The sequence below is a fragment of the Panthera leo genome, chromosome B2 (assembly GCF_018350215.1).
Source record: "Panthera leo isolate Ple1 chromosome B2, P.leo_Ple1_pat1.1, whole genome shotgun sequence".
NCBI classification, from domain to species: Eukaryota; Metazoa; Chordata; class Mammalia; order Carnivora; family Felidae; genus Panthera; species Panthera leo.
Genome location: NC_056683.1, coordinates 29,827,296 through 29,899,384, shown reverse-complemented (window position 1 = coordinate 29,899,384; position 72,089 = coordinate 29,827,296). Strand labels below are relative to the sequence as shown.

Sequence of the window (72,089 nt, the reverse complement as noted above, 5' to 3'; positions counted from 1 at the left end):
AATGGGTAAGAGGCATTAGGGAATCTACTCATGGAATCATTGTTGCACTATATACTTACTAATTTGGATGTAATATTAAAAAATAAAATTTAAAAAAATGCTGTAACTGAAATGCAAACCCAAATAGAGTTCATAAAAACGAGGATGGATGAATTAGAGGAAAGAAACAATGATATAGAAGATAAAATGATGGAAAATAATGAACTGAAAAGAAGGAAAGAAAGGTACTTTATCATGAAGGTAGACTTAGGAAACTCAGGACTTCCTAAAATGGAATAAAATTTGCATCATAGGAGTCCCAGAAGATGACGAGAAAGAAAAAGGGGCAGAAGGTTTATTCAAACAAATTATAGCTGAAAGTTTCCCTAATCTGTGTGAGGACACAGACATCAAAATCCAAAAGCACAGAAAACTCCCATTAAATTCAACAAAAGCTGATCATCACCAAGGCATATCATAGTGAAATTTATAAAACACACAGACTAGGAAAGAATCCTGAAAGCAGCAAGGGGAAAAAAATGTCCCTAACATACAAGGGAAGACAGAAGAGGTTCTCAGCAGCCCTGTCCACAGAAACTTGGCAGGCCACAAAGGAGTGGTAGGACATATTCAATGTGATGAATGGAAAAATACGCAGCCAAGAATTCTTTATCTGGCAAGGTTGTCATTCAGAACAGAAGGAGAGATAGTTTCCAAGACAAACAAAAACTAAAGGAGTTTAAGACCAGTCCTGAAGGAAAAAATATTTTTTTGAGAGAGAGAAGGTGCAAGTGAGCAAGGGAGAGAGACAGAGAATCCCATGAGGCACAGAGAGAGAGAGAGAGAGAGAGAGAGAGAGAGAGAGAGAGAAGCCAGGCTCAGCTGAACTGAGGCCCCAGCTCACCCTATGCAGGACTCAAACTCACAAACTGAGATCATGACCTGAGCTGAAATCACATGCTTAACCGACTTAGCCACCATGGCTCCCCTTGAAAGAAATTGTAAGGAGGACTCTGAGTGGAGAAAAAAGACCAAAAGCACAAAAACAAAAACAAAAACAAAAACCTAAAAAGGACCAGAGAACATCACCAGAACACCAAATCTACAGGTAACACGGGGCACTAAAGCCATATATTTCTTTTTTTTAAATTTTTTTTAACGTTTATTCATTTTCTGAGAGACAGAGACAGAGCATGAGCAGGAAAGGGGTAGAGAGAGAGACACACAGAATCCGAAGCAGACTCCAGTCTCTGAGCTGTCAGCACAGAGCCCAATGTGGGGCTCAAACTCACGAACTGCGAGATCATGACCTGAGCCGAAGTCAGACGCTCAATCGACTGAGCCACCCAGGTGCCCTTAAAGCCATATCTTTCAATAATTATTCTGACTGTAAATGTATTAAATGTTCTAATCAAAAGATTATGGTATCAGAATGGACAAAACAACAAGATCCATCTATATGCTTCCTACAAAGGGTTCATTTTAGACCTAATGACACCTGCAGATTGAAAGTGACGGGTTGGAGGACCAACTACCATGCTAATGGACGTCAAAAGAAAGCCAGAATAGCCATACTTATATCAGATGTACTGTATTTTAAACCAAAGACTGTACCAAGAGATGAAGAAGGACATTATATCATCATTAAGGGGTCAATCCAGAAAGAATATAAAACAATTGTAAACATTTATGCCCCCAAATTGGCAGAACACAAATATATAAATCAACTAATCACAAACATAAAGGAAGTCATTGATAATAATAAAATCACAGTAGAGGACTTTAACACCCCATTTACATCATTGGACTGACCATCTAAGCAGAAAACTAACAAGGAAACAATAGCTTTACATGACACACTGAACTGGATGGACCTAAAATATATATTCAGAACATTTCTTCCTAAAGCAGCAGAATACACATTCTTTTTGAGTGTACATGGGACATTCTCCAGAATAGATCACACACAAGGTCACAAATCAGCCCTCAACAAGAACAAAAAGATTGAGGTCATACCATGCACATTTTTAGACCACAACACTATGAAATTTGAAGTTAACCACAAGAAAAAATTTGGAAAGCCATCAAATACACGGAGGTTAAAGAACATCCTACAAAATAATGACAGGTTAACCAGGAAATTAAAAAGTACCTGGATGCAAATGAAAATGAAAACACAACGGTTCAAAACCTGTGGGATGAAGCAAAGGCAGTCCTAATAAGAAAGTATATTGCAATAGAGGCCTATCTCAAGAAGCAAGAAAGGTCTCACATACACAACATAATCTTACACCTAAAGGAGCTAGAAAAGGAACAGCAAGTACAGCCTAAAGCCAGCAGAGAAGGGAAATAATAAAGATTAGAGCAGAAAGAAACCATATAGAAACAAACAAACAAACAAAACCCTAGCAGAACAGATCAACAAAACTAAGTCTGGTTTTTTGAAAGAATAAAACTGATAACCCTCTGGCCTCACATATCAAAAAGAAAAGAGAAAGGACCCCCGAAAGATAAAATTATAAATGAAAGAGGAGAGATCACAACCAACACCACAGAAATACAAACAATTATAAAAGAATACTATGAAAATTATATTCCAGAAAACTGGGCAATCTGGAAGAAATGGAAAATTCCTAGAAACTTACAAACAAAAAAACTGAAACAGGAAGAAATAGAAAATTTGAACAGATATATAACAAGCAAAGAAATTGAATTGTATTCAAAAATCTCCCAACAAACAAATGTCCTGGGCCAGATGGCTTCCCAGGGGAATTCTGCCAGACATTTAAAGGATTCTTCTCAAAGTGTTCCTATTCTTCTCAAACTGTTCCAATAAATAAGAATGGAAGGAAAACGTCCAAACTGATTCTACAAAGCCAGCATTGCCTTGATTCCAAAACCAGAGAAAGACCCCATCAAAAAGGAGAATTACAGGTGAAAACCCTTGATGAACAAGGATGCAAAAATGCTCAACAAAATAATAGCAAATCGAATTCAACAGTACATTAATTAAAAGTATTACCATGATCAAGTGGGATTTATTCCTGGGCTGTGGGTTTGGTTCAATGTTTGCAAATCAATCAACATGATACTCCACATTAATAAAAGAAAGACAAGGACCATATGATCCTGTCAATACATGCAGAAAAAGCATTTGGCAAAATACAGCATCCATGCTTGATAAATACCTTCTACAAATAGGGATAGATGGAATATGCCTCAACATCATAAAGGCTATTTATGAAAAACCCATAGCTAAAATCATCCTCAATGGAGAAAAACTGAGAAACTTTCCCCTATGGTCAGGAACAAGACAAGAATGTCCAGTCTCACCATTACTATTTAACATACTACTGGAAGTCTTAGCTTCAGCAATCAGATAACAAAATGAAAGAAAATGGATCCAGATTGGCAAGGAAGTATTCAAGCTTTCACTCTTCACAGAAATCATAATACTCTGTGTAGAAAACCTGAAAGATTCCACCCCAAAATTGCTAGAACTAACACATGAATTCAGAAAAGTTGCAGATTGTTAAATCAACGTAGAAAAATCTGTTGCATTTGTATACACGAATAATGAGGCAGGGGAAAAAAAAAAAGAAACAAGGAATCAACCCTGTTTGCAATTGCACCAAAACCAATAAGATACCTAGGAATAAACTAACTAAAGAGGAAAAAGTTCTGCACTCTCATTGATAACTATAGAACACTTATAAAGAAATTGAGGATACAAAGAAATGGGAAAGCATTCCATGCTCATGGATTGGAAGAACAAATATTGTTCAAATGTCTATCCTCCCCAAAGCAATCTATAATTTAATACAATCCCTATCAAAATACGACCAGCATTTTTCACAGAGGTAAAACAAACAATCCTAAAATTTGTATGGAACCACAGAAGACACCAAATAGCCAAAGAAACTCTGAAAAACAAAAAACGGGAGGCATCACAATTCCAGATTTCAAGCTGTATTACAAAGCTGTAGTCATCAACACAGTATGGTACTGGCACAAAAGCAGACACATAGATCAATGGAACAGAATAGAAAATTCAGAAATGGACCCACAACTATATGGTCAACTAATTTTTGACAAATCAGGAATGAATATCCAATGGAAAAAAAGATAGTCTCTGTAACAAATGGTGTTGGGAACACTGAACAGCAACAGGAAGAAGAAAGTAATGGGACAACTTTCTTACACCATACACAAAAAGAAATTCAAAATGGATGAAAGACCTAAATTTGAGATAGGAACCTATCAAAATCCATAACAACCTCTTACTGTACACACTGCTGGAGGCAAGGGAAACAAAAGCAAACATGAACTACTGGGAGTTCATCAAGATAAAAACCTTCTGCACAGGGAAGGAAACAACCAACCAAAGTAGAAGACAGTCTACAGAATGGGAGAAGATATTTGCAAATGACATATCTAATAAAGGATTAGTTTCCCAAATCTATAAAGAACTTAGCAAACTCCACACCCAGAAAGCAAATAACCCAGTTAATAAATGGGCAGAAGACATGACTTTAGAAAACACTTTTCTAAAGAAGACATCCAGATGGCTAACACACATGTGAAAATATGCTAACATCATGAGAAAGAATGAAATCCTGCCATCTGCAGCAACGTGGATGGAACTGGAAGGTATTATATGCTAAGTGAAATAAGTCAGTCAGAGAGAGACAGATATATGTTTTCACTGATATGTGGAACTTCAGAAACTTAACAGAAGACCATGGGGGAAGGGAAGGGGAAAATATAGTCACAGAGATGGAGGGAGGCAAACCATAAGTGACTCTTAAATACAGAGAACAAACTGCGGATTTATAGGGGGCAGGGGAGAGGGGAAAATGGTGATGGGCTTTGAGGAGGGCACTTGTTGGGATGAGCAGTGGGTGATGTATGTAAGTGATGAACCGTGGGAATCTACCCCCAAAACCAAGAGCACACGGTATACACTGTATGTTAGCCAACCTGACAATAAATTATATTAAAAATAAATAAATAAATAAACACAAATGTTAAAAAAAATGGAAGAAAATATGCTCACATTTTGCTGCCAGTATGTCTAAAATGAACAGCACAGGAAATAACAGATGTTGTCAAGTATGTGGAGAAACGGGAACCCTCTTGCAGTGTTGGTGGGAATGTAAACTGGTGTAGCCACTCTGGAGAACAGTATGGAATTTCCTCAGAAAACTAGTAATAGAAATATCCTATGGTCCAGCAATTACACTATCATGTATTTACCCAAAGGGTACAGAAAGACATATTCATAGGTATACATTCACCACAATGTTTATAGCAGCATTATCAATAACAGCTAAACTATGGAGAGAGCCCAAATGTCCATCGACCGATGAATGGATAAAGAAGAGGTGATATATATATATATATATATATATATGTGTGTGTGTGTATATATATACATACACACACACACACACACATATATATATATATATATATATATAGGAATATTACTCAGCTATCAAAAAGAATGAGATCTTCCCATTTACAACAACATGGATGGAACTAGAATTTTTATGCTAAGCAAAATAAATCAATCAGAGAAAGACAAATATCATATGATTTCAATCATATGTGGAATTTTTTAATGTTTATTTACTTTTGAGTGTGAGACAGACAGAGTGCCATTGGGGGAGTGGGAGAGAGAGAGGGAGAAACAGAATCTGAAACAGGCTCCAGGCTCTGAGCTGTCAGCACAAAGCTGGATGCGGGACTCAAACTCACAAACAGTGAGATCATGACCTGAGCACAAGTCAGACGCCCAACTGACTGAATCATCCAGGCGACGCTCATATGTGGAATTTAAGAAACAAAACAGATGAACATATGGGAAGCAGAAAAAACAACGAGGAGAGAGGGAAGCAAACCACAGGAGACTCTTAATGATAGAGAATAGACTGAGGGTTGATGGAGGGAGGTGGGTGGAGATTGGCTAAATGGGTGATGGGCATTAAGGACGGCACTTGTTATGATGAGCACTGGGTGTTTTATGTAAGTGATGAATCACTGAATTCTACTCCTGATACCAATATCGTACTGTATGTTAACTAACTAAAATTTAAGTAAAAAGTTAAAAAAAAAAGAGTGGGTTCTTCATTAGCTACAGTTCTGTGGTTTTCCTGAATATACTCACATTGGCTTTCAAAGTCAGGCCTTTTAGGGGCTCATCTCTCCTGTGCAGACCCCGGGGTTTAGTGCTTGGTGTGGGGCACAGACACTTGCTTTTCAGCAAAATTTTGTATTTTTGAAGTCCCAGTATATTTTGAATTCTCATATCTGGGAGGAGGCAGGTTTGCTTTTGGTTTTGTCTTTGTTTTTGTTTTTGGCAAGAGTGTCTCTGCCTCTCTTACCTGTTTTCATGCTGTCTTTTTATTGTTTGTTGTGCAGGCTGAAGTCTTTTTCAGAGAACATTATCCTGTATATAGTTGTAAATTTGTTGTGTCCATGAAAGGAGACAAGTTCAGGATGTTGGTAAGCTGGTACCTTGAACCAGACTCCCAAAACCATCTTGATTACCTTTGCTTTGCAGGATGTTTTTGAAATTGGGAATTGGGGGTCCTACTACTTTGGCCTCCTTTTTTAAGATTGGTTAATCTAAGTCCCTTGACTTTTCCTATGAGTTTAGAATCAGTTTGTCAGTTCTTACAAAGGAGCTATTTAAGTATCTGATAGGGATTGTGTTGAACCTATAGATGAATTTGAGGAACGTTGCCACCTTGACAATATTAAGTCTTCTGACTGTGAACATGTTTCCATTTACTTAGATGTTTTTAAATTTTATTCAATAATGCCTTGTAGCTTTCAGAGTATAAGTTTTGCACTTCTTTTGTTCAATGTATTCCTAGTATTTAACTCATTTTGGTGCTATTATAAATGGAGTTGTTTTCTTAATTTCATTGTTGGATTGTTTATTGAAAGTATATGGACATATAACTGATTTTTCAGGTATTGACCTCATATCCTACAATGTTGCTGAACTTGTCTGTTTGTTCTAATAGTTGATGCCCTAGGATTTTCTATGTACAAGATCATGTCATCTGTGTACGAACAGAAATAATTTTACTTCTTTTTTCCCCAATCAGGATGCACTTTATCTTATTTTCTTGCTATAGAATCTCCAGCACAATGTTTAATGGAAGTGGTGAGAGTGGACATCCTTTTCGTGTTGCTGATCGAAAGAGAAAAACAACCAGTATTTCACCATTAAGTACGTAACATGTTAGCTTAAGGGTTTTCATAAATGCTTTTAATCAGATTGAGAAAATTCCCTTCTGTTACCAGTTTGGTGGGTTTTTATCATGAAAGGGTGTCAGATTTTGTCAAATGCTTCTTGCCCATCTGTTGAGATAGCAGGTGGCTTTTGTATTTTATTATAGAAATATGGTATATTGCATTGTTGATATGGATGTTAAACCAATATTGCATTCCTGGAATAAATTTCACTTGGTCATGGAGTATAGCTTTTTTTATATGTTGCTGGATTTGATTTGCTACGTTTTGTTGAATTTTTCCATGTCTATATTCATAAGAGATATTAGCCTGAATTTTCTTTTCTTGTGATATCTTTGTCTGGTTTTGGTCTCTGAATAATACTAGCCTCATAGAGGGAGTTGGGTTCCCTCCTCTCCTTTTTGGAAGGTTTTGTAAAGAGCTGTTATTATTTCTTTAAACATTTGGTATAATTCACAGGTGAAGCATTTGGAACTGGGGTAGCATTTTTTGTGGGGTAGCTTTTGACAATAGACTCAATCTTATACCTCATTATAGGTATATTCAGATAGTCCATTTCTTCTGAGTCAGCGTTTGTACTTTGTGTCTATTAATTTGCCTATTTTATCTAAGTAAGCTAATTTTTGGCATAATTGTTCATCATAATCTCATATAATTCTCTTTATTTCAGTATGGTCAGTCATAAAATTCCCTCTTTCATTGCTGACTCTAATAATTTGAGTTCTCTCTTTCTCTCTGTCTCTCTCTCTCCCTTGTTAGTGAGTCTAGTTGAAAATTTGTCTGTTTTGTTGATCTTTCAAAGGATCACATTTAATTTAGTTAGTTTTATATATTGTTATTTTATTCTCTTTTCTGTTTTTCATTCATCTCCACTCTAATCTTTCCTTTTTCCTTCCTTTTGCTTGCTTTTGGTTTAGTTTGCTCCTCTTTTCTCTTTGACTTAATGTGGAAATTTAGGTAATTGATTTGATATGTTTCTTTTTAAAAATGTTTATTTATTTATTTTGAGAGGGGAGTAGAAAGAGAGGGAGAGAGAGAATCCCAAGCAGGCATCATGCTCAGTATGGAGCCCAACCCAGGGCTCGATCCCATGACCGTGAGATCATGACCTGAATCACAATCAAGAGTGGGACACTCAACCAACTGAGCCACCCAGACACCCCACTCTGTCTTCAATTTTATTAATCTTAAACTATTCTGTGATTCCCACTGTGATATCTCATTTACCCTTTGATTATGTAGAAGTGTGTTGTTTAATTCTGCATATTGTGAGTTTCCCAAATTTCTTCCAGTTATTGACTGATTTCTAGTATCATGCCACTGTGATAAGAGAACATATTATGCACTATTTACATCCTTTTAAATTCGTTGAGTTTTGTTTTATGGCCTAGCATATGGTTTATCCTCAAGAAACCTCCACATGCATTTGAAAAGAATGTATATTCTGTTGATGGTTGGAATGTTCAATAAATGTCAAATTTCTGCTATTGGTTTATAGTGTGATTCAAGCCTTCTTTATGTTTATTTGTCTCTGCATAGATGTTCTTTCCATTATGGAAAGTGATATATTTCAGTTTTTGACTATTACTGTTGTATTGCCTATTTCTCAGTTTCTGTCTGTTTTGTTTTCATGTATTTGGTGCTGAGGTATTAGGTGAATATATATTCAGAATTGTTTCCTCCTTCTGATAATTTGACCCTTTTATCATTATAAAATGTTGCTGTTTATCTTTACTATAATTTTTTAAATGTTTGTGTGTGTGTGTGTGTGTGTGTGTGTGTCTGTGTCTGTGTGACAGAGAGAGAGAGAGAGAGAGAGAGAGAGAGAGAGAGAGAGCGAGCCTGGGGGAAGGCAGAGAGAGAGGGGGACAGAGGATCCAAAATGGGCTCCCTTGCTGATGGCAGAGAGCCCAGTGCAGGGCTCAAACCCAAGAACCATGAGATCATGACCTGAGCTGAAGCCGGATGCTTAATCAAATGAGCCACCCAGGCACCCCTTTACTAGCATTATTTATTTATTTATTTGTTTATTTATTTATTTTATTTATTTATTTAAAAGTTTATTTATTTATTTTGAGAGAGACAGAGACACTGTGAGTGGGGGTGGGGTAGACAGACAGGGAGAAAGAGAAAATCCCAAGCAGGCTCCACACTGCCAGTTGCAGAACCATTTCTTTACTTTTATACTATTTGTAATTGAATCTCAAGTGTGTCTACTCTAGACAACATAGTTGGATCTTGTTTATTTTCAGTCCAACCATCTACACTTTGATTGACTTATTTAAGACATTTACATGAAATGCTAATATTGACATAGATGGATTTATGATGTCATTTTACTTTTTGTTTTCCGTGTTTCCACTCATTCCTCTTTTACTGATAATCATTTATTAAGTGAATATTTCATGTTGTAATATGTTAATTGTATAATAATATAATCTATTTTGTAGTTATTTTCTTAAGGGTGCTTTTCTTTTCCCATTTTTTCTACATTTTCAGTTTTGTGATTTTTTTCTTTATGTCATATATATAATATTTAGTCACATAACATATATTTATATATTTATATCATATGCTGGTCATGTTATATTTTATGTCCTATGAGTGCAATATTGAAGTTTTATGACCTCCTTTTTACCACCTATATTCTCTAAAGTTACTCAATCATAGTCTTTTTCCCATTTATACTTTACATTTCATGCTACGAGTTGCTCTTTTTCTTTGTGCAATTCTTTGTGTACATTTTTTGACACATTGGATAAATGTAGATTTCTCTAGAGAAATTTGTTTCTCTCTTATAAATTTGAGTCAATATCAATCCAGGACAATTATAAACTAAAGTAATGACTTGAAGGTATTTTGGTCCAAAATAGCAAACGAAATTTGGACTACAAATCACAGAAGTGTTAGTCTGTCATTGCAAATTCTTTGAAATAGCTGTTTGCTTACTTTGTGCTAGTTCAAAAAAAATCTCCTTACAATAATATCTTCTTGTATTTCAAGATAGAGCCAATCTGATCTGTGTCCCCCTTTTTTGAGGATATGAATCTATGTATCTTAGGTTCCCATATTTTCAGGGAGGGGATGTTTCTCATGCTCCTCACATGAATAAACTCTGAGCATTATTTCCTGTCTATTCAGTTCATGAGCCTGAGAAGCAAGCTAAGATTTTCTAGATTTGAAATACACCTTAAGTATCAGAGCAACCATCATCCCTGGCTTTTTGCCCATTATTATATTTTGGCCTAAATGATTATTCTCTTGATTTTTGGCCTAAATGATGATTCTCTTGATGTGATATATACACACATCACCCAAATATATGTATAAAATATATACATATATATATAATACACACACGTATATACATATATATGTGTGTACATATATATATATATAATAATTATTGTTTTTATAGGAAGAGGCAGTCTTAAAACTTAGTCTACTGTGTTATTGGAAGAGGATCCCCATTCACAATTGTTTCATTTCTGCAATTTATCCAGCACCAGAGGAGGTGGTAGAATACAAGTCTACCTAAACCAATGGTGATCTGTGTCTTCCGTGAGCCAGCACTGGTCTGTGAATGTGCATCAGCCCACAAACAGATAGAGACAGAAATGAAAGTGAAACCTTATCCTGTCTCAGACTGGCAATCAACACAAAAATAAGCCTGTATATCAAGTCATTGGATCTGCTAAAAACAGTTTGATTACTAGCTGTTCGTGGACCAGACGTGGAGGAGCACAGTGTTTAACCTGGAAAGATTTTTTAGACTTTTGTGAGGGTCACATAAAATCTGGTAAGTTCTGGATACTGTCCCCAGACATACGGGCATGTACAAAGAAATATGAAGTGTCAGTGTATGTATAAGGATCATCTGAAGTGTTACAGATCTGGGTTACTTAATCCTAGGAAGAGACAAAGGCTGGAGAAGACATTTTGAACAATCACTTCATCACCCAACAGTGCTACTCCACTTACTTGTGAGTACAACGGGAGTAGACAAAAGCTGGATCCCATAACAACTATCAAGGGGAAAAGTTGAAAGATGCCATTTTTTAGTCGCTCCTTCCTCCAATCTGACCTGAGTGCCTACAATGTATCATATCAAGTTGTAGTCTCAAATCACTGCTCCAAATATTGCAATTTGTCATTCTTTTCCGATTCCAGGCCCCCAGTTTCCATGCCCAGAACTAGTACCCTCTTCCCACATAAAAGATTTCCACGTTTAAAAATCGTGATGGAAGGCAGAGACCATGGAGAGGAGAACCCATTTTGCCAGTCTTGCATTGGACATGTCATGAAACTTCACAGTCACGTGACCACCTGCCAGACTCTGCCTCAGGACATGGGACAGATAGGCTGGGACCACACTACATGGCATTTGGCACAGGTGTTTGAGTGACAGTGGTGTCATGCAGTTGCAAGGGGCAGCAGCAACAGCAGTCTCAGCCTCCGGATCCAGTGTCCTATGTCAGGGGACTCTGTTGTGAGGGTGGCATCTTTACCCAGGAGCAGGGCCCTGGCTATATGTGAGCCTCCCACTCGGGTCCATTGTGGATTCTGTTCCCGTCTGTGTAGCCTCAAGCCTGGCTTGTGACTTTCCTTGAAATAGAACAAGGCCCCACATTCTCTCTCATCCCAGTCTCTGTAACTGTGCACATGTATCACAAAGAGGCAGAAGTCGATGTAGGCAATAGCTTCAGAGAGCATGATTTCAGACTTTTTTTCCAGTTTTACTGAGATATAACTGACATACACCATTGTGTCAGTTTAAGGCTACAGTCTCTTGATTTGATACATTTCTATGCTGCAAAATGCTTACAACCAGAGCATTAGCCTAGACCTGCACCTTGTCACATAGTTACCATTTCCTTTTGTGTGGTGCAAACATTTAAAATCTACACTCTTGTTATCTCAGAGATTTTATGTTGAGCTGATAACCACTTCCTCAATCTGCCACCTGGCTCTGCCCCATGGGAGAGAAAATATGTATCTCCCAGCAGGTCTTATTTTTCTTCCTAGAAAAAACAACAATTTTTAAATGTGGATGTAAGACCCCTTCCCACAATGAGGGCTCTCATCAATGACCTCACTGCATCTCTACCTGGTGGAACCCCAGGATTGCTTGTGGGTTTGTTACAAAATGCTCAGGCCTCTCCCCATCTACGATGTTAGAGCGTTGGGCGTGGACCCAGGAATCTTAATAAGCCCCACAGGAGAGGCAGAGGCACAGCCATGTGGGAATCCTGCTTTATGTGCTTGGTGCTCAGTGTGTGATCTGAAGACCAGAAGCAGCACCAACCTTGTTATAAACCCAGAATCTCACACTCTACTCCAGACTGTCTAGCTCTTCCTCAGTCCAGGAAATTCCTGTGCACACTGAAGGCTGGGTCTCCCTGGAGTGTGTGCCTTCTAGGTGCAGAACCAGAACTGTGCAGTGTGCTCTAGGTTTGCTCTGATCTGCTTGCTTAGTGCTGACAAGTCCAGGGTATGGTCCTGTTCCTCTCTCTTCTGTGGCCATCATCCCCTTGGTGACCTCATCTATGCTAAAGGCTCTAAACATCATTTATATGGTGTCACCTCCATATCTATTCCTCCAACCTAGATATTTCTCCCACCCTGCACTCTATATCCAGCTGCCAACTTCGCTTGTATTTCTAATAATCTCAGATTCCACACTCCTAAATTGTGTGCCTGTGACGCAGCTTCCCTAAATGTCCTGCTTCCAGAGTCCTCCCTGTTTCCATGGAAGGCACTCCTCATTTCTACCTGCAGTCTGAAGCATTGGATGTCGTCCCTGATTCCTCCTTCTCACAACCCAGAATTAATACATTAGGAAATGCTGTAAAGTCCATCTTTAAATGTATCCAGGACACACACACACACACACACACACACACACACACACACTAACTGGAGCACAGTCACTTCCTATTATTTTCTCTCTTCAACCCCCACATAAATCCGACATCCCCCTCCTGGAACACTGTACTAGATTCCCACAGCTTCCCTTCTGGTCACTTGCCCTTCACCTCTCGATTCTGCACAGCAACAAATGCTTCCAAAGAGTAGTCCCAGGTGGACCATCTGATCTAAACCATCTGGTGGCTCCGCATCTCAGAGAAAACTGAAAACCCTTCTAATCCTAAGGTCTAGACATCTGACCACATTTCACATGCTCTCTGCTCCAGCCACAGTGGTCTCCTCACCCTTCCTTGAACACAGGACATACTCCTGCCCTAGTGAATGTGCCTAGAGGTTCTCCTGCCTGGAAAGAACTCCCTGAGACATGCTCTTCAACAACTCCTTGTGTCCCACACATCTCTCAGAGGTGAGCTTCCCAGTGAGGCTCACACTTACCACCCTAGTAAAGTAGCCACCTTCCCTGTCCCCACACAGGTAACTCTCTGGGTCAACTTCCTCAAAGCACCTACCAATTTCCAATTTAAACACTTCCCTTATTTACCACATTTATACAATATACAGTTGACTCTGAATTACACTAGTTGGAACTGTGCACATCCACTGATATGTGGACTTTTTTTTTACAATAAGTACTGCCAGTGAAGTTTCTCTTATGTTTTCTATTTTCTCCAGCTTAATTTATTGTAAGAATACATGTACATATACATGTAATGTACAAAATATGTGTTAAATGACTGTTCATGTTTTCAGTAAGACTTCTTAGCAACAGTAGGTTATTAGTAGTAGTAGTTAAGTTTCAGGAGAGTCGAAAGTTACACTTGGAATTCTGACTGCACAATGGGGTCATTGCCTTCAGTCCCCACATTGTTCCAGGGTCAAGTGGAGTCTGTCCCTCACCCCTAGGACATATTCTCCACAAGACCAGCATGTTTGCCTCTTCTTAGTCACTGAGGTGTCCTAGATGAAAAAAATAGCAGGTCCTGTACGTGGCACACGACATTATCAGTGGAACGATTGGTCAGCAGAGAGGACCTCTGTCTTCTGGATGAGTCTCAGGCACAGCCCGTCCGTGGCAGCTCCCGCACAAAGTGCCCCCACCTCACCATCAGTGCCACCTCTACTTTTCCCCCAGGGCTGCTCCTCCTTCCCTTTTTCTGCTGAGCTCCCCCCTCCCACAGCGTTTCCCCTGCACAGCACAGCACAGCACAGCACAGCACAGAATTACAGTTCTGTCTTCAGAAACACTGTACTTAGGCTCTAGTGGGCCCTTTCTCCACAACCAAATAGAAGTTTACATTAGACCCTGCTTTATAAATCCATGAACTTGGATGGGAGCCACACCAGCATCACTAAACTAAGGGCAGGGAAAGGGCATAGAGAGGGAGGGAAGGTAGAAACTAACTGAAGTTGAAAAAGGATGAGAAACTCTCAGATTCCTCTCTACCTCCAGAATCTAAAGAATAATCCAGAAGACAGCTCTAGAGGGAGGAGAAGGGAAGGATGACTGAAAATTCATCTCTCCAAACCCCAGAGACTCCTGTGTGCAGAGCACACCTAGGTCTGTGGGAATGTCAGTCGAAAAGACTCTTGGTGATGTAACTGCCAGGGTCACCTGGGAAGAATGAGACAGGAACTCGGACACAAGAGCAAGAACAGGCCTGATGCTCCACAGAAACAGGGTAAAAAAAACCACCCAAAAGATGGGGCTGAGGGCTCAACCCAGGATGGAGCCTGGGCTGACCCAGTCACAGGAATCATTTGCTGCCCAAGGTCCTGGTGACAGGTGACATCCAAGCCTCTATGATCACAGGTCCTGGTGAGACAAGTATCCACAGAAGGGACAAGGACAAGGAGCAGAGACATGACCCAGCTGAGGAGTGAGCACGTCACACCAATGGTGCTTGAGCACCAACTGGACACAGGCCCTGTCCCCGCTCGGCTCCTCACAGTTCTCTCCTGTCCCCACCTGCACCAGACTCAGTACAGCAAAAACACAGGTTCTGAAGGTTCTCAGTGCTTTCATTTCTTTTCTACTTCAACTTTACAAATCCTCTCTTTTATTATCTCATCATCCCCACATGCCAAGAATTACAAAACACAATTCATATCTGGATTCTCATTTTCAGTGGGGAAGTAAGGCAACAATACTCTGACCAACATGAAATGAAGACGGGGATGGAGACGGTCCAGCCCTACCTCTGCTGGAATAAGAAAGCAGATCAGAAAGGGAACAGGAATCAGTATGGGGAGGGGTCATGGTGGGCGGGGGGGGGGGGGGCAGTCTCCTGTGTCCTCACAATATGCTAATGGGAACGCAGACACATTCTGACACCATCTGCAGGAAGTCAGGGGATCTCGATGTCACTAAGTGGGGGTGTGAACAGATCCTGCATCGCTCAGTGCACCACAGGCAGTGGGTCTCACACTGTGGAAAAAATTAATCATTAACAGATTTAAGTCAGTCACATAAGAGCCAATTTCTCAACAGCCCCCCGCATGTCAAAGTATCCTTAGTGCCCCCACCCCTCCTCGCTTCAGGCCGTCCAGAGTCTTACCTTTAGGAGCCATTAGAAACGAATCAGAGCCCTAGGCGCTGTTATCACCTGGGGTAGAACAAACAGGACGTGATCAGAACCACAGGAGATGAGACTAAAGGAGGAGTTTATAGTGGCGGGGGGGGGGGGGGGGGCAGGGACCTCCCTATGAGGTCCTGTCTACACTATCCCAGGGTTTCAGGGATCATCCTCTCCATACTTACGTGCAGCGTGAGAGTAGCTCGGTCCTTTTCCTCCTGTGGGAAGAAAATATCATGTTAGAGACCTGGGACAAGTGGACCATGGGATCCTAAAGCAACCTCCTAGTCCTGGTCCAAAATGAAGTTTCCAGAGTTCTGACTAAACACCTAGGACAGGATTGGGACACATCAAGAAAGAGTTGTGGGGTCACAGGACCACCTGACTTGCTGGAGGTCTGTCCTGAACAGGGACCTTCCTCTCTGTCCTGTCACTGCTAGGAATCAGGTCCCCATCAGCAGAACTACCAAGTGAAAATCTGTCCTTCATTTTCCAAGTGCTTTGCTACAGAGTGAATGTTAGTAATGGCTCCAGAGTGGGCAGCTACATGTGTGCGGATGGTATTTCCCAGGAACCAGGCAGGACAATGTGCTACCTACGAAACTCCCCAAGGGGACTAGAGACTCAGATCCCCCCACTCTGTTCCTACCTGAGAACTTCTTCCTCCAGATCACAGCTCCAACCACCACAATGACCACAAGGACAACCACAGCAGCAATGATGCCCGGGATGGGGATGGAAGGCTGAGAGGATGGTTCTGGAAGGGGAAGGAAGGTGAGAGGCCCAGATATCTGGCTTCAGTCTTGACTTTGTGAAATTCTCCATAAGGGCCCTGCGTTCCCGTCAGGGAACCCTCCTTACCCCATCTCAAGGTGATGGGCTCGGGCAGCCCCTCGTGCTGCACATGGCACGTGTATCTCTGCTCCTCTCCAGAAGACACCACCACAGCCGCCCACTTCTGGAAGGTCCCATCTCCTGAAGGTCTGGTGTCCACAAGCTCTGCGTCCTGGGTGTGGTCCTGCCCATCACGCTGCCAGGTCAGGGTGATCTCCGCAGGGTAGAAGCCCAGGGCCCAGCACCTCAGGGTCACCTCACGGTCAGAGATCTGGTGGCGGGTCACGTGTGTTTTGGGAGATTCTGAGGAAGAAGAAACAGAGAATCCACACTGTGGTTTAGCTTTATGGGCCACTGAAACTGCATCCACATGACCATCCTGAGGTAGACAGGACCACTGTTTGGATGGAAGAAACACAAAACCCAGAGAGAAGTCTAGCCTTTGGGATCTCCTGATCCTTGTTAAGTTCTGGAATCAGGGAGAGAGCCCGGGTGGGAGGCTGCAGATCTAAAGTGGGGAACACACTGTGGTCCTGACTGTGGTGGAGGGTGAATGACTCAGAATACCCAGACTCAGATCTCCAAACATGTTCTCAGGGAGAACAAGGCCTTGAGAGGGAAGGTCAGGGTTCACAAGGTGGCTGCCAGGGTCAGAGGGAACTGCTGATGGGTTATTTCAGGGATGGTCTCAACCTGAGTCCCTGCTGGGAACAGTGGATTCCGTCTGTCCTTGAGAGAAAAGCGCCCTCTAGGTGAGTCACTCTAGCAGGAATATGAACACCGAGGCGGATGTCCCTCTTCCCACCCGTGGGAGGGGCGCTGTTCTGACACTGAGTCCATTTTTCCTTCCTCGTGGGAAGCCAGCCCCAGTGGAGGGGCCATCGGGGAGGCCCAGCGGTCCCGGTACCTGCGCGCAGCAACGTCTCCTTCCCCATCTCCAGGTATTTGGGGAGCCCCTCCACGCATGTGCCCTCCAGGTAGTTCCTCCAGCGCTCCGCCTCATCGGCCACCTCCCACTTGCGGCGTGTGATCGGCGCCGCGGTGTCCGCCGCGGTCCAGGAGCGCAAGTCCTCGTTCAGGGCGATGTAATCCTCGCCGTCGTAGGCGTCCTGACTGTACCTGCGGAGGAGGCGGTCGTCAGGCCCGATGTCACAGCCATGCATTCTCTGGATGCTGTGTGACCCTGTCCCCGCCCCGCCCCCAGAACAGCAGTGATTAAGGTGAAACCGAAAGTAAACCCGCCTAAAAGCTCGTGCGGGCTCTTCTCGGTGTCGGGGGACAGGGGTCCTGTGACCTCGCCGCTGTGCTCAGACCCAGAGACTCGGGGCGACCCCAGCCCGTCCGTAGGGATGGGGTTAGTGCCCTGGACTCGGGTCCGCTCACCCGACACGGTCTGATTGTAGTAGCCGCGCAGGTTGTTCAGGGTCAGTCGGAAAGTCTGGGCGTGGTCCTTGACCATCCGCGTCTGCTCGTCCCAATACTCCGGCCCCTCCTGCTCCATCCACGGCGCCCGCGGCTCTTCCCTGGGATTTGGGGCGTCGCTGTCGAACCGCACGAACTGCGTGTCGGCCACGTAGCCCACGGAGATGAAGCGGGGCTCCCCGCGGCCGGGCCGGGACACCGCGGTGTAGAAATACCTCAGGGAGTGGGAGCCTGCGGGCGCGGAGGCGCTGAGACCCCGCCGGACCCTCCTCCCCGCGCGGGGCCCGGGTGCCAGGGGGAGGCGGCCAGGAGGGCAGGGGGAGGGGGACCCGAGTTGGGGAGAGCAGGGCGGAGTCCGGGAGGGGTCGGGGAGGGCAGGCTAGGGCGGGCTTGGAGGCGGGTGGGGGTCTGGGGTGGGGGCGGAGGACAGGCACCTTCCCTGTGGGTCCCGCGTCCCCGCTGGGCGGTCTCCTCGCTCCTGCCCCGCAGAGGCCCTTTACTCCTGACCCCGCACTCACCCGCCCAGGTCTGGGTCACGGCCAGGGCCTCCGACAGCAGCAGGAGGAGGGTTCGGGGCATGACGAACCCCATCCTCGGCATCCGGAGAGAATGTGAGTCGCAGCTGGTACCAGGGGCGGGTGCTGAGACTTTATGACCCGGAACCGCGGTGCCGCTGATTGGCTTCTCCGGAAACTGGACACTAATAGTGTGAACCGGGGCTGCGTCATTAGTATCCAGGCAGAAGGAGCTGACACAGGTCGTGACCTGGAGAAGTGAAACCAGGGCAGTTGGGGGCTCCCCACCACTGGGCTTCCCCGTCCCCGACACTAACCGGGGTCAGAGACCCTGAGAGGCAGGCCGGGACCTGGGACTTGGCCTGGACGCCTCACCTACTGCACAGAACTCTCTTTGTCACACTGTCTCCCCGAGTCTTGGTCCAGGAGCTGTTATTCTCCAACATTTTGTTCTCAGGATATCTATAGAGTCTTACAAATTAGTGAGAATCCCAGGGATAATTGTGTGTCTGTGGGTTATATCTATCCATATTTACCATAGTAGGAACAAAACAGAATTAAATATTTATTAATTCATTTACCATCATATGAAAACAGCAATATGTTTTTTTATGAAAAATAATTTTTCCAAATAAACGAGGCAGTGAAAAGAGTGGATTTTGCTTTATTTTACATTCTTGCAAGTCACTTTCTTGTCTGTCTCATTAGAAGACCACTAGATGTTCAGATTTGCTTCTGCATCTATTGTGTTGTTTTGGCTGAAGTATATGAAGAAAATTTACGTCCTTGACCAAATATAGGAGAATAGTATGTTTCATATCGTTTTCAGATAATTATGGGTATTCGTCTTTGATCTATATTAAAACTACACAAGTTGTACTTTCTCTGAGGTTATTTGAAACTGGAACCTGAACCGGTATCATTGACTGTCTCCTTCTGTGTTACATTCAATCCATAGGCCCATCTACACATGGAATGGATCTTGTGCTAATGCACAATTGTTTTTAAGTAATGTGTTGTGTGTTGTTTCACTTAGTAATATAGGTGTTCTGGCGTTGATTAGAGTGGAATCGAATTATCACAAAGTCATTTGTTTTGGGGTGCCTGCCTGGCTCAGTTCGTTAAGCATCCAGCTTCGGCTCATGTCATGATCCTGTGGTTCATGAGTTCTAGCCCCTCATCAGCTGTGCTAACAGCTCGGAGCCTGGAGCCTGCTGAGGATTCTGTCTCCCTTTCTCTCTGCCACACCCCCGCTTGCACTCTGTCTTTCTCTTCCTCTCGAAAATGAATAAACATTAAAAAAAAATTTAAAGAAAGTCGTTTGTTTTAATATTACCACAAATCCCAACTGAAAAGGTGGTCAGTACCGAGAAGCTGTCAAGATTTTGGGTGGATCACAGGTTAAATGGGATGGGCTACATTGGGTGATGGGTACTAAGCAGGGACTTGTTGTGATGAGCGCTGAGTGTTGTATGTAAGTGATGAATCACTCTTGAAACTAATAATACACAGTATGCTAACTAACTGGAATTTAAATAAAAACTTGAGGGGAAAAAAAGGGTAAAAAAGCAGCGATAGCTCACATTAACCAGCATAGGGAGATGTTTAATATTTTGTGGGTTGTACAGTGCCTTGTTTTTGTCTGTAATTAGACAAAGTAATGTCATGGTTTCACAGTGTCCTTGTATGTTGATGTTCTGTGAGATGACTGGCTCATGTTCCACAGGATTATAATATGGCCCAGTGGTGTCATTGTCAGACCAGTTCCCGATGTGGGGGCTGCTGTTTCTTCTGTCTTCAATTCTGTGTTTTAAAATAGATACAACCAATTAATAATAATTAAAGAATTTGTGTTTTGGGAGCCTGGGTGGCTCAGTCGGTTAACGGTTGGACTCCTGATCTCATGGTTTGTGAGATGAAGCCCTGTGTCAGGCTCTGTGCTGACAGTGTAGAGCCTGCTTGGGATTCTCTCTCTTGATCTCTCTGTCTCTGTCTCTACCCCTCCCCTGCTCATACTCATTGTCTCTGTGTCTCACTATAAGTAAAAATAACTTTTTAAAAATCTGGAAGGACTTTTAAATTCTTAAATATCCTTACACATTGGCCCCATTAGTGTTCTTATGTGTTTATTTCTTCTTGTATCACTCCCTGAGGAGAAGCATTCTCTCAGCTTACCGACTGTGTAACTTATTCACACTAAAACTACTCCCAGATTTAGGGTAGGTTTTAGCTTTAATGTTTCATAGCAGGAATATTGTTTGTTCCAGACCCTAGTTCAAGTATTTAGCCCTTTTTCATGGAGTACCTCATTCCTGTCTCCTAACATGTCTGCCAAATTTGGTTACTGTTCTCTATCTTCAGAGGCCAATCTTCTCAGGAAAATCAGCACCAGAGGAGAAAAAGGAAGAGTAAGTTATACTGAGAGCAAAAAAAGAATCATGTAGTGAGGAATAAGAAGGACTTAGTGGGATTCATGCAGAGGGTGTACTTCCTGAAATCTCCCACTCTGGCACATTGTCTCTCTCCCCTCCACACACACACCTTTGGGCCCACATCCCCCTACTCTCCACACACAGGTGAGATCTTTGTGAAATCTGTGCAGTGTCGCATGGCCCTGGCCCAGCTCCTGGTGGAGCAGAACTTGCCAGCCATTGCCATCCTCCGAGAGATGTCCCAGGAGGAGAGGTGAGTCAGAGATGCAAAGATGTTTTGTGTCCTTGGGAGAAAATGAGACCACAGGGAGAATGGAATATGAACATTTTTCTAATTGCCTTTCTGACAAAGGCTTTCTTGCTGTCAGTAGTTTAAAGATCTTTGATAACAAAATCTTGTGGCTGCCAACCTATGTGGCCGAGGCATGGACAGTAGCAGATGAACACTGCCATCAACAACCACCTGCCTGAGGATTCCCACCCCTACCTGCATCGGGTAAACTGCACACTCAACACAGGCATCCCAGTGTCCCCTCCCACCCCTTCATACCGTACATCTTTGTCCCTCCTTTGGGTCTTCCTATTTTGGGGTCTTCCCAGTGCTACCCTCTGTCCCCTTCCAGGAGGCCTGTGCAGACCAGTTGCCCGAGGGGATTGTCCATCACGTTTGTGTAAAGTGAAAACAATGCCAAGATCCTCAGTGATGTACAGGGTCACACTGAGGTCAGTAGTAGTGAGCTGCCTGATGAGATGGATATTTCCTCCTCCAGTGAGTATTGATCTCATGAAATTGGTTCCTCCAACTCTTCAGAGTCTCCTTGTTCCTTAGAGACTTTGTCTTGAACCATATAGTGCAGGCAATGGTGCCTGATGCCTAATGGGTGCCTGACAAGTTTATGCCCCCAGATCTTGATACCTTGTTGGGATGTTGTGTTTATTTCCATGTGGGATCTCTTTCCACTCTCATCCAATTAATTGTCTTTCTTGCACCCCAGCCTCTTCTCTGACCCCACACTCCACACAAAAACCTGCACGTATAGGGGTCTGTGTTTCCGCCAGTCTCACTTAGCCTTTCCATGCCTTATTGTAACTGTATGTTTTATCTGCAGTTGCACACATGAGAGAGGATGCACCCATTCTCAGAGTCTGATGCACATCTCCCATCCATGAACCAGGAAATCATAGATGACCTAAGCTGAAATCAAAAGTTGGATGCCCAACTGACTGACTCACCCAGGTACCCTTACAGTGTATTCTTCCTAATTAATTTCTTTTAAAAAATATTTTAAATTTGAGTATAGCTGACACACAAGATTACTTGTTTTTTAAGTTTATTTATTTTTGAAATAGATAGAGCATGAGCAGGGCAGGGCAGAAAGAGAGAGGGAGACACAGAATCTGAAGCAGGCTCCAGGCTCTAAGCTGTCTGCACAGAGCCCAACACAAGGCTTGAACTCACAAACCATGAGATCAGGACCTGACCCAAAGTCTGATACTTAACCGACTGAGCCACCCAGGTACCACAAGATTACTTTTATTTCGTGTGTACAACATAGTGACTCAACTTCTGTATACGTATTTTTCTTTGAGAAAGAGACAGCAAGAGCTGAGAAGAGAGGCAAAGACAGAAAGAGAGAGAGAGAGAGAGAGAGAATCTGGAGCAGGCTCAATCCCTCAGTCCCTGCAGGGATGGATCCCATGACCATGGGATCATGACCTGAGAACCTACTAATCCACCCAGGGGGCTTCACCTTGTATCTACACCATCCTGTGCTCACCACAGTATAGCTTCCATGTGTCACCACACAATGATGTTACAGTCTCACTGACAATATTCCCTGTCCTGTGCCTTTTATTCCTATGACCTGTTCCTTCCATAACTGGACCTTGTGTCTCCCACTCCCCTTACCCTGGTGCCCATCCTCCCAACCCCCTTCCCTCTGGCAATCATAAGTTTGTTCTCTGTATTTATGTGTCTTATTCTGCTGTTTGTTTCTTTATTCATTTGTTGTTGTTGTTGTTGTTTTAGACTCCACATATGGGTGAACTCATATGGTACTTGTCTTTCTCAGTCTGATTTATTTCCCTTAGCAGACATTCTACCCTATTTGTCCATCCATGTTGTCACAAGTGGCAGCACATATTTATATGTATGTGTATATACCACACATCTTCCTTAGCCATTTGTCTCTGGGAGCATACAAGTTGGTTAGTGTGGCTTTTGGAAAAATGTCACTCACTGAACATCATCTGGGATGAGGGCGCCGCCTGGTGTCCAGGTCCCTGTCCAGGTGCTGGAGCTGAAGGAGACCCTAGGGATGGCCTGGCTGAGCAGGAGAAAGACAGCTGGGTCTTCTCTCCTTAGTCCTGTGGCCGCACATGGGGTGGAAGGTAAGTGGACACCCCCACTGCTCTGCTCTCAGGTGCATTCTGACTGAGAAGCCTGAGTGGGGTCTGGGCTGTAAGCCAAGTGGAGGTGTCTGAGCAGAAGCCTGGGCATCAGTGGGGACAGGATGAGGTTTCTGAGCAGCCCTGGACTCCACAGCGGTCAGGCTCAGGGGTGAGGCAGGATTGCAGGAGAGGAGAGCTCAGGAGCTCGTGCATTGCTGAGGTGTCTGTGTCCCTGTGCGCCTCGTCCTCCAGCCCCATGATGGTGATACAGGGAAAACTGAAAAGTAGAAAAACTTCCTTGGGCTCCTATTTCTATATGTTTCAAAATTCAGTAAAACAAAAATCATTTCTGATTTGGAAATAGCTTCTCAATGTCTACATACGCTCCGTAGCATGCACATGCACACTCATATTTTGTGAGTTGAAGCCCCACATCAGGCTCTGGGCTGACAACAGTGAGTCTGCTTGGGATTCTGTCTCTCTCCCTCCCTTTCCCTGTCTCTCCCCCACCCCCCCGCCCCTGCTTGTGTACTCTCTCTGTCTCTCAATATAAATAAATAAACTAAAAAAAAAAAAAAGAATTGGTGTTTTCATTTTTTTGGGTAAATACCCAAGAGTGCAATTATTGGATTATATGACGAATCACTATGTTATAAACCTGAAAGGAATGGAATAGTGTGTGTAAACTGCAATCAAATAATAAGAAAATAAAAAAGAAAAAGACAATTGGAAATATTAGAGAACAGTATGCAAAGGAAGACAAAAATGTCACACACATATATTGGCAATAAATACACATAAACAAAATGAGACGTGGAATAAAAAATGTGAATAAACATTCTGAAAAATATCTCCACAATTTAAATGTACCTGTACTGTGACATAGACATTCTCTTTTAGGAATTTATCCTTTTCTAAAAAATATATTTATTTATTTATTTTGATAAAAAGTGAGAAAGAGTGCATGCAGGAGTGGGGAGAGGAGCAGAGAGAGAGGAGTGAGAGAATCCCAAGCAGTCTGATGCCAAGCTGGATCTCAGGAACCCGGAGATCATGACCTGAACTGAAATCAATGGTCTGATGCTTAACCGACTGATCCACCCAGGTGCATTTCTTTTAGGAGTTTATCCTAAGGAGATAATCACGTATGTTCTCAAAAATATATTTGCAAGGGTGCGCCTGGGTGGCTCAGTTGGTTAAGTATCCAACTTCGGCTTAGGTCATGATCTCAAGGTTCTTGATTTCATGCCCTGCGTCAGGCTCTGTGCTGTTAGCTTGGAGACTGGGGCCTGCTTAGGATTCTGTGTCTCTTTCTCTCTCTGCTCCTCCCCCACTCACTATCTCTCAAAAATAAATAAACATTAAAAACTTCAAAACTATATTTTCAGGGGATGCTTCTTGAATTGTGGCTTATAAAAACAAAGAATGGAACTATATCTAAGTGCTATAATCAATATGATAACGATAAGTATAAGTAGTGGAATACGTCTCAGGCATTATCCTCATGTGATGTACACAGAGGGTCAAAGTTAATCATCAAAGCAAACCCATGAGGCACCCCCTACGGGATCCCTTTGTACACACAGGGAGAGGGAGACTCAGGGAGGATAAGAAGGTAGTGGAACCAGGGTTCAATCCAGAACGTTTGCACTCAGAGGCTTTGTCGACTTGTCTTTCTTTAGTTCTCTGTCCATCGGGAGGTGGGTATGAGCGTGCACTCCATGCAAGTGAACTGTTGCAATGTTCCAGAGTGTTCTGCAATGGGATGCTGCTAGGTTCAGAGACTAAGAGGACATTAAGAGGCAGTGTGACTTACCTGCACAAATCAAACTAAAGCCCATCATCCCATGTACATCTCAAGGCCTCCAGTGACTCAGGGTCAGCTGACTCCAGATGTAAAATGAAGAACAAGCGTGAGCCCCTGGTGACACGACGCTGGCACTGTCCTGTGGGAGGTGGGCATTAGCAGAAATGACAAGAAAATGTAAGTCACTCCTGAGGTGAGTGTGTGTGGAGAAAGATCAGGATGTCCCGAGGACAGATGACAGGAGACCTAACAGGTCCCCAGTCATTAGAATCAATCGTTCTACAGAGTGTAAGAGGCATATGGCATATGGAACAGAATCTGAACCACACACACCGGTGAACAATCCTAGAACAGGAAAGAGCTCTTGGGAGTTAAAATGATGACTCTAGAAATGAATAATTTAGTCGATAAAGTGGATGATTAAAGTTGTACTTCCTCGAAGTAGTGCAGTCGGGAGGTGGAGGCAGCAGGAGAGAAGACCTGTTTAGTTCTTAAAATTTGTTTCTAAAAATTTCAAGAATATTTCTCAGAGTTGACAGGGAGCAACGCATATGTTGAAAGTCCTACCCAAGTTCTTAACTAGAGTGGATGACAAGAGACCCACACGAAGACACGTCACAATGAAATGTCAGGAGGAGGGTAGAGGAGCAGACACCTCGGAAACTCCAGACACAACAACACAGAACTGGCAGCTGGGAGACATGACCCACGGTCCCCAAATCCCGAGGACAACTGTGTCCAGGACAGAGTCTCTATCCCATCACCGTGGGAATCAGGGTGAGGGTAGCCCAAAGGCACGTCAGGTGTTTAGAGTGTCAGTGTCTACTTTCCACGTTCCCTCCATGGGATACCACTAGGCAAAGGGGAAAATGATGGAGAAAACCAAAAGGGAGCACATGGGATCCAGGCAACAGGGGGCCAGAAGGAGAGAGGCAGAGGGCACCCAGGCTGAGCTGAGGGGATCCGGCTGTCGGCCCTGCCCCAGGTGTGCAGGCATCCCGTCCACATGGGGCAGGACTGAGGGCTGCAGGATGGGCATCTGCACAGACATGAGGTGGAATAGTGGATGGGCTCGAATAGATTCATGAAGATTTACCCGGGGGAGCTTGGGAAGGATTTAAATGAGAACAACAGACACTAAGCAAATGAAGGATAAGATATGTATTTACTCCGGGAAAATAATAAGATGAGTCAGGAAAGGTAAAGTAATCATAGTCTACTAAATGCTCAGTTGTGAGTAGCATTTCACGGTCATACAAATGCAAACAGTGCACACTGAGCTAATCAAAGTTATAAAATAATTATACGGGGCATATGGGAGAGTATGAAAGAGCAAATTCAGTAAAGATGATGCATAAACCTGAAAACCAGAGAATAGGTGCAAGAAGCAGGTTATTTAGAGGCACAGAAGCAATAATCAGAGAATCAGCTGATACAACTAATGCAGGTGATCTCGGAGATTCAGGATAGGGGGGGCATGGAAGATTGGGGACACCTGACTTGACCTCAAGTACTGCAGAAGTATTAGACTTTTTAAAACTCTGTGTCTATCCATTTGCTAAAGACAACATGGTGGGTGACAAACAGAGTCAGGGAAGTTCTGCACGGAGGCCATAGAGGTGGGGCCGGAGTTAGTGGAGTCATGGAAGCAAGGGTTGGATTTTTATAGGATGATTTTGTTTTGATTTATTTAATGTTGCTTCATACAAATAAGACAGCATGTTCGTATGAGGAATGACTGAGCCTGTAGAGAGGGGGAAATGGATGATGCAGGTGCCCAAATGGAGGGGCAGCCTGAGACAGGAGGGGCACTTCCACCATCACTTAGAAGGTGAGGACACAGGTGCACATGTGGGGGAGGGGAGGGAGGACTGTGCTGTTCTCACCTGAGTCCTTCTTTCTGAGTAAGAAACAAAGGAATTCATCATCTCAGGAAGGGGGGCAGGGAGGGGTGCAGGAGACTGAAGAGGGGGGAGGAAGTGCAAAGCAGCCCTCTCAGGAGGGGGACAGTGAGCTGACTGGGGAAATGGCATCTGGAGACAGCAGGGCTGGGGCCCCTGAGCTCTGTGCTCATTGCCTTAGAGAGAGAGAATTCCAGCACTAGGAGCATCTATAATAGACTAGAAGAAAACGCAACAAAGTAGCTCAGGTGTGAGAATTACCATCCTTTTTAATTCTCATCATTTGCTTTTCTCATTTTATAATTTTTCTACAGGGAATATACATCACATCATATATATTGTACATCATACATACACATCCTAATCAGTTTATACATGTTTCTTTACATTTTAAAAAAGAAGGAGATGGTAGGAAAGTCAGCAGCTCAGGCCACAGAGCTGGGAGGGCTGGGCCTGCTTGTGTGTGCCCTGGGCAGGGGACTCACAGAGACTTTGCTCCATTTCTCAGGACCCCCTTCTCTGGGGGTGGGGGGATGGGGGCAAGCAGTATCTTTGTCTTCCTTTTGGGGTGTGCCTCTTTATTCATTTATTACTATCTTGTCAGGTTTTTTAAAAATGTTTATTCGTTTTTGAGATACAGAGACAGAGCGTGAGTCGGGGAGGAGCAGAGAGACCGAACTTGAAGCAGGCTCCAGGCTCCAAAATGTCAGCAGAGGGCCCAATGCGGGGCTCGAACTCAGAAACCGTGACATCAAAACCTGGGCTGAAGTCAGACGCTCAACCAACTGAGCCACCTAGGACCCTCATCTTGTCAGTGTTAATGCTTTCTAGATGATGGTTTTTGTATGTTAAATGGCATTTTAAGCTATTCTCATGGGAGCATTTGTCCACACAATCTAGCCCACCTGCTTCAGAAATGGAATTTCAAAGGCGAAATAGTTCAGTGAAAAGATGATTGGTCCTAAAGTAGAAGATCAGAACGCAAGTCTTATTTAATGATCTGAGGATGATCTGTCAAGTGTTAGGGATTTTAAACTAGTTTAGTTTTTGAAAACATCACTCCAGCACATACGAGAGAATCCAGTAGATAATCACAAACATCCAAAAATAAAGAAGTCACATGGTAACCCCTCTTCCCCCATCACCCAAGTTCTGTACCCAAAATCCATCACAGTGAGCCATTTCTCCTTTCTCCTACCCAAAATATACATCCGTGCATATGTGTCTACTGTTACATCAGTAAGAAGCTCAGGCCAGAGACTGGGAGATGATATCTGCAAATCACATATCTGATAAAGGCGTTGCTTTAGAATAAAACTCATAAACCCATAAAACTCTTTTCTTTAATGTTTTACTTATTTTTGAGAAAGCGAGAGACAGAGTACTAGCAGGAGACAGCAGAGAGAGAGAGGGAGACACAGAACCCGAAGCAGGCTCCAGGCTCTGAGCTGTCAGCTCAGAGACTGATGGGGGGCTCGAACTCATGAACTGCAAGATCATGACCTGAGTCATAGTTGGATGCTTAACCAACTTAGCCTCCCAGATAACCCAGAATACCCATATAGCTCTCAAAAAGCAATAATAAGTAAACAAGTCATTAAAAAAATGAGCAAAAGCTAGGGCGCCTGGGTGGCTCAGTCGGTTGAGTCTCCAACTTTGATGCAGGTCACGATCTCATAGCTTTTGGGTTCAAGCCCCATGTGGGGCTCTGTGCTGACAGCTCAGAGCCTGGAGCCAGCTTCAGATTCTGTGTCTCCCTCTCTCTCTGCTCCTCCCCCACTCATGCTCTGTCTCTCTCTCTTTCTCAAAAATAAATAAATAAATAAAATTTTTAATGAGCAAACATCTGAGCAGACAGATCACCAAGAACATATATTCCTGGCGAATAAGCACATGAGAAGGTGCTCAACAGCAGGTGTCATTGGGGAAATGCAAAGGGAACAACAGTGATCTGCCATCGCACTCCTATCACAATGGCGGGAATCCAAACACTGATAATATCGAGTGCTGACTAGGAGCAACAGAAAGCCTCAGTCACTAATGGCAGGAATACAAAGTAGCACAGTCACTGTGGGTGTCAGTCAGCAGCTTCTTATAAAGCCAAACACAGACTAAGCATGGGAGCTGCTGATCCCTCTCTGAGGTGTTTACCCAACTCATTAGGGAACTCATGTCTGCACAACAACCTGCACGCACATTCTCATAGTGGCACAGCCTGTATCTCTGGGCTGCACATCCTGACTTCCTTCCAACACTACTTCATGCAAAGGGACAAAGCATAAAGAGGAACTTCACGGGGAGAATCTGGGCAAGACGACCTTAGCCAGGGGGTGAAGGTTAACTTCATCAGTGATGACCAAGTGATCACTGTATGCTCTTGATATGTTGTATTGAGAATGGCCCATCCAGTTGTGGTCTCCCCAGGCCCATAGCCTCAGGCAGCCTAATTCACAATGAAGGATAGTCTACAATGTACCTGAAAGTTCTCTTCAAACATATCAGGGTCATCAAAATATGAGAGTCTGAGAAATGGTCACAGCCAGAGGAGCCCAAAGGAGACGTGATTGGGACTTAACTCAATGTAGTATCTTGGATGGGATCCTGTAAGAGAAAACAAAACCAATAAAACAAATCCCGTGTGGAGTTCAGTAGTAGGAATCATGAGTATTGCGTCATCATCTATGGTAAATGCATCAGGTTGAGGGTGGTGTTCACAGGGCAACCGAGTGTGGGGCGAACAGGGACTCTGCGCTAACTTTGTAATTCTCTGTAAATCTCAAACTATTCTAAAATGAAGCAGTTTCTTTTTTACAGTAGCCCTCAGACAAGTACTAGGTCCAGGAGGAAAAACTGTCTACTTTTCAGGTTTCCTGGGGTTGTTCAAGGGATTGGAGAGAGGGGTTGTGGGGAGGACAGAGGGAAACTACAGACACAGGACAGGGCTCCAGAATCTCCTCTCCTCTACTCTCTGCCCCACCCCTGCACCTGCCCCCAGGGCTGCTAAGAAGGCACCTTCATCCCTCCCACCCCCTTCCCTCCCTGCTCAGCCTGACTCAGCTCAACCCAGTCCTCTTCCCTGGCGGTGCAGAACCGGAGAGCGTCAGCACCCCCGTGTGGCCACAGGGATGATGACAGAAAACCCAAGTGCCCTTTGGGCTTCTCCCCAGGGGTCTAATGGGACCTTGACCCTGGAGTCCCTGTCAGGTGTTCCTGCTCCTGCTTCCAGAGCTATAGGATCCTCCTCCAGGGAACCAAGTCTGGATTGTCCATTCCTAAGATGTGGTCCAAGAAGGGGAGGAGGAGGAGGCAGAGCTCCCCTGGGTAATGACCTGGAACCTGGGGAAGCTCCAGGAGAGGTGAGCAGAGGTAGGAAACTGTGACATTAGGGGATGAAGGCCAACAAGAGTGCAGGAGGAGGAACCAGGGACCAGAGGTCAGGGGAAGGGTCATTTTAGGACCCTTGTGAGGGAGGAGGGGTTCTGTCTGGAAGAGGCACAGGGGCATCTGGGTGGGGCCATGGTGGACATCTCTGTTTTGCACCTGATGGTCATTACACAGGATTTAGCCCTGTAATTGGTCAAGAAACTGTACTTAGGTTTAGGCCTTTTTCCATACTTACAATAGGAATAGTTCAAACATTCCAGAATGAAGGGGAAAGAAGAGAGGGGAGGTGGTTAAGGGGCTCCCTTTCTTTTTTTTTTTTTTTTTTTTTTAATTTTTTTTTTCAACGTTTTTTATTTATTTTTGGGACAGAGAGAGACAGACAGAGCATGAACGGGGGAGGGGCAGAGAGAGGGAGACACAGAATCGGAAACAGGCTCCAGGCTCCGAGCCATCAGCCCAGAGCCCGACGCGGGGCTCGAACTCACGGACCGCGAGATCGTGACCTGGCTGAAGTCGGACGCTTAACCGACTGCGCCACCCAGGCGCCCCAAGGGGCTCCCTTTCTTCCAGAGCACGACCCTCTTTTGCTGGGGAGGCAGGGAGAGGCAAGGAACTGAGAGGAGGGGCAGCAAGGTGTGTGCACCCGAAGGGACCTGGTTCTAATTCTGGAGTTTCCGGATCCCACTCCCTGGGCTAAGATTTCACAGCCACCTGCCATCCACCCCTGTGTCACCTGGAGACATTCTCTCCTTGTGAACACGGGAAACACTCCTCCAAGAGGAACAGCCCCAGGGCCTCCAACAGGGAGGTGCCCAGCAGCTGGGGCCACGGAGGCTGCATTCCTGGAGCTCAGAGACAGGACGTGGGGTGGAGGCTGGACGCCGCAGGGGCTACAAGGACATGAGCCATGAGTCAGGCCCAGGCTTCTGCCTACCATTTCCCCCAGGACCCAAATGTGTCCCCTTCCCACTCCCCAGGCCTGCAGGACCCATGCATCTCAACACCATGCCCAAGATAGACATGGGGAGGAAGCTCCTGCGTGTGTGTGGGCAGGGGGAGTCAGACCCCCCACAGTTGGAACCTGGAGGGTGGCCCCTACCCCACCTGGAGAGAGCAGGACCCTGGCGCCCTGCCTCTTCTACCCCTTGGTGCACCCTCGAAACAGGGACCTGCTGTCTGGGTCTCTCAGGCCTGGCTTCCTGTCCCTGCAAACTGTGAAATCACAACCTCTGTTTCTGTTGCATCTACAGACCTCATATTGTCATTTCTGTACACTGTCACTCGGGTATAGACAATTCTGACCTCCCTGTGATTGCTTCTCTAAGCCACGACAATTCAGGGGTTTGACGTGTGTTCTAATTTCCAATTATTTGTGGACTTTCCAGAGATCCTCATGTTACAGATTTCTAATTTAATGTCACTGCGGTTACAGAGTGTACTATATAATTTCCCTGCCTTCACATTTATTTAGGGCCAGACTGTGGTCTATTTTGGCTCATGGAATGGCCAAGTCCTTACCTGTTCTATTAACGAGAGAAGAGTATCAATCTCTAAATACAATAGTTAATTTGTCTATTTATTTACCCTTCTTCCACTTTATGTGTCACCTGTTTTAGAGCTCTGTACTGAGGGTCTTCTCCATTCATTACTTTGTCTTGCTGTGATGCTGACCTATTATTCTTATAGAACGTCCTTCTCTGTCTCTAGCGATGCTCCCTATGTGACAACATATTTTGCTTCAGATTAATGCAACAGTTCAGACTTCTTATGCTTTTTATTCCCATAAGATATTCATTCCTTCACCATTTAAGTTTTAACTTATTTTTGGTTTTGTAGTTCAAGTTTTTCTATTCTACATAGTGTATAGTCCATCTTGATATTTATGCAGTCCAATAATGTCAACTTTTTGAGTAGAATTTTAGTTGGTTTATATTTAATATGATTCCTGACATGGTAGGATTTGGGTCTATCATTTTGCTCTTTGTGTCTGAAGTGTCTCATGTCTTTTCCATTCTTGTACCTCCTTTCTACCTTCCTTTGTTTCAAGCAAATAGTTTTTGTTTATGATTTGATTATTCTAATGGCTCTCTAGTTGTATTTATTTGTTAATTTTTATTGAAGTTGTAGGAATTGAAACCTGCATTTTTAACTTTTCACAATCTACTTAAGGTAACATTGAACTCCATCCAGTAAATACAGGAATGGAGTTTCATTTAGGCCCCTCTGTGCTAGTATTGTTACATGTGTCACCAACATACATTGTAAGCCAGATAATATCATGTACCACTTAGTGTTTGGCACAGTCATACATCTTTTAAAGAAGTTAAGAAGATGGGAATGCAAGCTGCTGCAGCCACGCTGGAAAACAGTATGGAGGTTCCTCAAAAAACTAAAAATAGAACTATCCTATGACCCAGGAATTGCACTACTAGGCATTTATCCACAGGATACAGGTGTGCTGTTTTGAAGGGAGACATGCACCCCCATGTTTATAGCAGCACTATCAACAATAGCCAAAGTATGGAAAGAGCCCAAATGTCTAGCCATGGATAAATGGATAAAGAAGATGTGATATATACATACAATGGAGTATTACTCAGCAATCAAAAACAATGAAATCTTGCCATTTGCAACTACATGGATGGAACTGGAGGGTATTATGCTAAGTGAAATTAGTCAGTCAGAGAAAGACAAAAATCATGACTTCACTCATATGAGGACTTTGAGAGACAACACAGATGAACATAGGGAAGGGAAACAAAAATAATATAAAAACAGGGAGGGGGACAAAACAGAAGAGACTCATAAATATGGAGAACAAACTGAGGGTTACTGGAGGGGTTGTGGGTGGGGGTGGGCTAAATGAGTAAGGGGCACTAAGGAATCTACTCTTGAAATCATTGTTGCACTATATGCTAACTAATTTGGATGTAAGTTTTAAAAACTTAAAATTAAAATTAAAAAAAATAACAGTAAACCAAATACGGTAAGCGTTAGGTTTCACTAAACACTTTTTTTTTAAGTTAGAATTATTTTCTGAAGACATTCAGTGTCATGAAAGACAGGTGAGGAAAAATACTGTGCTAAATTTCTCTCTGAGTAAATTTCTGTCTGCCGCTGTTACGTTATCCATTATCTTAAAAATCAGGTTCTCTGTGATTTAATTATTACAAACTCTTTTCTGTTGTTATGAAGTAATATTCATACATTATTAAAGAAAAACTTCCGAGCTCAAAAAAAAGAAAAAAAGAAGTTAAGAAGAAAACGTATGTGTATAGACTATCACCATTTTTGTTGTTAATCACTCCATTCTGTTTATGAGTTAACATCTAGTGTCATCTCTTTCTGGCCTGCAGGACTTAAAAGTAGTTCATGGCAGAGAGCTCGCAACGAATTCTCCTAGCTTATATTTATATATAATACATTTATCTAAAATTTTTCCCATCATTTATATTTACCTAGTTTATATTTATCTCTTCTGTGCCACTTCCTCCCTACTTTTGTTTTATTTCTTAAGGTTTTTCAGATGAGATAAAATTCCCCAGGTGTGAATGCACAGTTAGAGGAATGTCACCAATGGTTTAGACCCATGGAACTAGTAAGACGATAGAGAACAGGTCCCTTATCCTGAGTTTCCTGATGCCCCTTTGCATCTGGTCCTCACCCCAGCCCCCAGCCCTGGGCGGCCACTGGTCTCCTTTCTGTCTGCACTTGTGACATTTCTCATTCTATTACATTTCTCACGAGGAGGCTCTCCTTATCTCCAGCAATGTGTTCTCTTTTCAAATCTCTTTTGCTCCTGATGTTAACATATCAGCCTCTTCATGTCACAGTTTGCCTGGCACAGCTGTTTCATCAACTTACATTCCGCCTGTGTCTTCATAGTGAAAGTGGACGTCTCAGTTCTTGTTTAGTGTTTATTTATTTATTTATTTATTTTTGTAGGGCAGAGAGAGAGGGAGTCAGAGAATCCAAAACAGGCTCCTTGCTGTCAGCACAGAGACTGACGCAAGGCTCGAACTCACAAACCATGAGATCATGACCTGAGCTGAAGCGGATGCTTAAACAATTGAGCCACCCAGGTTCCCCAAAAGTGCATGTCTTGTGCACAGCATGCAGTTGGCTTATGTCTTAGCGTCTCTGCACACTGTGACCCATCTTTCTGGGGTGTGAGACTGTGTCTGCAGTGGGGTCACCTCTTCAGCCTGCTTCTCCCCAATAGAATTGTAGGGCTCCCGAGGCTTCTTTTCCTTTTCTATGTCTCTGCCCCTTTCCTTGAAAATTTCCAGCATTCCTGCTAATCTTTTCCTCCTAAACTCTCACCTCACAGTCCTTCCGACTCCACCCTTGTCCCGCTCCTCAGCACCTGCCTCGTGTAAAGTATCTGTGAGGCCAACACCCATGTCCAGGTACCAACATCTGTATCGTTATCCATTGCAGTGTCACAAATTATAACACAATTCTGCAGCTTCACATGACATTATTACGGCAATAAATTCTTGAGGATCATAAGTGTAAGGACAGGGGAGCGGGGCAGCTTCAGCTAAGTTTTCTCATTAGGTTGCAGCCAAGATGAAACTAGAATCACAATGATGCGAAGGCTTGACATGGGCTGGAGGATCAAGTTCACGCACCCACCTGTGGCTACTGGCAGGGAGCTTCAGTGTCCGCAGACTCATAGGGGGAAGCCTCAGTTCCTCACATGTGGGCCTGTCTGCAAGTGAGGATCTTTCTGACAGGACACCTGGCTTCTTCCAGAACCCATGATCTGAGAGAGGGAAAGAAAGGGAAGAGAGAGAAAAAAAAAACACATTCCTTTGGGACCTAAACTCTGAAGTCACACCCCATTACATCTCCCTTATTTTCTCCGTTGGAAGTGAGTCACTGAGTCCAGTCCATGCACAAGAGGAAAAGAATTAGTTCCACCTCTTCATGAGGAGAGTATCAGTGAATCTGTGAAAATTTTGAAAACACGACATCCTGTGTGGAAGGTGTCACATGGACATGAATGAGCTTTGGTGTGGTTTTCTTTTGCTTCTGTTCTCATGAGTGATGACCTTCTCAGATCTATAGGCTCACGGTTTTTGCACTAAAGTAGAAGAATTTCCAAACATAATTTCTTCAAATCTTTTTTGTTTTTGTTTTTGTCTCCTTCTAATTTTTGAACTGTGATTGTCTATTTGTCTTTTTAATTCTCCTTTGGATTTCTGAGGTTATATTAGTTTCTCTTCAATCTTTTTTCTCAGTGTTTTTTGAGTTGGGTAATTTGTATAGATTTATATTCAACCTCATTGATTCTTTATTCTCCCTTCCCAGGGTTTCAGTGGAGTTTGCTTGTTGAATTTTATTATTTTTTTTTCTTTTTTAGTTCTAGAATTTCTATTTGGTCTTCTTTGTACATTCCACTTCTTCATTCAGATTTCATTTCTGTTCAGTCTTTAAGAACTTGATTTTCTTAAATTATTTCAACACATATTTATTCATTCTTTAAAACTATTTCCTGAAGTTCATGGCAGCATTTGGTGTTGATTCCAACATCTGGGTACACGGGGGATATGTCTGTGTTGACTTTCGCACAGTCACACATCTCTGTTTCTTTGCATGTTTGGTAATATGTCCTTTAAATGTAAATGAATTATGCATTTTAAGTTTTAGCAAATCTGGAATCTATTTTATTTATTTAAGTTGAAGACTGTTTTTATCCTGGAAGTGTTTCACTTGCATGGACCCCACTATGACCTTAACCCCCACATTGTTGACAGCTATTGTCTATGCCCTGTTTTTCCCATATCCAGAGGCTGCATTTTATCCTGGGTCTTGAGTGAGCCCCCCTCCATCTGTGTGACCTGGTGGTCAGTCAAGGGTTCGTGCAGGTTCTTCTCAGATTTTGGCCCTCACCTTCTCTGTGGTTGTCTTGTTCCTGATATTTTCCCCTAACTTCCAAATGCCCTCCCAGCCACAAAGTCTGACCATCCTTCATCCATTATGATTTTATTTTTTAAGTAAACTCTATGCCCTATGTGGGGCTTAAACTCATGATCCCAAGATCAAGACTAAGCCACACTGGCACCCACAGTATGATTTTTCTTGCTGTTGCCTGAGCCTTGTGCTGATTGGAGAATTCATAAGTCAACAGCGCAGACTCACAGATTAGATCAGGACAGTTGTGTCTTTAAAGCTAGACCTCTTCTGGTTCTTTCTGTGTTATCAAGTGTCTCCTGGCATCCCTCAGCCATGCAGAGTGTGGTGCTCATCCAGGGAATTTGAGTGACATTCTATTCAGATCTCAACCCTCTGCTGCTCCCTCACTTTCAAATTTCCCCCTTTAAATATCCAGCTCCTTGGCACTGTGACTGCTGTCATCTGCTCTGGGAGCCACTGGGCTGCAGTTATGCTGGGGGAGGGGAGCACCCAGAGGGGAGAAGGCTCTGTACTTGCGGTTCTTGCCCATCGTAGTGGTGGTTATTCAAGATTAAAGTTCTCATGTTTCTGCCTGCATTTACTTTTCAGTGACTTCAAATGTTTATTTTTAATGTTTTTCTCCAGTTTTCATAATTGCCTTCTGGGGAAGAACTTACTCCACCCCTTCCTCCTGCCATTACCGGCAGTCTCACCTGAGAGAGGATTTGGGGTGAAAGGTCCCAGCCCATGATCTGATTTTGTGTGAACGATGTGGATTCAGGCACCTGCGGTTTCATGTTCAGGCTTCTCCCACTGAAATAAAGGGAGTCCTGGGATCTGGGCACCAGCTGACTGGATATAACCCACAGTGATGTAGAATGCTCCTAAGCCGCCTCCCATCCAACTGCTTCTGTAGTATTAGAAACAACATCTTCTTTTTTTTTTTAAGATTTTACTTTTTAAAAAGTAATTTCTACAACCAACATGTGGCCCAAACCCACCACCCCTGCAAGAGTTGCATGCTCTACTGACTGAGCCAGCCAGGCCCCCAGTCTTTTTTTGTAATTTTCCGTACAATATGCCCCCCAGAGTGGGCCTTGAACTCCCGACCTTAAAATCTAGAGTCACATGCTCTACTCCCTGAGCTAGACAGGCACACCTATAAACACATTCTTTCGTGAAAATTTTCTTTTTCTTTCTTTTCTTTCTTTTCTCTTTTTTCTTTCTTTCTTTTTCTTTCTTTCTTTTTCTTTTAGTATTCAGGTATTTATTCTTTTTCATTCTTTCAGTCCCTTTAATTTACAAACTATTTTTAAAATTTATTTATGTTTTTAATTTTAATCTGAGTTAGTTAGCATATAGTGCAACAATGATATCAGGAGTAGATTCCTTAATGCTCCTTACCCATTTAGCCAATTACCCCTCCCACAGCCGTTCCAGCAACCCTCTGTTCCCTATAATTAGGGGTCTCTTATGTTTTTGTACCCTTCCATGTTTTTATATATTTTTTTGCTTCCCTTCCCTTATGTTCACCTGTTTTGTATCTTAAATTCCTCACATCAGTGAAGTCATATGATATTTGTCTTTCTCTGACTGACTAATTTCCCTTAGCTAATATCCTCCAGTTCCATCCATGTAGTTGCAAATGGCAAGATTTCATTCTTTTCAATTGCTGAGTAATACTCCATTGAATTTATATACCACATCTTCTTTATCCATTCATCCATTGATGGACACTTGGGCTCTTTCCATACTTTGGCTATTGTCAATAGGGTGCATGTGCCCCTTCGAAACAGCACACCTGCATCCCTTGGATAAATACCTAGTAGTGCAATTGCTGAGTCATAGGGTAGTTTTATTTTTAATCTTTAGAGGGACCTCCACACTGTTTTCCAGAGTGGCAGCACTCGTTTGCATTCCCAAAAACAGTGCAGAAGACATCCTCTTTCTCTGCATCCTCACCAACCTCTGTCGTTGCCTAGTTGTTAATGTTAGCCATTCTGACTGGTGTGAGGTGATATCTCACTGTGGTTTTGATTTGTATTTCCTTGATGATGAGTGATGCTGAAGATTTTTTCATGTGTCTACTAGCCATATGGATGTCTTCTTTGAAGAAGTGTTTATTCGTGTCTTTTGTCCATTTCTTCACTGGATTATTTTTTTGGAGGGGATGTTGAGTTTGATAAGTTCTTTATAGATTTTGGATACTAACCTTTATCTGATATGTCGTTTGCAAATGTCTTCTCCCATTCCATCGGATGCCTTTTAGTTTTGCTGATTCTTTTCTTTGCTGTGCAGAAGTTTTTATTTTGACGAGGTCTCAATAGTTCATTTTTGCTTTTGTTTCCCTTGCCTCTGAAGATGTGTTGAGTAAGAAGTTGCTGTGGCCGAAGTCAAAGAAGTTTTTGCCCGGTTTCTCCTCTAAGATTTTGAAGGCTTCCTTTCTTACGTTTAGGTCTTTAGTCCATTTTGAGTTTGTTTTTGTGTATGGTCCAGGTTCATTTTTCTGCATGTTGCCCTCCAGTTTTCCCAGCACCATTTGCTGAAGAGACTGTCTTTATTCCATTGAATATTCTTTCCTGCTTTGTCAAAGATTAGTTGGCCATACATTTGTGGGTCCATTTCTGGGTTTTCTGTTCTGTTCCATTGATCTCTGTGTCTATTTTTGTGCCAGTACCGTACTGCCTTGATGATTACAGCTTTGTAATACATCTTGAAGTCCTGAATAGTGATGCCTCCAGCTTTGGTTTTCTTGTTCAGGATTGCTTTGACTATTGGGGCTCTTTTCTGGTTCCATACAAATTTTAGGATTGTTTATTCTAGCTCTGTGAAGAATGCTGGTGTTATTTTGATAGGGATTGCATTGAATACGTAGATTGCTTTGGGTAGTATCAACATTTTAACTATATTTGTTCTTCCAATCCATGAGCATGGAATGTTTTTCCATTTGTGTGAGTGTGTGTGTGTCTTCAATTTCAGTCATAAACTTTCTATAGTTTTCAGCCTATAGATATTTCACCTCTTTGGTTAGGTTTATTCCTAGGTATTTTACGTTTTTGTGCAATTGTAAATGGGATTTATTCCTTGGTTTCTCTTTCTGCTGCTTCATTATTGGTGTATACAAATGCAACCAATTTCTGTACATTGATTTTATATCCTGCAACTTTGCCGAATTCGTGGACCAGTTCAGACAGTTTTTTGGTGGAGTCTTTTGGGTTTTCCACATAAAGTATCATGTCATCTGTGCAGAGTGAAAGTTTGACTTCCTCCTTGTCGATTTGGATGCCTTTTATTTCTTTATTTTGTCTGATTGCTGAGGCTAGGACTTTCAACACCGTGTTGAATAATAGTGGTAAGAGTGGACATCCTTGTGGTGTTCCTGACTTTAGGGGGAAAGCTCTCAGTTTTTCCCCATTGTGGATGATATTAGAGGTGGGTCTTTCATATGTGGCTTTTATGATCCCAAGATATGATCTTTCTATCCCTACTTTCTTGAGGGTTTTTATCAAGAAAGGATGCTGTATTTTGTCAAATACTTTCTCTGCATCTATTGAGAGAATCGTGTGGCTCTTGGCCTTTCTTTTATTGATGTGATGTATTACATTGATTGATTGGCAGATGATGAACCAGCCCTGCATCCCAGGAATGAATCCCACTTGACTGTGGTGACTAATTCATTTAATGTGTTGTTGGATCTTGTTGGCTAGTATCTTGTTGATAATTTTTGCATCCATGTTCATCAGGGAATTTGGTCTGTAGTTCTCCTTTTCAGTGAGGTCTTTGATTTTGGAATTGAGGTAATGCTGGCCTCATAGAATGAGTTTTGAAGTTTTCTTCCCATTTATATTTTTTGGAACAACTTCAAAAGACTAGGTGTTAACTCTTCTTTAAATGTTTGGTAGAATTCCCCTGGAAAGCCATCCAGCCTTGGACTCTGTTTTTTGGGGGAGATTTTTTATTACTAATTCAATTTCTTTACTGGTTGTGGGTCTGTTCAAATTTTCTATTTCTTCTTGTTTCAGTTTTGGTAGTTTTTCTTTCTGGGAATTTGTCCATTTCTTCCAGATTGCCCAATTTATTGGCATATAATTGTTCATAATATTCTCTTACTATTGTTTGTATTTCTGCAAAGTTGGCTGTGATCTCTTCTCTTTAATTCTTGATTTTATTTATTTGGGTCCTTTCCTTTTTCTTTTTGATCAGTCTGGCTAAGGGTTTATCAATCTTGTTAATTCTTTCAAGGAACCAGCTCCTGGTTTCATTGATCTTTTTATATATATATATATATATATATATATATATATATATATATATATATCATTGATTTCTGCTCTAATCTTTATTAATTCCTGTCTTCTGCTGGTTTAGGGCTTTGTTTGCTGTTCTTTTTCCCACTCTTTAAGGTGTAAAGTTAGGTTGTGTATATGAGACCTTTCTTCCTTCTTTAGGAAGGCCTGGATTGCTATATACTTCCCTCTGATGATTGCCTTTACTGCTTCCCAGAGGTTTTGGGCTGTCGTGTTTTAATTTTCATTGGCTCCCATGTACTTTTCAATTTCCTCTTTAATTATTGGTTAACCCATTCATCCTTTAGTAAGATGTTCTTTAATTTCCATGTATCCACGTGTTGCCTGTAGAGTTGGAGTTTCTGGTAATGTTCTCTGGTATTTCTAGTCGTTTGGTCTTTTTGTCTTGTTTTGTCTTTTCTCCACTTAGAGAGTCCCCCATAAAATTTCTTTCAGCGTTAGTTTAGTGGTCATGAACTCCTTTAGTTTTTGTTTATCTGGGAAACTCTTTATGGTCCTTCCATTTTGAACGACAGCCTTGCTGAAAAAGAATTCTTGGCTGCATATTTTCCTATTCAGAACTTTGAATATATCTTGCCACTCCTTTCTGATCTGCCAAGTTTCTGTGGATAGGTCTGCTGTGAACATGTTCTCTCTTCCCTTATAGGTTAAGGGGGAAACCTTTTATAATTCTTTCCTTGTCTGTGTATTTTGTGAATTTGACTATGATATGCCTTGGTGATGGTTGGTTTTTGTTGAATATATTGGGAGTTCTCTGTTTTTCTTGGATTTTGATGTCTGTCTCCTTCTCTAGATTAGGTAAGTTTTCCACTATGATTTGCTCACATAAATCTTCTGCCCCTTTTTCTCTCTTTTCATCTTCTGGGACTCCTATGATTCAGACATTATTCTTTTTAATGTATCTCTGAGTTCTCTAAGTCTTGTATTTCCCTCCTTTTTTCTGCTTCATTATTCTCCACAATTTTGTCTTATATATCACTAATTTGCTACTCTGTTTTGTCTATCCTTGCTGTCATGGCAACTATTCAAGACTGCATCTCGGTTATAGGATTTTTAATTTCATCGTGACTAGGTTATACTTCTTTTACCTCCCCAGAAAAGGATTGTATGGTTTTTTTAGTCCCAACTAGTATTCTTATTATGGTGATTCTAAGTTCTAGTTCAGACATCTTGTTTATATCTGTGTTGATTAAGCTCCTGGCTTTCATATCTTCCTGATCTTTCTTTTGGGGTGAAATTCCTTAGTTTTGTAATTTTAAGGAAGAAAAACATAATAAAATTTAAAAATTAAAAACAGAACAAAAATCATAAAAGCTAGATCCTGCGTGTGTTTTGGTCTCCTTGTTGAGAGAATCTTGATAGAAGACAGAAAAAGGGGAAAGAAAAGAAATGAAAAGAAAGAAAAGGTTAAGAAAAAATTTAAAAATTAGAAAATGTATACATCAAAATAGAATAAAATGAAATAAAGGAAGTGAAATTGAATTAAGAATTTACAAAAAAAATTTAAAAACATAGTAAAAAATAATTTAAAAATTTTTTTAAATAAATTAACCAGCAAACAGAATGAAACCCAAATGAAGTTACATCCTGTTTCCCTTAGAACTCAAACTATGAAGCACTCTATAGTCCATACACTAAGCAGGTAGAGGGACTTGTGGTGGTCCTCTAGGGGATATGCTTGGAGGGTACAGTTGGGTGGGGCTCCAGTGCAATGGCTCCGATGTCCACTAGGTGGTGCTGATAAACTTACTGGGATAGTAGGTGTGGCGTGCATGGATGTGCACCTGCATTTGTGTGTGGGGTGGGGGAGAGGTGAAAATGGATTCACCCACTTTCCTACTCTCTGGCACAGGAACTTTGCACTCTCATTGACCCACAATCAAGCACCCTTCCTTTGTCTCAGGCCTCTGTCCACTGCCCGCCTCAATCCTGTCCGTGTCCAGACATTCACCTACCAGGTGGCACCTTCCCCCAGAGTTTTATCTCAGATGGGGCTGTTTCCAAAACCCTCACCTCAGAGACCCTTTTGGCTTGGACTCCTGAGGATTCTCTGGGGGAGTGTCTCACTGAGCAGTGGCCCGGTGCTGGCTTGCCCAAGAAAATGTTCGCGCATTTGCACAGCAGCAGAAGTTCAGAGATTATGGCAATTCACAATACACAGCCACCACCAGGTTTCACCATATTCTGGAGTCTTTGTCCCAATATCAGCAAACGTGGCTGCTCTCTGGGGTCTGCTGGAACCTTTGTCTATGGGGAGGCCATATGGCCTCTACCAAATGCTCTCCAGGCAGAGAACTGCCTGTCCCCATGTGGGCACAAGAACCCCTCAAACCTCTCTGCCTGCTCCTGGAGGTTCACCCTACTTCCTCACCAGAGCACCACCAGGCACTGAGCTCAGGGATTTCAGACTCTGTGCTCTACTGTTTATAGAATCCTAATGGTACTGAAACCCTCTCTTCTCTCCCCATCAGTGATTTCGAGGAACAGATTTCTTGTTCAGTCCCCTGAGAGTGTTTTCACTCTTTCTCTTTCTCTCCAGCTGCTTTCAGGGGAGTACTTTTCCTGCAGATGCACTGCACTCTCTTCCCCACCCCCCTTTCTCTGTTCTTTTTCCACAAAAACAGCTTATCATTATCCTCAGTTTATCTATCATCCATGGCTTTTCTCTCCCCCAGTTCACCTCTCTCCACCAAGTACCTGCTGAGTTCTGTGGCTCAAGTCATGCAGATTGTTGTGTTAATCATCAGATCCATTTCCTAGGTGTACAAAATGGTGTGGTGTTGATCTAGCTGCATTTCAGGGATGAGACAAGCTGAGAGATTCCATGCTGTTCTGCCATCTTAAACCTTCCCCATAGTGCAAAATTCTGATGGAAATTTTTCAATGTTTGCTGCTGTTATCAACCCTGTATTTTTTTTTAATTAAAAAAAATTTTTTTAATGTTTATTTATTTTTGAGACAGAGAGAGACAGAGCATGAATGGGGGAGGGTCAGAGACAGAGGGAGACACAGAATCCGAAGCAGGATCCAGGCTCTGAGCTGTCAGCACAGAGCCCGACACAGGGCTTGAACTCACAGACTGTGAGATCATGACCTGAGCCAAAGTCGGACGCTTAACTGACTGAGCTACCCAGGCGCCCCAACCCTGTAAGTATTATTAATAGAAAGTTTTAGTATTTCAAAGACTTTACTGTGTGAAGTTCATTTACAAAAAGTTCTTCTTGATTATTGCTAATTGTTCATTGCATTCTGAGCACTGACAGCATGCTTTCAGCACGTTCACATTCACACAGCCTTGGAGCATGATTTGCACATAATATTTACATGGCTAGCAAGAGTAAGACACCAGTGAGTTTTGGCAGAGTAGCAGGGTTTTTTTCTTTAATTTTAGAAATGTCAAATAGTATTGAACTAAATCATACACAGTCTGGAAGCCACTCCCACTCATTATAACATCTGTACAATAGTAGATGCTCTGTTACACATCAGGCTGTGATTCATCACTAGTGTTGTGGCTCCCTGTTTCCTCTCAGACCCAGAAGATTCATGATTAGTATATTTCAAAGCAATATTAAAAGGTATTTAAGCTTTGTCACTTCATTCTTACTGCTTATTTCTTTGTATTCTATTTCAGTTCTTGAATTTACATCTATTATTTCCACAAGAATTGTTGCATACTGACCATAAAAACAAAGGAAAAGTCAAACATACATGGTTTCAGAAGTTATGAGGATAGTTACATGAGGATAATGATAAATTGAAGACTCTCCTAATCTCAGAGAGAAGAAATACAACGCAGATCGTTGTCCAAACTGCCTTTGGATCACGAATGCAGCATTAGCTCTGCTCGCACACCCAGCCTGCCCGCCTGCCCTGCACATTTTGGACTTCCAACTCCCGCCCCCGTCCCATAAGCCAGTTCCTTGAAATTCTCCCACCTCTCACTCTATGCACGTATCTTCTTGTATCTGTTTCCCTGAGCACCCTGACTAACACAGTACTGTGACAGGCACAAAGGATAGGGATCTACAAAAAAGAAAACTCACCATTTACATGGAATGCACAGAGGCAGGTGGTGAACGTGCAATCATGTGATGCTCATTGGCCATGGCTGCACATGAGCAGAAGCTACCCATCTTACCCAGGTTGCAGCAGGGGGTTGGAGGAGGGAGGCAAACTGTCCCCAAGGAAGTAACATTTCAGCGGAGACCAGAAGGATGTAAGACCAAAGGTTGTGGCAGAGAGATGGGGAGAGTGTGCCACATGAGGGAAGAAGGATGAATCAAAGGTCCTGGGATAGAATGGAGTTTGAGGGACAGAACAGGAGGAGCAGGGAGGCTAGGACAAGAACAGCTGCAGGCTGTGCCTTCTCTTGGAGCATCCCTCCTTACTCCTGCACCTCCTCCTTCACACTCATCACCTGGATCCCTTGGTGACTTCTGGGGCTCTACAACTGTCACATAGCAGGACTGGAAGGCCCTGGGCCTTGTAGCTTCATGGCTTTGTTCTAGAGATAAAGAAGCCTAGGCCACAGAAGGGAGTGACTTTCACAGGAAACAGAGGGTGTGGTGGGGCTGGAACCCCTGACTCTGAGGCCAGTGCCTTTTCCACAGTGACAAGGAGGGTGATGTGAAAGAAGGGGACCTTGGTCAGAAGAGAGGTGGGACTAGCAGGGGTTGGGATGCTACGACATCACAGCAGTGGACTTGGAGAGGGTCCCATTCCAGGGTACTAACACCTCAGCCAGAGCCATGAGAATATTTCTAAATATTTCTAAATATTTAAATATTCTAAATATTTCTAAATCCCACTCCTCCTGATGCCTCCACTTCTTCAAACCCTGTTCAAGATCAGCTTTTTCACGAAACTTTTATTTTTTGAGAAAGATAGAGAGCATGAAAGCATGTGAGAGCAGGGGAGGGGCAAAGGGAGAGGGGAAAGAGAGAATCTTAAGCACATTCCATACCCAGCACGGAGCCCCATCTCACAACTGTGAGACTAATCAAGAGTTGGATGCTTAAGCAACTGAGCCACCCAGGTGCCCTGATGGCACTTTTATTTTCGGGGATTAGAGTAACATTTCTTTTTTGTTTTGCTGAATCCCATCAGTGTACAATGGGTGTGGGATTTGAATATCACTTTGGTGGTGGGGGGTGGGGTGGAGGTTGTTGTGTCATTGTCTTTCCACTATTTTATTCTGTATGCCCTGTCTCTCCTATCATACAACACGAGCATGCACACACATACACACACAGACATTCACACTTATTCCCCACACATGGATAATTAGTACCTCACTCATAAATACTGGAGCTTCCTCTGAAGGCACTGGTTCCTACCTCAGGAATGTGCTGTCTACAGCATTTTTCCTTGGCTGTGTCTGAACCAGCTCCAGAAGTCCTCGCATTTACTGTCTTGGGATTCATTAACTACCAACCTTTCATCTGCCATGAAAATGAGGAGATGAAGAGAAAGTCTTGAGTCCAGTGGCTGATGGAAGAGCCAAGATTTTTGACAACAAGACCAAGATTTTCACAAGCCAAATGAAGAGTAACCACTTAATTCTGAGAAACATGAAGCAATACTACAACCACACCACGGAGCACTGTCTCACAAAGAACACCATGAAAGAAAGCCTAAGTCTGGTAGACAGCCAAACCTTCAAGAGTTGTGGCATCTTAGTCTTTGGAGTAGATGCTTTTCAAGAAGTCCTTGCCTTAGCCCTCCCCATTTTGAAACTTTCCACAGAGCCTCTCAGAACACACGACCCACCAGCCTCTGACTGTAAGGTCAACCTGAGGTGCTGTGTGGCTTGGGATTTTGACCTGCAGATATCACTTTGACCTGGTAGTGTGTTCTCCAAGGCTAGAGGGGAGGCAGTCTAGCTTTAACCAAAGAAGTGAAATACCTGTGCTCTGAAACTATAAAACACTGAGCAAAGAAATTGAAAATGACATCATGAAATGGAAAGACAATCAATGCTCATGAATTGGAAGCACAGATATCAAAATGTCTATACTACCAAAAGCAATTTACACATTTAGTGTGATCCCTACCAAAATACCAACAGCATTTTTCACAGAACTAGCAACACTCAATCCTATATTTGTATGGAACCACAAAAGACCCTGAAGAGCCCAAGAAATCTTGAAAAAGAAAAGCAAAGCTGGAGGCATCAGAATTCCAGACCCCAATTTTACAAAGCTGTAGTAATCAATACAGTATGGTACTGGCATAAAAATAGACACACATTTCAATAGAACAGAGTAAAAAATCCAGAAATAAACCCACAATTATATGGTAAGTTAATCTTTGACAAATCAGGAAAGAGCATTCAATAGGAAAAAGACTTCTTCAACAAATGGTATTGGGAAAACTGGACAACGACATGCAGACAAATGAAACTGCACCATTTTCATATACCACACACAAAAATGAATTCAAAATGGATTAATTACCTAAGTGTGAGACCTGAAACCATAAAAATCCTAGAAGTGAGTACAGACAGTAAATTCGCTGACATTGGACACAGCAACATTTTTCTAGGTATTCTCTTAAGGCAAGGGAAAGAAAAGCAAAAATAAACTATTGGGACTACATCACAATATAAGCTTCTGTACCGCAAAGGAAACAACCAACAAAACTAAAAAACAACGTATAGAATGAGAAAATATATTTGCAAATGACATATTTGAAAAAGGGTTATTATCCACAATACAGAAAGAACTTACATGATTCAAAACATAAGACAAAAATGCCATTTAAAAAATGGGCAGAAGACATGAACAGATAGGTTTCCAAAGAAGACATCCAGGTGGCCAAAAGACACATGAAAAGATGCTCAATGTCACTCAAAATCAGGGAAATGCTCGTGAAAACCTAGTGCTCATCCCAACAGGTGCCCTCCTCAATACCCCTCACCCACCTTCCCCTACCTCCAACCCCCCCATCAACCCTCAGTTTGTTCTGTTTTTAAGAGGCTCTTATGGTTTGCCTCCCTCCTTCTCTTTTTTTTTTTTCCTTCCCCTCCCCCATGGTCTTCTGTTAAGTTTCTCAGGATCCAAACAGGAGTGAAAACATATGGTATCTGTCTTTCTCTGTATGGCTTATTTCACTTAGCATAACACTCTCCAGTTCCATCCATGTTGCTACAAAAGGCCATATTTCATTCTTTCTCATTGCCACGTAGTATTCCATTGTGTATATAAACCACAATTTCTTTATCCATTCATCAGTTGATGGACATTTAGGCTCTTTCCATAATTTGGCTATTGTTGAAAGCGCTGCTATAAACATTAGGGTACAAGTGCCCCTATGCATCAGCACTCCTGTATCCCTTGGGTAAATTCCTAGCAGTACTATTCCTGGGTCATAGAGTAGATTTTTTGAGGAACCTCCACACTGTTTTCCAGAGCGGCTGCACCAGTTTGCATTCCCACCAATAGTGCAAGAGGGTTCCCATTTCTCTACATCCGCTCCAGCATCTATAGTCTCCTGACTTGTTCATTTTAGGCACTCTGACAGGTGTGCGGTGGTATCTGAGTGTGGTTTTGATTTGTATTTCCATGATGAGAAGCGACGTTGAGCATCTTTTCATGTGCCTGTTGGCCATCTGGATGTCTTCTTTAGAGCAGTGTCTATTCATGTTTTCTACCCATTTCTTCACTGGATTATTTGTTTTTTGGGTGTGGAGTTTGGTGAATTATTTATAGATTTTGGATACTAGCCCTTTGTCTGATATGTCATTTGCAAATATCTTTTCCTATTCCGTTGGTTGCCTTTTAGTTTTGTTGGTTGTTTCCTTTGCAGTGCAGAAGCTTTTTATCTTCATGAGGTCCCAATAGTTCATTTTTGCTTTTAATTCCCTTGCCTTTAGGGAATGTGTCAAGTAAGAAATTGCTGCGGCTGAGGTCAGAGAGGTCTTTTCCTGCTTTCTCCTCTAGGAGTTTGATGGTTTCCTGTCTCACATTCAGGTCCTTTATCCATTTTGAATTTATTTTTGTGAATGGTGTGAGAAAGTGGTCTAGTTTCAATCTTCTGCATGTTGCTGTCCAGTTCTCCAGGAACCTTTTGTTAAAGAGACTGTCTCTTTTCCATTGGATATTCTTTCCTGCTTTGTCAAAGATTAGTTGGCCATATTTTTGTGGGTCCAATTCTGGAGTGTCTGTTCTATTCCATTGGTCTATGTGTCTGCTTTTGTGCCAATACCATGCTGTCTTGATGATTACAGCTTTGTAGTAGAGGCTAAAGTCTGGGATTGTGATGCCTCCTGCTTTGGTCTTCTTCTTCAAGATTACTTTGGCTATTCGGGTTCTTTTGTGGTTCTATACAAATTTTAGGATTGCTTGTTCTAGCTTCGAGAAGAATGCTGGTGCAATTTTGATTGGGATTGCATTGAATGTGTAGATAGCTTTGGGTAGTATTGACATTTTGACAATATTTATTCTTCCAATCCATGAACACGGAATGTTTTTCCATTTCTTTATACCTTCTTCAATTTCCTTCATAAGCTTTCTATAGTTTTCAGCATACAGATCTTTTACATCTTTGGTTAGATTTATTCCTAGGTATTTTATGCTTCTTGGTGCAGTTGTGACTGGGATCAGTTTCTTTATTTGTCTTTCTGTTGCTTCATTATTAGTGTATAAGAATGCAACTGATTTCTGTACATTGATTTTGTATCTTGAGACTTTGCTGAATTTATGTATCAGTTCTAGGAGACTTTGGGTGGAGTCTATTGTATAGTATCATGTCATCTGCAGAAAGTGAAAGGTTGACTTCATCTTTGGCAATTTTGATGCCTTTGATTTCCTTTTGTTGCCTGATGGCTGATGCTAGGACTTCCAGCACTATGTTAAACAACAGCGGTGAGAGTGGACATCCCTGTCGTGTTCCTGATCTCAGGGGGAAAGCTCTCAGTGTTTCCCCATTGAGGATGATATTAGCTGTGGGCTTTTCACAAATGACTTTTATAATGTTTACATATTTTCTTTCTATCCCGACTTTCTCGAGGGTTTTTATTAAGAAATGATGATGAATTTTGTCAAATGCTTTTTCTGCATCGATTGACAGGATCATATGGTTCTTATCTTTTCTTTTATTAATGTGATGTATCACGTTGATTGATTTGCAAATGTTGAACCATCCCTGCAGCCCAGGAATGAATCCCACTTGATCATGGTGAATAATTCTTTTTATATGCTGTTGAATTAGATTTGCTAGTATCTTATTGAGAATTTTTGCATCCATATTCATCAGGGATATTGGCCTATAGTTCTCTTTTTTTTGCTGGGTCTCTGTCTGGTTTGGGAATCAAAGTAATGCTGGCTTCATAGAATGAGTCTGGAAGTTTTCCTTCCCTTTCTATTTTTTCGAACAGTTTGAGAAGGATAGGTATCATCTCTGCTTTAAATGTTGGTAGAATTCTCCAGGGAAGCCATCTGGTCCTGAACTCTTATTTGTTGGGAGATTTTTGATAACTGATTCAGTTTCTTCTCTGGTTATGGGTCTGTCCAAGTTTTCTATTTCTTCCTGTTTGAGTTTTGGAAGTGCTTAGGAATTTGTCCATTTCTTCCAGGTTGTCCAGTTTGTTGGCATATAATTTTTCATAGTATTCCCTGGTAATTGCATGTATTTCTGAGGGATTGGTTGTAATCATTCCATTTTCATTCATGACTTTATCTATTTGGGTCATCTCCCTTTTCTTTTTGAGAAGCCTGGCTAGAGGTTTATCAATTTTGTTTATTTTTTTCAAAAAAACAACTTTTGGATTCATTGATCTGCTCTACAGTTTTTTTAGATTCTATATTTATTTCTGCTCTGAGCTTTATTATTTCTCTTCTTCTGCTGGGTTTGGGGTGTCTTTATTGTTCTGCTTCTAGTTCCTTTAGGTGTGCTGTTAGATTTTGTATTTGGGATTTTTCTTGTTTCTTGAGATACGCCTGGATTGCAAGGTATTTTTCTCTCAGGACTGCCTTTGCTGCATCCCAAAGCGTTTGGATTGTTGTATTTTCATTTTCGTTTGTTTCCATATATTTTTAAATTTCTTCTCTAATTGCCTGGTTGACCCATGCATTCTTTAGTAGGGTGTTCTTTAACCTCCATGCTTTTGGAGATTTTCCAGACTTTTTCCTGTGGTTGATTTCAAGCTTCATAAGATTGTGGTCTGAAAGTGTACATGGTATGATCTCAATTCTTGTATACTTATGAAGAGCTGTTTTGTGACCCTGTATGTGATTTATCTTGGAGAATGTTCCATGTGCACTCAAGAAGAAAGTATATTCTGTTGCTTTGGGATGCAGAGTTCTAAACACATCTGTCAAGTCCATCTGATCCAATGTATCATTCAGGGCCCTTGTTTCTTTATTGACCATGTGTCTAGATGATCTATCCAACCTAGATATTTCTCCTACCCTGCACTCTATATCCAGCTGCAAGCTCACTTGCATTTCTAATATGCATCTCAAACTTGACATTCCTAAAGTGGATGCCTATGATGTTGCTTCCCCCAAAGTCCTACTTCCATAACATTCTCATTTCCATGGAAGGCATTCCACATTTCTACTTGCAATCTGAAATATTGGATGCCCTCTGTATTCCTCCTTCTTACAACTCAGAATTAATCCAATAGGAAATGCCACAAAGTTCATTAAATACACCCAGAACCAAATCATGTCTTATTACTTTCCTTCCATACCCTAGACATACAGCTGACATCCCCCTCCTGGAACACTGCACTAGTTTCCTACACTTTTTCCTACTGGTCCCTTGCCCTTCACTTCTCGATTCTGCACAGCAGCAAACAGATTCTTCTAAAGAAAACTACATTCTTGTAACTCCACACTCAAAAGAAGAAAAGTCAAAACCCTTATAATATCCTGCGGGCTAGACATCTGACCTCATTTCACATGCTCTCTGCTCCAGTCACAGCGGCCTCTCACCCTTCCCTAAACACAGGACACGCTCCTGCTCTAGTACATGTGCACTGAAGGTTCCCCTGCTTGGAATGAACTCCCTGAGACATGCTCTTCAACAATTCCTTCATGGGGCCCCTGTGTGCCTCAGTCGGTTAAGTGTCTGACTCTGGGTTTTGGCTCAGGTCATGATCTCGTGGTTTGTGAGATGGAGACCCACACTGCACACAAAGCCTGCTTGGGATTCTTTCTCTCTCCCTCTTTCTCTGACCCTCCGCGGTTCTGTCTCTCTTTCTCTCTCTCAAAATAAACAAACTAAAAAACAAAACACAAAAACAAAAACAAAAAAAAGCTCCACCAATTCCTTCATGTCCTTCACATCTCCCAGAGCTCACCTTCTCACTGATCCCTTTAGTAAAGTAGCCACCTTCCCCGTCACAGCACAGGAGGCTCTCTGGGTCGCCTTCCTCAAAGCACCTACCAACCTCCAATTTAAACACTTCTCTTATTTACTATGTTTATATAATATACAGCTAACCTCTGAATTACACTGGTTTGAACTATGCATATCCACCTATATGCAAAATTTTTTACCATAAGATTGTCAATGCGATTTCTCTTACATATGATTTAATATTTTCTCCAGCTTTATTTATTGCAACAATACACTATATATGTAACATACAATATATGTGCTAAGCGACTGCTCAAGTTTTCAGCAAGGCTTCTATCCAACAGTAGATTATTATTAGTAGTACTTAAGTTCTAAGGGAGTCAAAACTTATACTTGCATTTCTGACTGCACAATGGGGTCATTGCCTTCAATCCCCACATTGTTTCAGGGTCAAGTGCAATCTACCCCATCACTACTAGGACATATTCTCTACAACACCAGCATGTTTGCCTCTTCTTAGAGTCACTGAGGTGTCCTAGATGAAAAAAATAGTGGGTCCTGCACGTGGCACACGACACTATCAGTAGAACGATTGCTCAGCGGAGAGGACCTCTGTCTTCTGGATGAGCCTCAGGCACAGCCCATCCGTGGCAGCTCCCGCACAAAGTGCCCCCACCTCACCATCAGTGCCGCCTTTACTTTCCCCCAGGGCTGCTCCTCCCTCCCTCTGTCTGCTCAGCTCCCCCCCCCCCCGCCCCCACAGCATTTCCCCTGCACAGCACAGCACACAGTTACAGTCCTGTCTTCAGAATCAGGCTCCATGGGCCTTAGGCTCCATGGGGCCCTTTCTCCAACCACACAGAAATCTACATTAGACCCTGCTTTATAAATCCATGAATGTGGATGGGAACCAGCACCAACATCACTAGAACTAAGGGCAGGAAGAGGGGGCAGAGAGGCAAAGAAGGTAGAAACTAACTGAAGTTGAAAAAGGATGAGAAACTCCCAGATTCCTCTCTGTCTACCTCAGGATGTAAAGAATAATCCAGAAGACAACTAAGAGGGAGGAGATGGATGAATCTGAAAATTCATGTCTCCAAACCACAGAGACTCCTGTGTGCAGGGCCCACCTAGGCCTGTGGAAACAACAGCCCAAAGGACTTCTGCTGCTGTAACTGCCAGTTCATCCAGGAAGAATGAGACAGGAACTCAGACACAGGAGCAAAAACAGGCCTGATGCTCCACAGAAAAAAATAAAAAACACCCAAAGGATGGGGCTGAGGGCTCAACCCAGGATGGAGCCTGGGATGACCCAGTCACAGGAAGCACTTGTTGCACAAGGTCCTTGTGACAGGTAATGTCTGAGTCCGTGTGATCACAGGTCCTAGTGACACAAGGTTCCACAGAAGGGACAAGGACAAGGAGCAGAGACATGACCCAGCTGAGGAGTGAGCACGTGATGCCAATGGTGCACTGAGCACGGACTGGACACAGGCCCCATCCACACTCGGCTCCTCCAGCCCTCTCCTGTCCCCACTTGCAACAGACACAGAACAGCAAACACACAGATTCTGGAGGGTTCTCTGTGCTTTCATTTCTTTTCTGCCTCAACTTTACAGATCTTTTCTTTATTACCTCATCATCCCCACATGCCAAGAATTACAGAACACAATTCATATCTGGATTCTCATTTTCAATAGGGAAGTAAGGCAACAATACTCTGACCAACATGAAATAAAGACAGGGATGGAAACAGTCCAGCCCTACCTCTGCTGGAACAAGAAAGCAGATCAGAAAAGAAACAGGAATCAGTATGGGGAGGGGTCATGGTGGGCAGGGTGGGCCAGTCTCCCAACATTTTCACAATATGCTAATGGGAACATTAGCATAATGGGCACATTCTGACACCACTTGCAGAAAGAGAAGTCAGGGGCTCTTGATGTTACCAAGTGGGAGTGTGGGCAAATCTTGCATTGGTCAGACCCCCACAAGGGAGCAGGTTTCACACTGAGAAAAAATTAATCATGAACACATTTAGATCAGTCACATAAGTGCCACATTCTCAACAGCCCCTCACATGTTCAAAGTGTCCCTAGTGCCCCCACTCCTCCCCTCTTCAGGCCCTCCAGAGTCTTACCTTTAGGAGCCATTAGAGACGAATCAGAGCCCTGGGTACTGCCATTGCCTGGGGATAGAACACACAGGATGTGATCAGAACCACAGGAGTTGATACTAAAGGAGCAGCTATAGGGGGTGGGGGCAGTGAGCTCCCCATGGGGTCCTGTCTACACTATCTCCGGGTGCCAGGGATCACCCCCTCTATACTTACATGCAGCGGGAGAGTAGCTTGGTCCTTTTCCTCCTGTGGGAAGAAAATATCATGTTACAAACCTGGGACAGATGGGCCATGAGATCCTAGAGCAACTTCCTAGTCCTGGTCCAAAATGAAGTTTCCAGAATTTTGACTGAAGACCCAGGACAGGATCAGGAAACATGAAGAAAGGCAGGATCTGACCCACCTGACTTTCTGGAGGTCTGTCCTTAGCAGGGACCTTCCTCTGTGTCCTGTCACTGCTGGGAATCAGGTCCCCATCACCAGAATTACCAAGTGAAAATCTGTCCTTGATTTTCACAAGTGCTTTGTTACAGAGTGAATGTTACTAATGGCTCCAGAGTGGGCAGGTACATGTGTGTGGATGGTACTTCCCAGGAAGTGCTACCTAGGAAACCCCCCAGCAGGACAAGTGAACTCAGATCCCCCCACTCTATTCCTACCTGAGAACTTCTTCCTCCAGATCACAGCTCCAACCACCACAGTGACCACAAGGACAGCCACACCAGCAATGATGCCCAGGATGGGGATGGAGGGCTGAGAGGATGGCTCTGGAAAGGGAAGGAAGGTGAGGGGCCCAGACCTCTGGCTTCAGTCTTGACTTTGTGAAATTCTCCAGAAGGGCCCTGCTTTCTCTGACACGGGGCTCTACCACAAACCCTTCTTACCCCATCTCAGGGTGATGGGCTCAGGCAGCCCCTCGTGCTGCACATGGCACGTGTATCTCTGCTCCTCTCCAGAAGACACCACCACAGCTGCCCACTTCTGGAAGGTCCCATCTCCCGCAGGCCTGGTCTCCACAAGCTCTGTGTCCTGGGTGTGGTCCTGCCCATCACGCTGCCAGGTCAGGGTGATCTCCGCAGGGTAGAAGCCCAGGGCCCAGCACCTCAGGGTCACCTCACGGTCAGAGATGGGGTGGCGGGTCACACGTGTGTTGGGAGATTCTGAGGAAGAAGAAACAGAGAATCCACACTGTGGTTTAGCTTTATGGGCCACTGAAACTGCATCCACGTGACCATCCTGAGGTGGACAGGACAACTGGTCTGGATGGAAGAAGCACAAAACCCAGACAGCAGTCTAGCCTTTGGGATCTCCTGATTCTTGTTAAGTTCTGGAATCAGGGAGAGAAGCCCGGGTAGGAAGCTGCTGGTCCAAAGGGGGAACACACGGTGGTCCTGACTGTGGTGGAGGGTGAATGACTCAGAAAACCCAGACTCTGATCTCCAAACATGTTCTCAGATGGAGAACAAGGCCTTGAAAGGGAAGGTCAGGGTTCACAAGGTGGCTGCCAGGGCCAAAGGGAACTGCTGATGGGTTATTTCAGGGATGATCTCAACAGCCATCCCAGGGAGAGACTGGATTCCTGTCTGTCCTTTATAGAGAAAAGCACCCTCAAGGTGAGTCTGTCTCTAGTAGGAATATAAACTTCGAGGCGGATCTCCCTCTTCCCACCCGGGGAGGGGCGCTGTTCTGACACTGAGTCCATTTTCCCTTTCTCGTGGGAAGCTATGCCCAGTGGAGGGGAGATCGGGGAGGCCCCGCCGCCCAAGTACCTGTGCGCTGCAGTGTCTCCTTCCCGTTTTCCAGGTGCCTGCGGAGCCACTCCAAGCACGTGACCTCCAGGTAGTTCCTGAAGTCCTCAGTCACACCAGCCGCCTCCCACTTGCGGCGTGTGATCTGCGCTGTGGTGTCCGCCGCGGTCCAGGAGCGCAGGTCCTCGTTCAGGGAGATGTAATCCGCGCCGTCGTAGGACTCCTGACTGTACCCGCGGAAGAGACGGCCGTCTGGCCCCTGGCCCCATGTCACAGCCGTACATTCTCTGGATGTTGTGTGATCCTGGACCCACCCCCGCGGTCAGCACCGCCTCCGCGGTCAGCTTCGCCCCACTGTCAGCCCCGCCCCCACTGTCAGCCCCGCCCCCACTGCCAGCCCCGCCCCCGCGGTCAGCTGCGGAGACAGAGACCACGTGGATAGACACGCCATTAAGTACAAACTGTAACAGAAACTGCTCAAAAGTGCCTGCGGGTTTTTCCTGGGTCGGGAAACGCAGTGGAATGGCGGTGGGGGGAGGGAGCGGGGGAGGGGAAATTCTGCGGCCTCGAGGTTGCCCTCACACCCGGAGACTCGGGGCGACCCTGGCGCGTCCTTTCGGATGGGGGTCCTGACCTGGACTCAGGCCCGCGTCGCTCACCGGAATCGCTCTGGTTGTAGTAGCGGAGCATCGTGTTCAGGTTCACTCGGGAAACTTGTGCGGTGTCCAAGTAAATCCGGGTGTTCGGTCCCAATACTCCGGCCCCTCCTGCTCCACCCATGGCGCCCGCGGCTCAGCCCTTGGATTCGGGGCGTCGCTGTCGAACCGCTCGAACTGCGTGTCGTCCACGTAGCCCACGGCGATGAAGCGGGGCTCCCCGAGGCCGGGCCGGGACACAATGGTGTCGAAATACCTCAGGGAGTGGGAGCCTGCGGGCGCGGAGGGGCTGAGACCCCGCCCGACCCTCCTCCCCGCGCGGGGCCCGGGTCCCAGGGGGAGGGGGACGGGAGGGCAGGGCGAGGGGGACCCGAGTTGGGGAGAGCAGGGCGGAGTCTGGGAGGGACGCGGGAGGAAAGGCCGGGGCAGGGGGCGGGTGGGGGTCTGGGGCGGGGCAGCGGACAGGCAGTTTTCCCGACGGTCCCGCGTCCCCGCCAGGCGGTCCCCTGGCTCCTACCCCGCAGTGTCCCTTTCCTCCCGACCCTGCACTGACCCGCCCAGGTCTCAGTCACGGCCAAGGCCCCCGACAGCAGCAGGAGGAGCGTTTGGGGTTCTATGAACCCCATCCTCAGCGACTGGAAGAATGAGTCCCAGTTTGGTAGAGGAGCGGGTGAGGAGACTTTATAACTCAGAATCGCTTTGTGGCTGATTGGCTTATCTAGAAATGGCATCCAATGGGAGTGAGAACTGGATCTATGTCATGAGGATCCAGACCGGAGGACATGACACAGACTGTGACTGGGAGAAGTAAAACTGTGGAAGATGGGGACTCCCCGTACACACGACCTCTTTTCCCCAGCACTGCCTTAGTGTCTGGAAACCTGAGAGGCAGGCCCAGCGACGGGGGACTTTGCCTAGACCCCTCTCCTACTGCGGTGCTCTTTGTGACACTGTCTCCCTTAGTCCTGCCCCAGGAGCTGTGTTAGTGTTTCTCATTGTGTTCGCAGAATATCTATCCAGTCTTACAAAGGATCCGAAGGATAATTTTGTCTGTGGGTTATACCTATCAATGTTTCCCATAGTTGGTAGAAAACAGGTTTAAATATTTATTAATTCATTTAGAAAAATATTAATTACTCATAGCATGAAAACAGAAATAGATTTTTTAAATTTTATTTACTTATTTCTTAATTTAAATTTTAGTTAGATAACTAACTAAATTAGTGCATAATTGGTTTCAGGACTAGAATTCAGCGATTCTTTACATACATATAACATCCAGTACTCATCACAAGTGCCTCTCAATACTAATCACCAATTAGAACACTTTCCACCCACCTCCCTCCATCAACCCTGTTTGTTCTCTATGTTGTGGTTTGTTTCCCTCTCTACTCTCCCCACTCCTTCCCCTTTGTTCATCTGTTTTGTTTTTTAAATTCCACATATGAGTAAAATCATGTAGTGTTTGTCTTTCTCTGATTTATTTCACTTAGCATAATGCATTCTACTTTCATCCACATCATTGCAAATAGCAAGATTTCATTCCTTTTGATGGCTGAGTAATATCCCGTTGTGCGTATATACCACATTTTCTTTATCCATTCATCAGTTGATGGACATTTGGACTCTCTCCATAGTTTGGCTATTGTTGATGACGCAGCTATAAACAGTGGCGTGCATATACCCCTTTGAATCTGTATTTTAGTGTCTTTTTTGGTAAATAACTAATAGTGCAATTGCTGGGTCATAGGGTAGTTCTATTTTTAGTTTTTTGAGGAAAGTCCATGCTGTTTTCCTGAAGGGTTGCACCAGTTTGCATTCCCACCAACAGTGAAAGAAGGTTTCCCCTTTCTCCACATCCTTGCACACCTGTTGTCTTTGTGTTGTTAATTTTAGCCATTCTGACAGGTGTGAGATTGAGATTGCTATCTCATCGTGGTTTTGATTTGTATTTCCCTGATGATGAGTGATGTGGAGCATCTCTTCATGTGTCTGTTACCCATCTGGAAATCTTTGGAAAAGTGTCTCTTCATGTCTTCTGCCAATTTCTTAAATGGATTGTTTGTTTTTTGGGTGTTGAGTTTGATAAATTCTTAGAGATTTGGATACTAACCCTTTATCAGATATGTCATTTGCAAATATCTTCTCCCATTTCATCGATTGCCTTTTAGTTTTATTGGTTGTTTCCTTCACTATGCAGAAGCTTTTTATTTTGATGAAGTTCCAACAGTTCATTTTTGCATTTGTTTTCCTTGCCTTCGGCAACATGTTCAGCAAGTTAGTGCAGCTGAGCTGGCTGTGTTCTCCTCTAGGATTTTGATGTTTTCCTTTCTCACATTTAGATCTTTCATCCATTTTGAATTTATTTTTGTGTATGATGTATGAAATTGGCCCAGTTTTCCCAACACCATTTGCTTAAGAGACTGTCTTTTTTCCGTTGGATATTCTTTCCTGCTTTGTCAAAGTTTAGTTGATTATATAGTTGCAGATCCATATCTGGGTTCTCCATTCTGTTCCATTGATCTATGTATCTGTTTTTGTGCCAGTACCATACTGTCTTGATGACCAGAGCTTGGTAATATAGCTTGAAATGAGAATTTTGATGCCTCCACTTTTTTCTTTTTCAGGATTTTTTTTTCTTTTTTTTTTTTTTGGCTATTCGTTCGTGGCCTTTTGTGGTTCCATACAAATTTTAGGATTGTTCTAGCTCTCTGAAAAATGCTAGTGGTATTTTGATAGGGATTGCATTAAATGTATAGATTGCTTTGGGTAGTATAGACATTTTAACAATGTTTGTTCTTCCAACCCATGAGCATGGAATGCTTTTCAATTTCTTTGTGTTCTTTTCAATTTATTTCATACGTGTTACATAATTTTCAGAATACAGATATTTTACCACTTTGGTTAGGTTTATGTTTAGGTATCTTATTATTTTTGGTACAATTGCAAATGGGATCGATTCCCTGATTTCTTTTTCTACTCCTTCTTTATTGGTGTATAGAAATGCAACAGATTTCTGCAAACTGATTTTATGTACTGCGACTTTGCTGAATTCATGTATTATTAGTTGTAGCAATTTTTTTGGTGGAGTCCTTCGGGTTTTCTACATAGAGTATCATGTCATCTGCAAACAGTGAAAGTTTGACTTCTTCCTTGCCAATTTGGATGCCTTTTATTTCTTTTTGTTGTCTGCCAATGCTAGCACTTCCAGTACTATGTAAATAGTAATGGTGAGAGTGAATATTCATGTCCCCTGACCATAGGGGAAAGGCTATCAGTTTTTCCCCATACAGATCTTTGTATATGGCCTTTATGATGTTGTGAAGTATGTTCTGTCTATCCCTACCTAGTTGAGGGTTTTGTCAAGAATGATTCTGTATTTTGCCAAATGTGTGGGGTTTTGTTTTTTTGCTTTTTTGTTTTTTTGTTTTTGTTTTTTACATCTATTGACAGGGTCATATGGTTCTTATCCTTTCTTTTATCATGTTGGTTGATTTGCAAATAGTAAACCAGCCCTGCAGCCCAAGAATAAATCTCACTGGATACTGGTGAATAATTTTTTTAATGTACTGTTGAATTCAATTTGCTAGTGTCTTGTTGAGAATTTTTGCATCCAGGTTCATCAGGGGTATTGGCCTTTAATTCTCCTTTTCAGTGGGGTCTTTGTCTGGCTTTGGAATCAGGTAATGCTGGCTTTGTAGATGAGTTTGAAATATTTCCTTCCATTTCTATTTTTTGGAACAGTTTGAGGAGAATAGGTATTAACCCTTCTTTAAATGTTTAGTAGAATTTCCCTGGGAAGCCATCTCGTCCAAGACTCTTGTTTGTTGGGAGATTTTTGATTACTGATTCAAATCTTTGCTGGTTGTGGGTCTGTTCAAACTTTCTATTTCTTCCTGTTTCAGTTTTGGTAGTGCATGAGTTTCTAGGAATTTGTCCATTTCTTCCCAATTGCCAGTTTGTTGGCATATCATTTTTCATGGTATTCTCTTATAATTGTTTGTATTTCTGTGGCGTATCTCTCTTCTTTCATTCATGATTTTTATCTATTTGAATCCTCTTTCTTTTCTTTTTGATAAGTCTGGCCATGGAGTTATTAATTTTGTTTATTCTTTCACAGAACCAGTACTTAGTTTCATTGATCTGTTCTACTGTTTTTGTTGTTGTTATTATTGTTGTTGTTTCTATATATTTTGTTCTGCTCTAATCTTTATTATTTACCTTCTTTTGCTGGCTTTAGTCTTTATTTGCTGTTCCTTTCCATAGCTTCTTTAGGGGTAAGTTAGGTTGTGTGTTTGGGACCTTTCTTACTTCTTGAGATAGGCCTAAATTGCAATATACTTCTCCCTTAGGATCACCTTTGCTGCGTCCCAAAGTTTTTGGACTGTCCTGTTTTCCTTTTCATTGACTTCCATGTATTTTTTAATTTTTTCTTTAATCTCCTGGTTAACCCATTTGTTCTTTAGTAGCATGTTCTTTAACTTCCATGTACTTGAAGGCTTTCCAAATTTTTCTTGTGGTGACTTCGAGTTTCATAGTGTTGTGAACTGAAAATACGCATGGTATGATCTTGATCTTTTTGTTCTTGTTTAGGGATGATTTGTGACCCAGTATGTGATCTCTTCTGGAGAATGTTTCATGTGTACTCGAGAAGAATGTGTGTTCTGCTGCTTTAGGATGAAATGCTCTGAATATATCTGTTCAGTCTATCTGAACATGTGTGTCATTCAAAGCCAAGGTTTCTTTGTTGATTTTCTGTTTGGATGATCTGTCCATTGTTGTAAGTGGGGTGTTAAAGTCCCCTACTCTTATTGTATTATTATCAATGAGTTTCTTTATGTTTGTTACTAATTAATTTATATATGTGGATGTTTCAAGTTGGGGGCATAAATATTTACAATTGTTAGTTCTTCTTGATGGATAGACCCCTTAATTATGAAATAATGCCCCTTTTCATCTCTTGTTATAGTCTTTGTTTTAAAATCTAGTTTGTCTGATGTAAGTATGGCTACTCCAGCTTTTTTTGACATCCATTAGCATGACAGATGGTTCTCCATACCCTCACTTTCCATCTGCAGGTGCCTTTAAGTCTAAAATGACTCTCTTATAGGCAGCATATAGATGGATCTTGTTTTTTTCTTTTAATCCATTCTGATACCCTATGTCTTTTGATTGGAGCATTTAGTCCATTTACATTCAGAGTGATGACTGAAAGATATGAATTTAGTGCCATTGTGTTACTTATAGGGTTGCTATTTCTGGTGATTTTCTCTGGTCCTTTCTAGTCTTTGTTGCTTTTGGTCTGGTTTTGTTTGTTTGTTTTTTGTTTTTATCTACTTAAAATTTCTTGCAGGGCTGGTTTAGTGGTCATGAACTCCTTTAGACTTTGTTTGTCTAGGAAACTCTTTATCCCTCCTTCTAAACTGAAATACAGCCTTGCTGAATAAGGAATTCTTAGCTGCATATTTTCCCCTTTGAGTTGAATATATCCTGCTACTCCTTTCTAGCCTGCCAAGTTTCCATGGACAGATCTCCTGCAAATCTGATCTGTCTTCCCTTGTATGTTAAGGACCTTTTTTCCCCCTTCCTGCTTTCATGAAGTTTTCCTTTTAGGTGTATTTAGTGAATTTGAATATCATATGCCTTGGCAATGCCTGACTTTTGTCTAAGTTAATGGGAGTTCTCTGCACTTCTTGAATTTTGATATGTGCCCTTCCCCGAATTAGGCAAGTTTTCAACTATAATTCACTCAAATAAACCTTCTGCCCCTTTTTCTCTCTCTTCATCTTCTGGGACTCCTATGATTCAAATGTTTTTACGGTTTAATAAGTCACTGAGTACCCTAAGTGTGCCTTCGTGATCCATGGTTTTTGTTTCCCTCTTCTTTTCAGCTTCATTATTTTCCAGAATTTTATCTTCTATATCACTAATTGGCTCTTCTGCCTTGCCTATTCTTGCTGACATGGGATCTTTCAGGTTTGCATCTTGGGTATAGCATTTTTAACTTTGACCTGACTAAATTTTAGTTCTTTTATATCTGCAGGAAGGGATTCTTTGATATCAGAGAATGTTGGTTTTTTTTTTTTTTTAAAGCACAGCTAGTATCCTTATAATTATTGTTTTAACTTCTGGTTCAGACATCTTACTTATATCTGTATTGATTTAATTGCTGGCCACGAGTTCTGCTTCCCGTTCTTTCTTTTGGGGTGGATTTCTCCATCTTGTCATTTTGTCTGGAAAAGAAAAGCAGAAAGAAAAACAAATAACAGAAAACAAACAAACAAAACAAAAATAAAAAGCAAAAAACAACAAAAAATCTAGGTCCTTGGGTGTATTTTGGTCTGCTTGTTAAAAGAATCTAGAGCTAAAATATAAAACAAAATAAAACAAAAATAAGGAAACAGAAAACTAAAAGTAAATAAAATAAATATATAAAAATACATATAAATAATAAAAAAATAAAAAAGGAATTGAAAAAATAAGAAAATAAATGAAAATAATAAAAAATAAAGAATAAAAGTAAACCGGAAGCCAGATCGTATTTCCCCGAGGGTTGAAGCTTTGTAGCACTGTGATCAGTAGACTTATTGTGAGTGAGTGGTTTGTGCTGGTCTTCTGAAGGAGGGGCCTGCTGCTGTGGACTCAGGCTGACTTGTTTCGGAGGAAATGTGCTTCCAGGGTGCAATCGGGCTGGTCTTGGTGTAAGTGGCTTCAGCCCCCACTAGGTGGTGCTGTTTTGCTCCCTGAAGCCTTTCAGCGCTGCTGGGCGGGGATGAATAGGGCGTCGCCCCACTCTCCAGCCCTGGAGCTAAAAAGATCGTGTCACCCACTCCTCGGGGAACCCTCAAAGAAGAGTAATCAATCACCCCTCTTGCCCCTGATTTCCATCAGAACCTTACTTTCACCCTGCCGGTGTCCGAGCTTTTCTGTCTCAGGCAGGACTGAATTTCAAAACCCCAAATTTTGGGGACTTCCACAGCACACTGGCACTGTTCCTTTGGGTGATGGTCTCACTGCGCTTTTGTCAGCCTGTAGGAGGAAAGCAGAAAGTGGTGCAGCTGTTCAGAATTTCTGGCAAAAGGGAGCAGAAAGCTGGAACCCCTTCCTGCTGCCTTCAGCCGGAGTCCCCGCTCTTACACCTGGGAGCAGTGCAGCACTTGGGCACCCCGGTCTTTCTTGTTACCAGGAGATTCTCATACCGCGCTGCCACTCCTGGGACTCCTCCCAGTTCCCACCTGACCACCTATAAGCCAAGCACACCCCCACAGAAGCGGACTAAAATTCCGATTTTGTGCTGCTTATAATACTTGAAGTATCTCCGTAAGCAGGCTCACTCCCTGCTGCCCTACCCTCAACTTTGTCTCCCCCAAATCAAATCTCCTGCCTCCTACCTTCCAGAAGGTGGTCGCTTTTCTATTCGTAGACTTAAAGTTTTTGTTTTCTCAGAACTCCAATTGAGTTCTCGGGTGTTCAGAATGATTTGATTTGATAAGTACCTGGCTGTGTTCTAAGGAGGAGACAAGCTTAGGGTCCCCCTACTCCTCTGCCACCTGAACTCCCCCCCTCCCAAATAACTATTTCCCCAAATAAACAAGGCAGTGAGAAGAGTGGAGTTTGTTACATTTTACATATTTGGAAGTCACTTTCTTGTCTGTCTCATTAGAGACCAGTAGATGTTCAGATTTGCTTCTACATCTGTTGTGTTGTTTTGGTTGAAATATATGAAAAAATTACATCCTTGACCAAACATAGGAGAATAGTATGTGTCATAACCTTTTCAGATAATTATGGATATTCATCTTTGATACTATATTACAACTACACAAGTTGTACTTTCTCTAAGGTTATTTGCAAACTGGATCCTGAAACAGCATCATTGATTGACTGGTACTTCTCTGTTATATTAAATCCATAGGCCCATCTGCACACGGAATGGATCTTGTACTAATGCATGATTGTTTTTAAGTAATGTGTTGTGTGTTGTTTCACTAAGTAATATAGGTGTTCCATCACTGATTAGAGTGGAATCGAATTATCAAAAAGTTACATCTATTACAGATCCCAACAAAATGCTTGTCAGTATGAGAAGCTATCAGGATTATTGGTGGACCACAAGTTTTCCAAAATGCTGATTTTCTCTCAAGAGCTTACATTTTATCAAGGCAACAAGTACTGCCTTGTCTTATGTGAGTTGATTTTCGTGAAGGGATAGGTTCATGTCCTTTTTCAAGAAAACTTCTGCCAAATATCTAGTCTAAATAATCCAAGGTTCTGTGTCATTCATTCCTTCAAGTAAAAAGAGCATTTCGAAAAAAAAAAAAAAACGAACTGTTTTCCTTGAGGCTTAAGGTTGTAACAGAAGTGCTATATTTCCCATGTCATCATAGAAGACATGTTCAAAATGTTGGTTTGAGAATAATTTAGTAAAGATAATAATTAAAAAATTATTTTTAATGTTTATTCATTTTTGAGAGACAGAGAGAGACAGAGTGTGAGCAGGGGAGGGGCAAAGAGAGAGGGAGACACAGAATCTGAAGCAGTTTCCAGGCTCTAAGCTGTCAGCACAGAGCCCGTTTCGGGGCCCAAACCCACAAACCATGAGATCATGGCCTGAACAGATTGAGACATCCAGGTGCCCCACTTTCTGTGAGGTTCATAACAATTTCCCCAGCAATGTAATCCCCAGTGACTTCAAATTTGCCAGTGTGACCCTGCTTCATCATCACAGTTAGAAACAGGACGATGACTTTGGAGCATAGCCTAATAAGACCTGGTGTTTGCCTCTCTTTCCGGCATTGTTTACGGTCTGGGGAGCGTCTGCCAGGACATGCGCGCCATTATGGTGGCACAGAAAGAGGAGAGAGGTGTTTGGTTTGGTTTGGCTTGGTTTTTTGTTTTGTTTTGTTTTGTTTTGTTTTTTGGAAGTAGTGGTGAAGAATAACAACTATGGCAGTTTGGACCCATAACCTCCATTCTTGCTGTTTTACCTCAGTACAAATATCAGCATAGTGAAAAAGCAAATACTGTCTAAGTGCTATTATGAAAATAGTTTAAACCTCTGTGACAGAGCCCCAGTGACGTACGGTGTTCCACAGACCTCACTTTGAGAATTGTTGCTCTGAATAAGCCTGGGAGGGTCTCCCAGATGATCCCTGCCCTGGACTCCTCTTAGCAGAATCCCTTTCCCTGAGCTGGACTTGGCTCTGATAACTTAGCTCTGAGTTTAGCCCCTGAGGGCACCTGGGACAGAACTCACCTCCTGGCAGTTTGCTGCCAGAGTGTCCTCGTCTGGGAAGGGAGGTGGAGGGGCCGGTATTTCCCTTTGTAATTGGGAACAGTTTGTGCCTGAAGGCACCAGACCCATGCATGACCGACTTTGATTTTGTGATATACCACCTTACTATGTATTCGCATCCCAGAGATCTCATGTAGTCTGTAAGAGAAATAATATTGGTCTTCACATTTTACATGTACCTAATGCATCTGACTTGAGGCCCATAAAGCATGCAATGCAGTACCGTCCAATACAACATTCTGTAATGAAGGAATTGTTCTATATCTGCCCTGTCCAGCATGGTGGCCACAAGCTGCATGTGGCTCTTGAGATACAGGTGGCACTTGAAATGGGGCTAATGTGCTGAGGAGTTGCATTTTTAATTATTTCAAAGGAATTTGAATTTAAGTAGCCATATGTGGTTAGTAGCTACTAGTTTTAAAAATTTATTTATTTTGAAGGGGAGAGGGACAGAGAGAGAAGGAGAGAGAGAATCCCAAGCATGCTCTGTGCTGTCAGTGCAGAGTCCCACGTAGGGCTCGATCCAAGAACTGTGGGATAAAGACCTGTGCTGAAATCAAGAGTCAGGCATTTAACCAACTGAGCCACCCCTGTGTCCTGAGTAGTCTCTATTTGGACAGTACATACCTAGAATATTCTTAGTTTTCAGAATCCTCCTCAAAAAAGATACTATGTGATTCACAGGTATACGTGTATTAAATTTATCTTCGTATAGAAGTCATAGATTTATTTATGTGTGTTTGAGACATACCCTTACAAGACAGCATGAGAGTTTAATTAATAATGCATTATAACTGCTAAAGTGTATAGAGATTAACAAAACATGATATATCAAATCAAGGTGATAACTGTTCAAAAATGCCCATCACTGGAGGTAATTTTAGTTTCTATTACCTTTGGTGCCTTGGTGTTTTTTGTGTTAACCCGGTAAACATAAGCAGGCACATAAGTCCTCACAGAGCCCAAGAGAGAGGATTCATTGAACACAACATATATGAGCTACCTTGTAGGCCCTGCACATACTTGTAAAAATCCTAAAGCAGAAGATGTACATCTTGGATTCCACCACCTTAGAATCTTTTACCTGTTGCTCCTTTGCCCAAATTCAGACATTTCTCTGTGTTTTCCTTCACCCTTGAAACCCTCTGCTCTTCATTTCTACCAAGGTGAAAATATACATGAAACATTTATAATTGTGGGATGAAGAATTCTCTAAGTGTGGCCCAATGATTTGAAAATTGTGATATGAAAATTGATAAAGCCAAACAAAATTTCTGCATGTTAAGCACTCATAAAGATTCAAACACATGTCGTGATCAAATTAAAAGACACAGAAACAATTTTGACAGACAAAAGGGTAACATGCTTCAATGTTCTCCAGCCAAAGACCACCAGGAGCAGCTGTGGGCATTCAAGTTGGATCTATTACTTGTTGCACTGAGAAAGAATGCACTCCTTTGGGGCCATGAGACATCTTAATATGGTGTTGGAGCCTATAAGAATATGAACTTTGGATGGGTGTTTTGGGGAGGGTTTGTGGAAGCTGGGGCATGCTCCTGACTGCATGTTGTGAGGACGTGTGGGCAATTCTATGCTTGACCATCTGAGTGAATTTCATTTCTAAGCATTACAGACCAGAGTGACGATAAAGCAGAAGGGTAAAGAAGCAGTGATTGCTCACATTAACCAGCACAGGGAGATGTTGGGTATTTTGTGGGTTGTACAGTGCCTGTTTTTGTCTGTAATTAGACAAAGCAATGTCATGGTTTCAGAGTGTCCTTGTCTGATGTTGATGTTCTTGAGATGACTGGCTCGTGTCCCACAGGAGAGTAATATGGCCCAGTGGTGGCATCGGTCAGCTTCTGACCACACTGCAGCCCAGCTGCAGTGTCAGACCAGTTCCCAATGTGGGGGCTGCTGTTTTTTCTCTGTTATATTCCATATTTTAAAATAGCTACAACTCATTCAAAAAATAGTTAAGGAATTGGAGTTTCCATTATCTTTGAGTAAATACCCAAGAGTGGAATTATTGGATTACATGATGAATCACTATGTTGTAAACCTGAAAGGAATGGAGCAGTGTGTCAAATGCACTCAAATAATAAAAAAAGATAAAGAAAAAAATTAAATGTTAGAAAACAATTTGGAAAGGAAGGAATTAATATGTCAAGCAAATATATTGGTGATAAAAATGAGGATGTGGAATAAGAAATGGGAATAAAACTTGGAATCTTCAACTTGGCAAAGATGAAAGTAGGTGATGAGAGTGTACAACACAGGGTTGGGAAAATACAACGGCATAAAGGGTGATGGGAGTGAACACTGGTATAACATTTTTAAAGGGTTGTTCTGAAAAATGTCTCCACAATTTAAATGTGCTTATATTGTGACACAGACATTTTCTTTTAGGAGTTTACCCTAAGGATATAATCATACATGTTCTCAAAAGTATATTTTCAAGGATGTTCTTAAATTTTGGCTTATAAAAACGAAGAACAACTTATCTTAAGTGCTATAACCAAAATTATGATGGTAAGTATAGATGTGGAACACTTAATATATCTCAGGCATTATCACCATGTGACTTACACAGAGGGTCAAAGATAATCATCAAAGCAAACCCATGAAGAGCCCCATAGGGAATCCCTTTGTACAAAACAGAAAGAGAGACTCAGAGGGGATAAGGAGACAGTGGAGCCAAGGTTCAACCCAGAAAGTTTGCTCTTAGAAGCCTTGTTGACTTGTCTTTCCTTGGTTCCCTGTCCATCATGAGGTAAGTATGATGTATAATCCATGCAAGTGAACTATTGCAATGTTCTAGAATGTTCTGCGATGGGAGGCTGGTAGGCTCAGAGCCTAGGAGGACATTAAGAAGCAATGTGACTTACCTGCTCAAATCAAACTAAAGCCCATCATCCCGTGTACATCTCGAGGCCTCCAGTGGCTCAGGATCAACTGACTCCAGATGTAAGATGAAGATCAAGCATGAGCCCCTGGTGACACAACACTGGCACTGTCCTGTGGGAGGTGGGCATTAGCAGAAATGACAGAGACAAACATAAGTCACTGCTGAGATAAGTGCTGCATGGAGAAACATCAGGATATCCCGAGAACAGATGACAGGAGACCTAACAGCTCCCCTACCGCTAGAATCAATCATATCTACAGAGTGTAAGAGGCGTATGGAACAGAATGTGAACCACACACAGTGGTGAACCATCATAGAAAAAGAAGGGAGCTCTTGGGAGTTAAAACTATAACCATAGAAATGAATAATTTAGTTGATAAAGTGGATAATTACAGTTGTACTTTCCCGAAGTAGTACAGTCAGGAGGTGATGGCAACAGGAGACAAGAACTGTTTGGTTCTCAATCAAGTGATTCCAACAAGTTAATAACAATAGTTTAAAAAATAATGGAGAGTATGAAATGATGAAAAAAAATTCAAGAAGATTTTTCTGAGTGGGCACCTGGGTTGCTCAGTTGGTTAAGCCTCTGACTTCAGCTCAGGTCATGATCCTACAGTTAATGAGTCTGAGTCCCACATCAGGTGAACTCGTGCCCTGCTTCTGGTGAGCCCAGCTTCTCCCTCCCTCTGTCTCCCTTTCTCTCTCTCTCTCTCTCTCTCTTTCTGCCCCTCATGGGATTCTCTCTTTTTCTCCCTCTCTCTCTCCACCCTTGCTCACTTGTGCCCTCTCTCTAATTAAAAAACAAAAAAAATATTTCTTGGAGTTTACAGGGAAAAATACATATGTTATTAAAAGACCTGACCAAGTTCTTGATTGGAGTAGATGACAAGAGGCCCACACCAGGAGACTTCACAAGGAGATGTCTGAAAGAAGGTGGAGGAACAGACACCTTGAAAACTCTAAGACACAGCAACACAGTCCTGGTGGCTGGAAGACATGACACATGGTTTTCAAATCCCAAGGACAACTGTGTCCAGTACAGAGTCTCCATCCCATCACCATAAGAATCAGGGTGAGGGTAGCCTAAAGGCACATCAGATGTTTAGAGTGCCAGTGTCTACTTTCCACATTCCCTTCCACGGATACCACTAGGCAAAGGGGGGGAAATGATGGAGAAAAGCAAAAGATGGGAGCACGTGGGTCCAGGCAACAGGGAACCAGAAGGAGAGAGGCAGAGGGCACCCAGGCTGAACTGAAGGGGATCTGGGTGTTGGCCCTGCCCCAGGTATGCAGGCATCCTGTCCACATGGGGCAGGACTGAAGGCTGTGGGACAGGAGTCTGCATAGACATGAGGTGGAATAGTGGATGGGTTCGAATATTCATGAAGATTTACCCAGGGGGAGCTTGGAAAGGATTTAAATGAGAACAACACAAACTAAGCAAATGATGGATAAGATATTTACTTAGTCCCGGAAAATAAAAAGTTGATTCAGAAAAGGTAAAGCAATCATAATCTACTAAATCCTCATTTGTGACAAGCATTTCATGGTCATAATAAAGCAAACACTGCACATTGAGCTAATCAAATTATCAGATAATTATAAGGAGGAGATGGGAGAGTGTGAAAGAGGAGCCAATTTGGTAAAGATAATGCATAAAACAGAACCAGAGAAGGTATATGATAAGCAGGCTATTTAGAAAGAGGTTCATCACCTCAAGGTGCAGAGGAGGGAGGGGTGCAGGAGACTGAGGAGGGAGGAGGAAGTGAGAAGCAGCCCTCTCAGGAGGGGGGACAGTGAGCTGACTGGGGAAATGGCATCTGGAGAGAGCAGGGCTGGGGCTGCTGAGCTCTGTGCTCACCTCAGAGAAGAGAGTTCCAGCAGCGGGAGCACCTATAATAGACTAGAAAGAGATGCAACAAAATAGCTCAGGTGTGAGAATTACCATCCTTTTTACTTTGTCATCATTTGCTTTTCTCATTTTACAATTTTTCTCTAGTGAGTGTACATTATATCATATATATTGTACATTATATATATACATCTTAATTGGATATAAACATTTTATTTAAGTTTTAAAAGGGAAGACAGATGTTAGAAAAGTCAGCAGCTCAGGCCACAGAGCTGGAAGGTTGGACCTGCCTGTCTGAGCTGTGGGCAGTGGACTCACAGAGTCTTTGCTGCATTCATGTTCTCTTCGGATGCCAAACAAGGTCTTTCTCTCCATTTCGGGGTAGGCTCATTGTTCCATTTATTACTATCTTGTCAGTTTTAATCCTTTCAAGACAACTATTTTTCTACATTACACGGCATTTTAAGCTATTTTAGTGGGAGAATTTGTCCATACAATCTAGCTCTCCAGCTTCAGAAATGGAAATTCAAAAACAAAAGAGTTCAATGAAAAAGATGATTGATCCTAAAGTAAACCAGAGTTTACTTTATGGTTTGAGTTTAATTCATGGTCTGAAGCTGATCTGTCAAGTGTTAAGAATATTAAAGTAGTTTATTTTTCTGAAAACATTATTCATGCACATACAAGAAAATTCAATAGATATTCAAAAATATGAGAAAATAAAGAAGTTACATGGTAACCCCTCAGCTCCCAGTCACCCAAGTTCTCTACCCCATATGAGCAACATGGACCCAGTGATGATGGGTCAAAGTCGCAATTTAGGGTGCATGGGGCGGTGCACAGAGCAATAGGACTGCCTATATGATGGTGGGTCAAAGCTCCCATTCAGGTCTCAGGGGGAGGGATGTAAAACAGCAGCTGCATGGCCCCAGTTAATTTGTAGGTCAAACCTCCAATTCTAGAGCAAGAGTGGAGCACAGTGCAGCTGCATCTCTAGCCCTTGTAGATAGTGAGATTCTGTGGTGTCCTTATCCCAGAAATTGGATCACAGCAGGGACTTGGGCCCCTGGGGGCAGGTCTCACCACAGTGAGAGCTCCAGTGTTGGAAAGGAAATGAAGTGGCAGGGACTCCGGGCAGCTCTATCAGCTGGGTTTAGCAATTGGTCAAGATGTGGGGGTCCTTGGTAACAAAGGATGCAGATGTACAGGTGAGCAGCATGGCTGGAGTTCTCTGGTTCTCTTCTCCCTGGAGGTAAAATCCCTCCAAGGGCATCTTGCTTGGGCAGAGCTGCTCCAGACTGAAGGATAGAGTGACACAGGTATAGTGCTTCCTGTGCTTTTTTATGCAGCCACCATTGGGTTTTGTGCTCTATAGGGTTCTGCTGTTTCCTTGCAATAGTCCAGGGCTTTCCCAGAGCCATTGTCATCAACTTCTGTGGTTTATTCATTGTTTATATTGATGTTTTTACAGAAGCAAGGGTTGTACCCTATTTGTTTGTTTGTCTGTTTGTTTATATTTTTGCCTTTGGATTTTTTGTTTTTGCTCTTTTTCAGGAGAGACTAGCCA

General features: G+C 42.7%; 1 protein-coding gene and 1 pseudogene across 1 annotated transcript; both read right to left on the bottom strand.

Annotated features, from left to right (window-relative positions):
* Positions 1-14,069: 14,069 nt before the first annotated feature.
* On the bottom strand, positions 14,070-18,963 carry LOC122220651 (DLA class I histocompatibility antigen, A9/A9 alpha chain-like). The gene is made up of 9 exons (XM_042940367.1): positions 18,893-18,963; positions 18,521-18,649; positions 17,964-18,233; positions 17,488-17,699; positions 16,608-16,883; positions 16,396-16,503; positions 15,932-15,964; positions 15,729-15,776; positions 14,070-15,598 (listed from the first exon to the last, which is right to left on the bottom strand). Exons 1-8 carry the CDS (start codon positions 18,961-18,963, stop codon positions 15,760-15,762), a joined length of 1,116 nt encoding a protein of 371 aa, XP_042796301.1. The 3' UTR covers positions 14,070-15,598; positions 15,729-15,759.
* A 10,646-nt stretch (positions 18,964-29,609) lies between these two features.
* Positions 29,610-57,107, bottom strand: LOC122219666 (annotated as a pseudogene).
* Positions 57,108-72,089: the final 14,982 nt, after the last annotated feature.

What these genes read in the sequence shown, in the direction of transcription:
- LOC122220651 (XM_042940367.1), bottom strand. Translation starts at nt 18,963, where the DNA reads ATGTTGGAGAATAACAGCTCCTGGACCAAGACTCGGGGAGACAGTGTG. An exon ending in CGTGACCCAGACCTGGGCGG is followed by an intron (nt 18,234 to 18,520) that starts GTGAGTGCGGGG and finishes CCGCGCCCGCAG; the next exon opens with GCTCCCACTCCCTGAGGTAT. An exon ending in CTACAATCAGACCGTGTCGG is followed by an intron (nt 17,700 to 17,963) that starts GTGAGCGGACCC and finishes CCTCCTCCGCAG; the next exon opens with GTACAGTCAGGACGCCTACG.